This window comes from Gymnogyps californianus, chromosome 10 (assembly GCF_018139145.2).
Source record: "Gymnogyps californianus isolate 813 chromosome 10, ASM1813914v2, whole genome shotgun sequence".
Classification (NCBI taxonomy): Eukaryota; Metazoa; Chordata; class Aves; order Accipitriformes; family Cathartidae; genus Gymnogyps; species Gymnogyps californianus.
The window spans coordinates 1062526-1128476 of record NC_059480.1 but is presented as its reverse complement, the minus strand read 5'-3'; the positions used below and the strand labels follow the sequence as shown (position 1 = coordinate 1128476).

General features: G+C 52.1%; 2 protein-coding genes across 2 annotated transcripts; one reads left to right on the top strand and one right to left on the bottom strand.

Annotated features, from left to right (window-relative positions):
• The first annotated feature begins 1802 nt into the window (after positions 1–1802).
• Positions 1803–27147, top strand: IGF2BP2 (insulin like growth factor 2 mRNA binding protein 2). Its single transcript, XM_050902237.1, is given in 18 exon segments — positions 1803–1992; positions 2580–2640; positions 12589–12611; positions 12614–12636; positions 12996–13047; positions 13639–13702; positions 16245–16517; positions 20589–20723; positions 21170–21292; positions 21608–21743; positions 21939–22067; positions 22986–23009; positions 24485–24553; positions 24718–24834; positions 25132–25206; positions 25443–25574; positions 25835–25948; positions 26572–27147. Coding segments are annotated over 18 exon segments (1836 nt in total). The 3' UTR covers positions 26668–27147.
• A 4114-nt stretch (positions 27148–31261) lies between these two features.
• On the bottom strand, positions 31262–53108 carry SENP2 (SUMO specific peptidase 2). Its single transcript, XM_050902522.1, has 17 exons — positions 53008–53108; positions 49675–49730; positions 47938–48071; positions 47005–47080; positions 46389–46467; positions 44185–44329; positions 43159–43262; positions 41205–41302; positions 39940–39997; positions 38178–38241; positions 37312–37461; positions 35837–35968; positions 35219–35422; positions 35012–35091; positions 33398–33482; positions 32568–32663; positions 31262–31985 (listed from the first exon to the last, which is right to left on the bottom strand). Exons 1-17 carry the CDS (start codon positions 53106–53108, stop codon positions 31923–31925), a joined length of 1725 nt encoding a protein of 574 aa, XP_050758479.1. The 3' UTR covers positions 31262–31922.
• Between the last annotated feature and the right edge of the window lie 12843 nt (positions 53109–65951).

Below are 65951 nucleotides of genomic sequence, written 5' to 3'. Positions count from 1 at the left end.
GCAGTCGTAACTGGGTATTGCAACCTGTGGGCACTAATTACTCCAGAAACCTCAGGTTTCTCCTGCTGCTTCCCAGCGGCAATGACCTCACGCGACGAAACGGCAGCTCCCTGCCCCGTTTTACTGTCGCTAGCTCATCGCTGAGGATGAATTAATGACCTGAATGAGGGTAAGCTTTTTTTAAAGGGACGTTATCAAGACATTTCAGCCTAAAAGCACCCGGAAAAGGTGCTGGGGATGGAAGAGCCCCCAGCCCCGCTGCTAAACGGCAGCCCGGCAGGAGCTGCGCTGAAAGCAAAGACGAAGAAATCGGAGGAGAAAGGATTCTTCTCGCTTTGCATCATCGCAGTCCAACCACATCTATTTTTGCTATACGCATGGCATCAAGCACCCGTCACTGCTATTCCTACTCCCTCCAGCACCTCCGCATGACAGGGGAAGAGTGGCAGCAGGACGGGAGCGCGGCAGGAGGGAGCGTCGCTTTTAATTGTCCCGCCACGCAGCTTAAAATCTGGGGAGTTCGATTACCGCCCTTCATCCCCCCCCCCCCCGCCCCAGTGAAGGACGACTGGCCCTAGGGCACAACACTCTGCTCCAAGGACACTCGTCCCCCCGCCGTCATCCAATATTACTTCTGCACCTTATTTTAGTCTCCGGTCACGGCCCGGATGCAATTCCATAAAGATTTGGCTTTGTATTCTCAAGAAGAGAGAGGAAAAAGTCATTTATCCTGCAGCGTCCAGCGAGGCAGGTCGTGACACTAACTCTTGGTCACTTGGGGCACATCCTTCAGCAGAGCCCCCGCGAGCCATGTGCCCCAGAAGCTACAGCAGCCATCTACTGCCGAGCTGAGAACGCGCAAAACTCAGTGCTGGGGCGTCAGAGCACCGGCGTGCCATTTCTTGAAGCCTTTCGGGTGACGGGCTCGCACGCAGCGACGGCCGGTCGGAGCTCGGTTCGGGGCGGGTTTGCACACTCGCGCTTTCCCCCCCGAAAAAAGCGCATTTAATACGGGCTTTTATTTATTTACTGATTTTTTTACCTTGGTTCCTGAGCGAGACGGTTTCCCCTCTCTCCCCGAAGGAACTCCTCAAGCGGTTTCGAGCAAGGACAGAGCGCGATCCGCCGGCGGGACACCAGAGCCGGGCAAACTGGTCGGGAGATGGGGCGCGATGGGTTTAAGGGCAAGAGGCGTCGGGGTGCGCAGGCAGGGAGCGTGCTGCAGGCAGAGCAGCCGCGGGCAGGGCCCGGACCTCCTGACCCACCACGAATAAATGACCTGAAACGGTTGGGACGCCGCTGGAAGCCCGCTTCGTGCCTGGGTTAGGCAAACCAACCCCCCCCATGCCCCTCCATCCCCCGGGGAGGGGAGCTGGCTCTGGCCACCAGTTCCCCCCACCCCACCACCCCTTCCTCCGAGGCGAGGACATCCCGACCACGACCCCAGGGCCGGGGGTTTTGGGGCTCCACCTGCTTCCCGAGTCCCGCAACCCGACGGGGCGGCCCCGGGGCCGGACGCTCGGTGCCGGCGGCTGGGCGGGGGCGGCGGGTTGGGCTCGGCTCAGCTAGGCTCGGCTCCGCCCGCTGCCCGCCGCTCTTGTAGGCTCCTGCGGGGCTTGAGCTTGGGGCAGGGCGGGTGGCGCAGAGCCGTACCCTCCCGTCCCCGCGTCTCTACCGGCCGCCGAAGGCGGGGAGGAGCCGGGGGGGTGGGGGGGTGGGGGACGGGGGGGAACGGGGTGGGGGGGGTGGGGGAAACGAGGGGAAAAGGGGGTGGTGGTGGGGTGGGGGACACCGCGCTCCCCATGAAGCGCCGGAGGATGAACAAGCTGTACATCGGGAACCTCAGCCCCGCCGCCACCGCCGACGACCTCAAGCAGCTTTTCGGGGAGAGGAAGCTGCCCCTGGCCGGCCAGGTCCTGCTCAAGTCGGGCTACGCCTTCGTGGATTACCCGGACCAAAACTGGGCCATCCGGGCTATCGAGACCCTCTCGGGTAAGCCAAGCGCCGCAGCCCCCCCCCCCCCACCCCCCCCCTACCCCCGGCTCCCCGCCCGCCGCACCCCCGCGGCTCCCCCAGCTCCGCCGGGGCTCCCCATCCCGCTGACCCCCCCCTCTCCCCGGGCATCCCCGCCGGTTCCCCCTCCCTCCCCTCCCTCCCTCCCTCCTTCCCGCGGCCGCCCCGGCTCTTTCCAACCTCGGGTATTTTTCGCTGATTTTTTTCTTCGATTTTATTAAGAAGCGACCGGGCACGGAGCCCCCCGACCCGTCACCCCCCCGGCACCCGCTCCCCTCGGGCACCATTTTACGAGGTGCCCTGCCCCAACTCACCGGGGGCGCGGAGCAAAGGGCGGCCAAAGGGGCGGCTGGGGGCCGGCGGCGGCGGCGGCCGGGGAGGCGCAGGCAGAGCACCGGCAGGGCGGGTACAGGCAGGCGGGGGCAGGCCGGGGGGGGGGGGGGGGGGGGGGGGGGGCGGAGGGAGAGGGGTGAGGGGGGGGGGGGGGGGATGGCGGTGGGATGGGGTGGCGGGGGGGGGGGTGGGCTGGCCGCGGGGTGATGCTGAGCGCCCCGCTGTCTCCGCAGGGAAAGTGGAGCTGCACGGCAAAGTGATGGAGGTGGATTATTCCGTGCCCAAAAAGCTCAGGTAACCCCCCTCGCCATTACACAACCCCCCCCCCCCCCCCCCCCCATCCCACCGTGGCGGGGGGGGGGGGGGAAGAGAAGCGGGAGCCCCGCCGGCTTTTACTTTCGCTCCGGAAAGCGTAAGGCGGGGGAAGGGAGCTCCCGGCCCCACGGCTGCGCTCCCACGGGCCGGCAGCGACTCCCACGGGGGTCCCGGTAGTGGGGGCCCGGGGCTGGCAGCGGGGGTGTCCCCGTCGTGTGTGTATGTGTGTGCCCCCCCCCCCCCCCCCAGCTCCCGGCCCGGGCGGCGCTGGGCGGGCGGGCGCTCCCCGCCGGTACCAGTAAAAAAACAGCTACTCCCTTTTTGGGTTTTTTGGGTTTTTTTTTTTTTTGGGGGGGGGGGGGAGCCCCTTTTTTTTCCCCCCACTTTCTCCTGGGGGGGCCGGCGGGGTGGGCTGGGTTTTACAGCGAGGGAGGTCTCCCCCCAGCAGTGGGGCTGCCTGCACCGTCGGAGGAGATTGTTTTTTAATAAGCAATTCAGCAATTTGTTCTTCCCAACCGCTTCTTTTCCCCTTTATACTGCCAGGGGATCCGAAAAACTCAACGCCTTTCTATATTGCGTCGAAGCGCGCCCTCTTATTTTAATCAGGTGTAGGGGAGCGCCGAGGCCGGACGGATGGGGACACGCTCGTTTAATAGAGAAAATAAAAACCCGGGACCGCGTTGCGTAGCTGCCTCATCGCAAGATTTTTTTATCATTCCCCCCCCCCCCAACGTCTGTCGGGATAAAAGGTCCGTGCGTGCCGGCGAAAAAACCCCATCGGATGGTCCTGCCGGATAATTTGCTGCTGCTTGGCCTGGAAGTTTGGCCGGTGATTGATGTTGGAGTATTAATTTTGAAATTACGGGGTGGAGGGGGGGGGGGGAATGCTGTTGTGTAATTGAGGCTCGGTGGGGGAACGGCTCGTGCCCGGCATCACGTGTGCCGGAGCGGGATTTCTCCTTCGGCAGGGATCACACGCTCTCTTTTACCTTTAAAAAAAATCTTCAAAAACAAGCAAAAAAACCCCCAAAACGAACAAAAAACCCCCTCCCAAAAATCCCGGCTGTAATATTTCTAAGCTAAATCTCTGCAGCAGCCTTAGGCTGGTCTACCGATGACTTTTTAAGAGCGACGGAGCCAGAAATTGGGAGTTTGGGAAGATAGTATGGACCCGGGACTCGACCTTTACCATGTACGAAGGGGACGTAAACAAGGAATTCATCTTTACGTAAATTCTCCATCGGGCTGGGGTGCTGCTACTTTTCCTTCCGAGTTTTAAAAGAAAAAAGACATTTAAACAGCCCCGAAATAAATGCTGATTTATTTTGCATCGGTCTGTTTTCAGCTGGCTCCAAGTTTTCTATTCCAGCTCAGCTCCCAAGTTTCCTCAGATTATTGGGATCTAATTTAAGCTGATACCTTTTTTTCACAGCTAAAAAAATGTATTCGACTTTATATTAATATATCCAGTTAGGGGGCCCGCGCCTTTGCCTCAGTAGATTATAGATTTTATTTTTATAATGTGATTTTTGGCAGGGAACAGAGCCTCACGTGGTCATGTTTTAGTTCCCCCCCCCCCCTTTAAATTTGTAGAAAATCCAATTTTTGTAGTTGCAGTCGAGTCCCAGAGAGGCGCTGGGATTTCAGGGGGGTTCAAATGGTAAAATCCCCCAGTTTTTTAAATGAGTTTGTGCTTGAATTGGGTTTGGGGAACCCGAGCCCCTCTCGGCTCTCGTCCCCCGACGTTTCTGCGTCACGGGGATGGGAACCAGGAGGTGCCGATGCCCGCGCATCCCCTCCGCGCCCGCATTCACCTGGAGTGCTTTATTTTTATAACCAAATCAAATATAGATATATTTTACCGATGTATTTATATGCGTATAAATGTAGTTCGATAAGAAATGGGCTGGAAACCACCTCCGACGTCTGGCCGCTGTAGGTAGGGGAAGGGATTTCCTCGAGGTGCCGCCGGGAGTTGTTGGCAGGGGGTTGTTTCTTTTTCTCCGAAGGCACGAATTAAAACGTGACGGCGGTGGGAAGGAGCGTGGATCCTGCCCGCTCTGCCTCTCACGAGTTAAAAATCAGCCATTCTGCTGCCGTGCAAATGGTTTGGGCTCCTATAGGAAGGATCCAACAGTGTCTCGATTGTTTTTGGTTTGTTTTTTTTTTTCCCTCCTTGTATATGCTGTATTGTGCCTTGGAGAATTAAAGAGAAAAAATCACCCTCTTTTTTTTTTATCAACATTTTAAAATTTTAAATTAATTTTCAAATTGATTTTTAAATTCAGCAGGAGCAGAGAATACTCTTATTTGCTTCAAGCAGGGCGATGCAATCCCGCTTCAAGAGTATTTTGTATCCGGAGCGTGGCGGTGAGGGAAGCATCAGCATCTTTCCCCTTCAAGATAGGTTGTACATCTCTGAAATCTTTGAAAATCCTGTTAATGGGAAAGAAAGATGTTAAAAAAAAAAAAAATAAATCGGGATTGGTTGTGAAATATGGAAAGTAAAAGACAGCCACCCCAATGCTGACTTTTATACAAGGATTGGATAAAAGTGATGAGTTTAATAAGTAGCGGGGATGTAGCGAAGCCCCGTTTAATGTCTCCAAACCAGTGAAATTTTTGGATTCCCAGTTGCAAAGGTGCCTTTTAATTTCTGCTTCTGCCGTAATTTTCAGCTAGGAGAAGTAAAAGCACGAGGGACATCTGAACAGCGTGGAGGGGGAGGCTGTCGGAGAGAGCTTTGGCTGGAAATCTCTGTAATACTAAAAATAATAATAATAGTTTTTGCTTTTTTAGTAAATGGCAAAACTTGGGTGGTTTTGCCCCGGACAGCGGTCGCTGGAGGGGTAGCGATGAAAATGCCTGCCCGAGCAGCTTTGCTGGGGGTGATTTTATGGGATCTGCAGGATTTTCTCCTATTTCAAAAGGAATTATCCTTAAATAAGTTTCCTCTCTTGAGCATCAATTCAGTTCTCGTTTCTGCGTATTTTGGCTTGCTTTATTTATTTATTTATTTATGTATGTTCCCCCACCCCCTTGGTTTTAAACCCAAAATGCTGGTGACGTGAAGGCTCGGGATAAATGTACAAGCCCTTTTGTGCCCCCATGGGCAGCCCATCTTTTCTTTCTTTATTATTAATTGCTTATCGTCAATGAGACGCTTAATTAGGGGAGAGGAAATCCTCGTGCAAACCAGTTGCTTTGCCAGGAAAAGCCAGCAGCACCTATTTGCGCGCGCGCGTCTAGAAATGCACGCGAGGAGCTGAAAAAATACTCCCGTGGCTGTCCAGTTCTAAGATCTCCAATTTAAAAAAAAAAATCTCTTAATTTAAAAAGAAATTTAGAGAAACCTAAAGAGCAAGAAGAGATTTTTCTCCAGCTGCAGCGTGGGGAGGGTTTGCTTCGCTTCGCCGAGAGAATTAAACTTGCTGGAGATTATCTTGTGTATGGTATATGTTGGGTTACGCCGGATTGAAAAACTGAATTCAGAGCGCTAAAAGTGGGGCTGCTCTCAGTCCTAGTCCAGGTTTTAAGTGTATATATTTAATATCTTTTAGTGTCTTTTATATTTATAGAAATTAATAACGTGTCTTTTAGTATTTAAAGTATTTAGTATCTTTTATGTATATATAAATGATACTATCTATGATACTTTATCTACATACTTTTACTATATATATAAAAGATACTTTTTAATATGTATTTTTATATATTTATATATATTAAAAAAGATACTCTACATATATATACACACACACACATAAATATGACGTTGCCAGGGCAATGCTGGTCACATCAGGCACGTGGCAGGTTTCCCATAGGTCCTGGATGCTGTTCCCTATGGAGCTGGCCGGGAGAAATCCCATCGAGCTGATCCTTTCCTAGACGGACTCCGGCGCTTGTTATAGCTAGGTGCGATGCCGTCACTCGTTTTATTTGATCCGTTTTCAGGTGGGGGTAAACTGGGAGCACTGGAGTGGTTTTGTTTTAATTGAGCCGCCTTTTCCCTTGGTTCTTTGCCGCCCGCCGGGATGCGGGGATGGGAGCGGGGTGGCGTGGGGGATGCAGGGATGCTGAATGAGGATTCAGGGGGTGGCTTTTTTTTTTTTGCCCCTCTTTTTTGTGCCCCTCTTTCCCCCCCCCCCGCCCCTTAATCTTGAAAAGCTGTGACAGATGGGACGTTATTTCCCATTCATCCCTATTGTTAATACATCGCCAGCTCACGGGGATGTATCAATCACGTGCTGTCCTCGCTGTCGTCGTCCCCCCCCCCCGGCTCCATCCCTCGGCAGGTTGTTCGTCCTGCGGAAGAGGACAGGGCTTTAACGTGAACGGATTTTAATTCCTTAAGAGCGTCAAGGCAAAGCCCCCGGGCTGGGAGGGGAACTGGAGCAGATGCATCCACAATGCTCTTGGCAACTGGTTGAAACTGGGGCAATTCTTTAATGCTTATCCAGCCCGGCACTGACAGAGCCATTGCTTGTTGAGATCCGCTGCTGGATTGGGTTGGGCGAGAGCAAAACTTTTTGAGGATGACCCCGATAGACCGAAAAAAAAAAATTAAAATATAATAATCAAGAGACACAAACCCAACAGCCACTTTCTTCCCTGCCAGGTTAGGGGAGCGTGCCTGTCTCAGGCCCCGAGCCACTGGGTCTGAAAAATTCAGGTGGGACTGAGTTTGGTCCCTACCTGATGATGAGCATCATTTTTTGTAGATGTTTTCTTGCCTGGGACAAATATTTCATAAAGCAGGCAGGGCTGCCGGGGAGCCGGTTGGTTTCCAGCACGTTTCCCCTCTGTTTTTTTCCCCAGTTCTCTTGAAAACTGATTTTTATTGAAAGCGGGAGCTGCCAGACAGTGTTTTCTCTGCCCTCAGTACTGATCTGAGGTGGAAGGTGGCTTTATTGTAATATGATATAACAAAGCTTGACTAGAAAAAAAAAAATCTTCATTTTTTAGGGCAAAGAGTGGTGAAGCCATCCCTTACATACCATAGTAAGGCTTATATTTAAGCCAGCTCAGTGAAATTGAGTTTTTGGTTCCCAAATGCTTGCAGGAGGGGGAAGCCCCTCTGGAGCAGGAGGTCAGGGGCTGGTGGGGACGATGGGTGGTCCGTGGAGCTGCAGCCCGATGGGCAGGAGAAGGACGGGCAGACGCGGGGAGGGCTGGTGGAGGTTGGGCAGGGGGTCTGGCAGCTTGTTTTCATTTCACGGCTTCGTCTCATCTTTATTCTTCTTCCTCTGTGTCCCTGGATTTCAGGGGCGGTTGTTACCCGTTATTTCCCTGGGAGCTACGGGAGGGGTAGCCATGCAGCCATGCGAGTGCTGCTGCTTACCTGGGCTGCTGGAAAGGGGAGAGATGTGCCAAAAAACCCCCTCGATCCACTTGATTCTGGGGAATAAACAGCAAGTTTTAAGGCATCTTCTGTTTTAATGCTTGATTTCAGCAAGTACAGGTATCCGGCGCACAGCACGTGAAGCTCTCGTTCGTGGACATCGGCCGGTGACGCTGGCAGGGGTGCGGGTGGCCGTGGGTTTTCCGTCCCCTTTCCCTGCAGGGTTGCGACGTTGACCTCGCGATTTCGGTTTAACGGCTGCGTGAAATACAGCACAGCTCCGTCACGGGTTATTTCATGTACCCAGCTTACAGCCTCGCTTGCTTAGAGAGCCGGCTCCTTCGTCCTGCGTGTGATGCCGGCCGGCACGTGGTAGCCAAAACCCAGCTCTGGGATGCAGGAGATGTTTCCTCCTCGAGCCAGAGTAGCTGCCAGCGAGCAGGACCATTTTTGGTTGAATTTCGAAGGGCAAAAAAGCGGGTGAACCTATGTAAATCTGGTTTCTTTAGCATTTGAAGCTGATGCTCGGTTGCCACCGGGCATTTTGTCCTGGGCTGGGCACCGAGGTGGCTGGTGGGCGCGTGCAGGTAGGGAAGAGCAGGAGGGTGATACGGAAAGATACAGCTCTTGTGGTTATCTGGGGGCAGCTCGCTACGGCAGGGCTAGTTGCGCCACACAATTAAGTATTTTTCCACAAACTGCGTGCCTCTAGTTACTGGTTATTATGATTTCTTTATTTTTTTTTTATTTTATTTTTTAATATTTTAAATTGCTACCGGCCTGCTGCAAACCAAGTTGGGTGAAACGTGGCTGCTGCCTTCGTCACGAGGTCGTGCGCCGGGGGTTGTGTGCGTGTGCTGAAATCAATCCCCTGTCTGCCAGGTTTTGGGAGGAGCGAGGAAAATGAAAATAAAAGGGTTTTCTGTCCCAAAGTCCTCCCGGGAGTGGTGTTGGAGGAGGGTGGCCTCGAGCTCTGCTGCCCTGTCCCGCGGGGACCAAGCGTGGTCCATGCCCCAGCCCTGGGAATAACGCATCCATCCGTCATGGCCCCGGATATACATCCGTCACTCCATCAGTGGTGACCGTGCGTGGTCCAGCACCGCTTCAACCAGGTGGGGAATTACGAGAGCTATAAAAAATACACCTGGTAGGAATAATAACCTTATTTGAAATGCTGAGTGGTGATAATGAGCTGCTGGGAGACCTGCTAGGCGGTGGGGGTGAAGCCTTGAGCACCATTTGGGTATCTTTAGATGCTCTGCGTCAGCTCAGATGGACGTTGGAAGTGGAATATGCTGTTGTGTCCCGTTGAGAAGTGGAGTTACGTGGCACCTTGCTGTGGTCCTTCTCTTTGGGTGTTTCGGGAGGCGGATGAGTGGCACAGAGGGGTGAAGCAGCACCTCGGGGGACCGGGGCTGCCCTGGCATCTCCTTTGGCAGAGATGTGGGGAGACGATGGCCCCGGTGCAATTCAGTTCAAGGCAGAGGCTTTTCTAGAGTCGCTGCCGACACCGTGGCGAGGGGACCACGTCCGGCCAGTGTGCTGGTTTCGCTTGGATGAGCTGCTTCAAAATGTCCCGTGTCCCCCGGGGCTGCTGGACTTCAGTGACGGGGCAAGCCGAGCCAAGTGAACCCCAAAAGCAGAGTGGCTTCTTCATGGTCCAGCCCGTGGCATCCCGTGGGCGCAGATGGTTCTCGGGAAGGAGGATGGTTGTAGCGATGCTTTGGCTTGCAGCTGAGCGGTGACATCTTGGGATAAGGCAGGTGAAGGTGCCACCCGTTCTGTTTTGGGGCTGGAAGGTGGTAGAAGTAACTGGGCAGCATGTCTGGCTCTCTCTGCCAGCGGGTAGAGGCCAGTCCTGGGCTTCGGTTGGGCTTTCGGAGCTGAGAAGGGCTTTTCCCTGGAAAGCTTTCAGGTGCCGATGGTTTGAGACTCGCTGGCACTTGGGCTGGGATTTGCTCGGGCAAACCGGCCTCGCAGCGTGCCACCAGTCGCCTCGGGAGCAGGATGCATCTCTTGGAGCAGGCAGGAGCGGTCCCTCTGGGAGGTGAGCACCTCCCAGGATTGGACCTGGGTGTCTGAAAATACCCTCTCTGGGAAGTGTTGGTGGGTTTTAAAAATGAAACGTGTCCTGTTTTCTGGAGTGGGCCCTGCAGAACGTTTGTACTGGGAGCGGCGGTGCGGCGTCAGCCCCAGGCGGGTGACAAGGACAGGCAGGAGAAGGGTTTAGGCTGTTGGTGAGTAGAGCAGGATTGTCATGGCCGTGGTCCACCTTGGGCCAGGTCCTCCTTACTGCCTCCTTCCTGGCGTGGGGGGGGAATGGGATGGGGTGGCGTGGGGTTGGATGGGATGGGATGAATCTTGCTCCTTGCCTCGCAAGGATCTTACAGCTGACGTGCCCAGCTTTGAAATCCCTGGTGGCATCTGGGGACAGAAGGAGTCCCTGGCTGCTGGAGGACAGAGGTTTGCTAACGCTGCAGGAGAGCACCATTTTCTCCGGCTCTGGCTTCCCATTTTTTGCAGTGACCGATTTCTTTCGACGGGCAGAGCCATCCCTGCAGAGACACGCAGCACGGAGGGGCAGGTTGTGAACCGGGCAGGGTTCTTGGCCGTGGTGGGGAGGTGACGGTTCGGCAAGGACGGCCATACGCAGGATCCCCGGAGCAGGATCCGGCAGGGGCTGGCCTGGGGAAGCCGTCTGTCAAACCCACGCAGGGTTTTATTGAGCACACCTCCTCGGTTGGATGCGAGCGTGGGGTTTGTTGTCCATTGCTGATTGCACCGCTGACCGTACCTGTTTGAGCAGCCCCATGAGATACGAGGCTCCTTGGTGGTTTCAGCTGCTTTGCTTGACCATGGTCCTTCTCGTGGGACGAGCTGTGGATTTTGTCTTGCCCTTACAGCCCACATCTCAAGAAACATCCTTTCCCTGCCGTCCCTTTCTTGCTTGGAGCCTGCATTTTATCTGCTGCATGTGGGGCGGACGCCCCAGATTGCTGCACGTATTCGCCAGCCTCCTTACAGTCATGTTGCTCGTGCTGCGCCCCGAATTCATGAGGCAGATGGTTGTCTATCACAAGGTTCTGGTCATCCAGCGCTATGAAATCAAGAGCAATCAGAGCGTGCCACTGCTGTAGAGGCAGAAGGATCGTGTCTGGAGCATGCCAACCTCCAGCGCTGCGGTGCATGGCTCTCCCCAGCCCTGGCTGCTTTGGGTCCGCATGAAAGCCAGCCTTTCCTCCGGTTCTCGCTGCGCCCCGCGTTTCCTCCTCCGACCCCGGTGTCTGGCCCCAAACTACCTGAGAAATTCTTGGTCTGCCAAAATTGTTTGCAGGGGCTCGGGGTTGCGCCTGTGCGATGAGCAGCGAGTGCAGGGACCAGCCTTGCCGCTTGGGCCAAAGTTTGAAGGTCTCATTTTCCAGCTGTTGAAGACCGCTTGGTGGAATCAGGGTGTTGGGTGTTGATGGTTTGCAGGCGAGGATTTGGCCCAAAGCCCCTGGGTGTTGCTGGCTGTCAGCTGGGGCTGCTTGCATGTCCCCACGTAGCATTCAGGCTGGCGGTGCCAGTCCTTCCAAGCGTCCTCCTTGAGCTCATCCCAAGGAAGGGCAAAGCTTTGTAAAACTAGCTTCCAGCTGCCGATCGGCTCCCGAAACCAGGCTGTGTGCGTGGGGTGGCTCGGTGAGAAAACTCATCCCTGCTGTCGGGAGAGGTGGTCCGGCTCTGCTCTGATCAGAGCGTTAGAGCTGGACCAGGTGAGAACGCAGGGCACTGCTTTGGTTGAAGCTGATGGACGACAAGCAGGCTTATGAATGCTGATCTGGGTGGACAGTGGATGAGTTCATGGCTTGGCTGGATCCTCCACGGGCTTGGGTGTCTCAAAATTCCCCACTGCCCAAGCACGTCTTCTTGCAGCCAGGCTGGGGAGGCGTTTGGTGGCCATTACCTCTTGGGAAGTCTTTGCGATGCTTCCTGCGCATCCCTGCCCCGAGGTTGGGAGTGCAACCACAGCCGGGTTGGGAGTACAATCGTGTGAGATGGGGAGTGCAACCAGGCAAGGTTGGGTGTGTTGGCCGTCTCCAAGGGCAGGCCTCCGAGGATGTATATTTAGGTTTCCCCACGGAAAGCAGCCCCACGTTGCTGGGAGGTGGTGGACATCAGCAGGATGCACTTTTGGAGAGCCCCCCTGTCAAGGGATAGCAGGGCTGGCCATGGTGGGCCTTGGGGTCCTGTCCCCCTGTCCCCAGCCAGCCGGCCGGCCCGGGGCAGTGCGGTCAGGGGTGTGCATGCATCCCAGCCGTGCCTGTGCGGCCGTGACTCTGCAGAGGCTCATTTCAGGAGGTTTCCTTGGAAACTCGGCAGCCAGCACCAGGAGGGAGCGTTCCCCGAGACAGCTTCAGCCCCGGCGGGTGGTGACTGGGACAAGGCTGGGAGAAATGGCTTTCCCCAGGGATGAGCTGCTCCGGCTCGGTGTGGGGAAGCGGGATGCTTCGGCAAGCTTTCACCAGCTGCCGTCTGATTCCCGGAAAGCCTTTTCCCTCCTGCTGTGGTGTGCCTGCAGACCCTAACCCGGGGCTTTGTCTTTGCAGGAGCAGGAAGATCCAGATCCGAAACATCCCCCCCACCTGCAGTGGGAGGTAAGAAGCGGACGATCCTAAAAACATCCCGTTCATCTCCTCTTCCATCAGTCGTGCCGAGCAGCATGAGCTGTGCTGCTGGAGCCTGTGGTCTGCACATGGGCCACCCTTCCATACCGTCCCAGTAACCCCAGGAAGGAGGTGGAGCGTGAACTGGGCTCCATCTCCTGCCTGCTTGTGGGTCCCGGAGCTGTGGGGCAGCTTTGAGCAGTAGGGCAAAGACATATAAGCAGCTGAGTGATGCTGGCTCTTTGGAGGGTGTCTGTGGGTGAAGCAGGCTCTTCCCCTGCCTGCTGCCTGCCTGTCCGGCAGCCTCTCCTGCCTGCCTCAGCTGCCCTGTTTGCTGCTCTCTCCCCCAGGTGCTGGATGGCCTGTTAGCTCAGTATGGGACGGTGGAGAACGTAGAGCAAGGTAAGATGGTCCAGCGTGGTCCTCATCTGTGCAAAAGTCCCAGCCCTGCTCCCCAGCTCTGCCCACGCCGGAGAGAACCCAGTGAGGTGAAACCTAGTTTTCCCAGTCATTGGTACTGGGCTAAAATGGTTTTCCTGGGGGACGCAAGCCCTGCTGGCAGAGGTGGGGCCACCCGTCCGGTGGTAGGATGGCATGGGCCATCAGTCCTCCATCCCCAGGGCTTCTCCTGGTCGCTGGCAAATTAAAAAAATCAGTTGTCCCTGCAAGGAAAAAACGAGCCGAGTGTTTGTTTGGGGTCCACTGGTGGGTGGGTGATGTCCGGCCCTGCATCCTCCTTGGCGAGGGCGGCAGGATCCGGCCTTGGCACCTTCTGGTCCTTTGCCAGCCCAGCCCTTGCGCTGGGGGGAAATACGGCGGCGCAGAAGCGCACGGCCTGCGCGGGGGCCGGGGCCGTCCTGCCCGGGACAGGCATTACCCTCCCACCGTCCCCACCTGCATCCCCCCTCCAGGGCGTACCGGGGCGGGCCGGGAGCGGCAGCGACGTCTCTCTCCTTCCTTGCTCTAACGCTCCTTCTCTTGCTTTTCCCCCAGTCAACACAGACACAGAAACAGCCGTTGTCAACGTAACGTACGCAACTAAAGAAGAAGCAAAAGTGTAAGTGGGTTTTGTTTCGTTTTGTCCGCATTTTCACACCACCCGAACTTTTCCGAGGAATCCCAGGTATCTTCCAGGCTTCTTCTTGTCTTCTCTCTGAGCCTCCTTGGGTTGTTTCTAAGCTCTTACAGTGTAAGCTTCCCGTGCCTTAAGGGCTATCTGTGTACGTTCTCGAGATACAGCAGGCAGACGTTGGCTTTATCTTGAGCTGTGTCATCTCGCATGTCTTCTCCCAACGGTCTTCTCTTCGTCACACCGCTGGGCGGTCTCCTGCCTTCTCCCCTCGCATGGGAGATGGGGTTTCTCGTGGTGCCCCATCGTACGTGCGTGGGCACCGCTGGACCAGCTTGGGGCCATCAGCCCTGTGGTTGTCCCCTCTGTGCCTTCTCCCTTTGTCCCCAAGGGGCTCCCAGATGCGCCATCTTGCAATTCCCTTTGGACACTGTCCTTCCCACAAGGTCCTCTGCAGGGTCGCGGTGGCCTTGTCTTCAGGGAGCGAAGCGCTCTAGAAAGCTGAGGGTCAGGTCAGATAAGCAGTTCGTCAAGGAGTCATCTTCCCAGGTTGCAAGTCCAGACCTAAACTGGGAATGCACAGGATTAATCACCAGTCCGACCACCCAGCCCGAGCTGCTGAAGAGGTGGAATATAGTGAAAGGAGGTGGGAGAGATGGTGAAGAAACGCTGCCATGATGGGAGATGTACATACCCTCTGCCGTTTGGGGAGAATTCAAGTTGGAGACCAAAATATGCAGAGACTGTTGCCTGCTGCTTCCTGAAGTCAAGAGAAACTGGCTGGTCGACTTCTAAAAGGCTGTCGAAGTTCTTCTGCCATGGTCAAGAGAGGGCCTTTGGGTGGATGAATAACTGGTTAGAGGATGTGGGAGGGAGCCGAGGGCTCCATGGCTGGTTTCTGCAGGGCAGGGAGAGCAGCAGAGGGTAGATCACCTGCATGTAGTGCAGAGGAGTTGTAAAGAAATGCCACCCGTCAAGAAAAACTTTAAAAGGATGGAAGAACCCGACGAGGCTGTGCGTCAGTGCGGGAGGGCTGTGTGAAGACATGCGTAAAGATTTATCATAGCCAGCAGAGGGGAAAAAAAAAAAACAAAACAAATTAGGGGTTATTTCAGAAATGCAAGGACTATTTCCAGCAAAACGCTTTGTGACGGGCTTGTAGAGACTTGAGCCCTGTGCTAGAGACCAGCCCTAAGTTAGCTACGAGTAAGTAGCGAGCACATCTCATACTTAGTGGCCAGGGTATTTTTGATACGACCAAGAGCCACGCAGACCCCATGCAAGGAAGAGCCTTCGCCAGAGTCCATTTGCTGATGGACGTTCCAGCAGCTTCCCATCTGTGTTGACTTATCATGGGGTTGGACTTGGGAGGACAGAGACGGGGAGAATGATCTGCTGGTCCAGGAGGCCAGAGGAGAATTCTCCTTGTGCCTCTTGGGGTGGCCATGCTGGGCACGCTCCAGCCTCGGGCTGGCTGGAGGAAGGTGCCGTGGACCGCAGATAAAGGGGGCACGAGCTGCTGTGTCTTGGGATGCGTGGCAAGAAAGGAGGACGAAGAGTCTCACCGACGCGGCAGGGCTTGATGCTTTGGGGTAAAGAGGCTTCAGGGTTGGAGAAGACGCTGTGATCGGTCGCATCCAGCCGGACTGACGCCTGTCTGAGGTGGTGCTCGGCTCAGAAGCGAGTGATGGGAGGAAAGGCCAGGGTGGTTCGTGGGTGCGTGTGTTTGGTTTGGAGCACGCTGTGATAGGAAGAGGTGAAAGGAAGGCCTCGGCAGAGAAATCGGACTGCGGGGCGCTGCGCTGATTTGGGAAAGGGCCGGCGAAGCTGCAGAAGTCCTCACTGGATGTGAAGTTCAGGCCTGGCAAGGAGCTGCTTGCAGTGGTGCATTCGTACGCCTGCCTATAAATAGCCGAAGCGAGATGCGGTAGGAAGAGAAGAACGGCTGAAGCCATTGCCGCTTGCAGAAGTCATCGCAGACTCTGGCATGGCTGAGCATCGCACCGCCGAGGAGGGGCTTGGGGCGATGAAGAGTCCAGGTGCTGCACCCCCAGCCTCACCGAGCTGGAAAGGGAGTTGGGGTTCCTAATAGAGGGGCACCACGTGCCGCGTCCTTCTCCTTGGAGCAGCGGCTCTTGCTCGGAGCCCCTCGGTCACCTTTTCCATGTCCAAAAAGCCCACGAGACCGTTTCCATGCTGTGTGATAGCTTGTGGCCAGCATCCGGGCTATGCTTTCCCCAGGTGAAGTGGCAGATCCCCAGGCTGGCATCCCACCTCTGCTGGGGGGACAAGCCGTGTGCCAGCCCAGGCATCACCCACATGGGAGGCGACATCGTCCCACCACGCTATGGGGCTTGCTCCGCACGGGGAAAGTGGGGAGCTCTGGCCACCTTCTCCAGAGCGGGGAGGGAGGAAGATGCAGTGCTGGGGAGGGACCACGGTCTACAAGGGCACGTGCTGGGGATGCTGGAGGGGTACCCATCCCCGGAGAGCCCCTCACCGCCCTCCTCCGCATCTCCCTACTTTGCAGAGCAATTGAGAAGCTGAGCGACCACCAGTTTGAGAACTATTCCTTCAAGATTTCCTACATCCCAGATGAAGAGGTGAGCTCCCCTCCGCCCCCCCAGCGATCCCGCCGTGGGGGCCACTCTTCCAGGGAGCGGGGCTCCTCCCCGGGGGGCTCCTCGCAGCCCAAACAGCTCGATTTCCCACTGCGGATGCTGGTGCCCACGCAGTTTGTTGGTGCGATCATAGGAAAGGAGGGCTTGACCATAAAGAACCTTACTAAGCAAACCCAGTCCAAGTAAGTACCTCGAATGGTTTTGTTTCCTTCCGTAGGGTGCTGTAGGTCCCCGGCATGGGTCCTCCATGCACTCGGGGCTTTTGAGTGCCAGCCAGTGCTGTTTTCTTGGGGAGCAGCCTTCATGGGATGGTGGCAGAGCCCCTGTCCTAAACCGTTCCTGCTGGCCAGGGTGGTCTGGGTGCGGCAAGAGGGGGGGATGCACGTTCAAAAAGGCCAGGAATGGGTTTCTAAAGCCTAATCACGAGAACGGCTGGGGACGAGGCTTTAGGGAGAAATGGCAAGTTTGGGGATAAGACGCTGAAGGGGGATCCTAGGTACAGCGGTCGGTGCCCGCGTGGTCTTTGCCTTCGGGATTTTGCTCATCCCGCAGTGCCCCGTCTGGGCTAGAGCAGTTGTAGGGGGAAAGGGGGCACTGTGGGGGCACTGCCTTGAGAAGGATGGGCTTTTCGTAACTGTTTGAAGCCTTTTATTGCAGCCTAACATTTTTATTTTGGAAGGAAAAAAAAAAAAAAGAAAAAAAGGGGGACTGTTTTGCCAAAGTTTTCCATGTTTCTCTTGTCAATGTTCACATTGATTTCACCTCTGATTTTCTGCATGGTTTTCCTGCACGGTTTGTTCCTGCCCGGATTTGTGTTTAACCCAAAGCTGTCTTCTCCCATGCTCATCGTCCTGAACCCGGTGATCCCACAGGACATAGGACTCCCGTACCAGGACATCCTCCAGGGCCTCCTAGTTCTCAGAGAAGCTTTTAGAGGCAAATTATTTGGTAATAGCGCGTCCGCTTGAGCGGGAGGTAGGAAGACGCGCCGCTCTGCAGCCGAGCGAGCCGAACCCCAGCGTTGGGTTTGCAGGAAGAGGTTTGTACGGAAAGGGGGCAGATGCGTAGGGAGAGGAGCTCTTCGAGCCTGGCTAGCCCTAGAGCGTGGCCACCTAGTAGCCGTGAGCTGGTCCCGGTTGGCCGCAAGCCCTTCTTCTCCAGGTGAGTCCCCTGGTGTGAGGAGCAGTGAGTGTAGCTGTGTCCTTGCCACCCAAGACAGGAAGGTTGCCCTTTGAAAGCCCTGAGCCTGGCGAGGAAGGTGGGAGGCACCAGCTGCCGGTTTCTCCCGACCATGAGGCCAAACGCTGCCGCCAAGCTGTCCCTCCTTGTGGGTTGGCTCCCTGTGCCTGCCCCGAAGACCTGGTGCCGTGGAGGAAGGCCGTACTCCATGCTCTCACCTCTCCTGACCTGCCTGAGGAGGCCATGTGTCATGGTGGACCACCACCTCCGCTCCAGCCTTGGACAAGGGGGACCTCATGCACCCGGCCGGGGCAGTCGCAGAAGACCATTGCCTTCAGTTTGGGGTGTCAGCCCGCAGCTCTGTCCCTGCTCAGGCCACCCTCACCCACCGGTGTGATGATCCTGGGGACGAGGATGCTGGTGATGTCCTGTTGCCCGGCCCCTGCTCCTACCCAGAGCGATGTTGGGTCTTGGATTCCTCTGGTCACGTAGGACCACACACAGTGATGCGCAGAGATGCTCCAGGGGACAAAACTGTCCCCAAGTTGAGCCATCTTCTTCCTTGGCTGAGGAGGAGCCCAGACCGAGAGCCCACCCCACGAGATGACCTTCCACAGTGATTGCAGCCCTTGTAACTTGAGGAGAGGACCACTGCCACCAAGCAGCCATGGGGCCAGGATAACCCTACGTGCACACCGTACCATCCACCTTGAGAGGGCTGTCCCTCATGGCCACCGCTCTCTGAAGCGTTCCCAGCCCCCTCCGAAAGGTGGCTTGGAGGTTTTTCCTGCTGCACCGTGGGCAAACCTGCCCTGTCCCTGTCCCACCATCCCTGTTGTCAGCTGTCCCAGTGTCCCCTGCCTGCAGCACCCCGGGGTCCCAGGCAGCTACTGATGGGGTGAGGGGGTTGAGGGTCCCCTTCTCCATCCTCCCGTTGGAACGGAGCTGTGCAGCAGCAGCACTGGGACGTGCTGGGATGTCCAGAGCCCTCCTCCACCCTCCGGCTCTTCAGGGTGGGACATGCCTGAACGCAGCGGCCCTTTCCTGGCGCCCCATCTTCTCTCTGCAAATTGAGCTCGTGCCTGCACATCCAGGTTTGGGGTGGGTTGGAGGTCAGCCAGAAACCTGGCCCGTGTCCCTCTCCCGGGCTTGTCCAGGTTACTGGTCACTTTGGCGCGTCCATTCAGCCCATCCGTGGCTCTTGGCCCTTCTTCGGTACTAAGGCTCAGCTGCGTGCCTCATCTTCACCGGCCTCAACTGCTCCTGGGTTCAAGAAGCTGCGTGACTCCTGTCTGTGGGGTTCGTTGGAGCAGCCATGGATTCCTCATCGATTCCCTCTACTAGCTGGGAGCGTCCATCCCGGTGTGACGTTGCGGCACCGCTCTGGAGCGTGGGCCTGTCGTCGCCTCTTGCGGCACGTCGTGATGCTTTTGCCTTCTCCCCGGCGGAGCGGGTGGCAGTGGGTGTCCCCGTGCCTGCTGGGCGCTGCCTCTGAAGGAACAGATCCTCCAAGTCAACCTGATGGAGCTCCACAGCTGGGAGCGCCTTAGAGGGTGTCACACAGCACGCAACTGGGTCACCGTGTGCTGTAGGCATAACCAAAGGGCAGGGAGAGCTCGGCGGTGCCGGTGTCTCCAGCACCTCTTTGCACAGTCCAGGCAGGACCAGTCTCCTGCCTGAGCAGCTCTGGCTGAAGCCCTAGGAGATCTGGAGAGATGTAGCCTGCAAAGGGGATCAAACTCTGTCTTCGTTCCCTCTTCAGTGCTCAGATGAAACCACCTTGGGGTCCCTTTTGAAGCTGGTGGGGTAGGCTCTTCCCTTACCTCAGGGAAGGTTCACCCAGCTGCTCCCCCTCTACCTGTAGATGAAGCATCCTTGTTCCTATGTGCTGGTTCACGAGCTCCCGGAAGAGTTGACCTGTGCAAACCCACCGTGACCCTGCAGCATCCAAATGTGGCGCTGGTTAAGGGTGACTCTGCACCACAGCCCTTTGGCCTTGCATGCACAGCAGTACCCATGAATGATCCCGGTCAGGATGGGGACCTCTTATGAAACCAGAGACGTGGCTGGAGGGCACCGGCTTGGAGCTGAGCGCTGGTGGCATTCGCTGAGTGGCCACTACTGCACCTTCTCAGAAGATCTGGGCCAGCCCAGCCTTGGCTGCAGCAGTGACAGGGACGCCGAGGTGGTGGCCGATGGCAGGATGGCCACGCGGCATCATCCTCCGGTGCGAAGAGCGCGCGGACTTGTACGGAGAAGATGGAAAGGTTGCTTACCCCCGTTCTTCAAGACGCATGGTTGACGTGCGGGAGTCTCCTACCCTGCTTTCCTCTCTCCCTCTCTCTCAGGGCCTTTGCCAGGTACGGTTGAGCGGTGAGGAGCGAGCTGGAGGCACGTGCCTCCTCCCCGCCATGAGCTGAGGGGAGGACCAGAGGAGCTAGAGCACGGTCCCTGCCGGTGCGCAAGGGAGAGCTTTCTGGTCTCCCGTGGAAGGGCGTGAGTACAAAGCGCTGTTGTTGAACGTGTGCCTCCGTGTCGTGACAAACGCTGCCCTACGGGTAAGTTGTCTCTCTGTCCCGAACGACACGCAACAGTCGTGGCAGCCGCTGGTCGCTGGACAGCCTCGGGTGTTGCGCAGAGAGAGGTTGAGGTTGGAAGGGACCTCTGGAGACCTCTTGATCCGGTCTCCTGCTCCAAGCGGGACTGGCGCCAAAGGTGATTGATAGACCAGGTTGCTCAGGGCTTTGTCCAGTTGAGGATTTGTTCTGCCCCCTCTTGATGCATCGTTTGACGTTGATTGACATCCCTCAGCTCCCAGGCAGACCTCAGGTCATAAAGGCGAACGTAGCGCAAATCTGATCTAAACCAACCGAAGCGAAACGCTGCCTGGCCTTGCATGAGACCGGGTGACGGTAGCTGTACGTCAGCGAGAGCCAGGTTCACCCCAAAGCTTGAGCAGGTGTTGAAATGAGCTGTTCCGTGAATAGCAAGCTCAGCTCCTGAGCTCTCGAAAGCCTTGTGTGACACCAGACGCATCTCAGGGGGCTCCTCTCTGCTGGTTGTTTTCACCGTAGGGTTGACATCCATCGGAAGGAGAACGCCGGCGCCGCCGAAAAGCCCATCACCATCCATGCCACGCCAGAGGGGTGCTCCGAAGCGTGTCGCATGATCCTTGATATCATGCAGAAGGAGGCTGATGAAACGAAATCGTAAGTGCCCTGGCTCGGCAAAACGGGCAGGTTTGGTGGAAGGGAGGAAAACTCAGCCATCGGTGGAGGAGAAGCCGTCTTCTGTCACCCCCAGCCCCCTGAGGGAACTGCTGGCATTCTGAGTTTCAGGATAAGAGTCGTGGGTCAGTTAATAACTTGCAGCTTCGTAAGTTCTCCATGGTGTGGTTGACAGTGCTGTAGAGACCAGAAGCTCAGCTTGGGTCCAAAGAGCATATAGGCGAACTTGGAGAACAAAACCTCATGAAATACAGATGTGCCATTAGGCCTGGGAAGTCCCTGAGTTCCCGTTCCCCAGAAGCTGAAGAGACGCAGTGGTGGGAAACAGTGGTCGTTCTCCTCCTTCCACCACATCATTAGTGCCCGTTGCTGGAAATTGGTTTCCTGGCCAGATGGACCTTTAGATTTTATTTTTTAATCCATTTTAGAGCAGAAGAGATTCCCTTGAAAATCCTAGCACACAACAGTCTGGTGGGGAGGTTGATCGGCAAGGAGGGCCGCAACCTCAAGAAGATCGAGCAGGACACGGGCACGAAGATCACCATCTCCCCGTAAGTCCTGGTGAACACCAAGCCATCCCCCTCCATCCAACACGGTACGGGCAGCGCTGGAGCCAGAAAACAGAGCAGTTGTGTCCTCCCGTGCACGTACCCCGTCCCGGGGTGGGTGTTCCTCATCCCGGGTGGGTGTTCCTCATCCCAGGTGGATGGTGGCATTGGGCAGGGAGAGGGTGTGTGGTCCCACGCCGTCTCAGGGGGAACCCTCATCTTTGATTTGAGTTTTCCTTTTTTTTTTTTTTTTCTTTTTGACTTGAGGGGAAAAAAAAAAAAGAAGTAACCCCGTCTCTGGATTTATCTGTGGGGTAGTTTGCAGGATTTAACCATTTATAACCCTGAGCGGACCATCACGGTGAAGGGCAGCACGGAGGCGTGCTCCAATGCCGAAGTGGAGATCATGAAGAAGTTGCGAGAGGCCTATGAGAACGACGTGGTGGCCGTCAATGTAAGCTCCCAGCCCTCCCGCCTGGGATGCCCCTGCTTCAGAGCCACTGCTGAGATAACCAGAAGAAAATTGGGGGGGGAATCGATCTGTTACGGCAAGGGTTGGCCCTCACCCATCATGTCCACACTATGTGGTGAGAACCCCCAAAACCCCACTCCGCCTTTTACACGTTTCTCCATGTCTTTGCTTTCCCAGCAACAAGCCAACCTGATCCCAGGGCTGAACCTCAGTGCTTTGGGCATCTTCTCGACGGGGCTGTCCATGCTGCCATCCACCCCGGGGGCCCGAGGGGCTGCGGCGGCCGCCCCATACCACCCGTTTGCAGTAAGTGCAAGAGGTTTTGGGGTGCGGGGGATGCGTTCTTGGGGGCAGAGTGGTCTCTAGACTCTCCTGCTGTAGCTCTTGGGTTTGAGTGGACACCGTAGCTATAGGAGCCATCTCGTGGGGAGCCTTGAACAAGAGCTCTGACTCTTGGCCATTTGGGGAAGACGCTCGTCACAGCAGCGAAGTGGAGAAGACAGTGAATGAACGTGGCTTGTCCCTCCTTGGATTTAGCTCCCTGGGAAGATCAGCTGCATCCCCATGTTGTGCTGAGCTCGGTTTCACCTGTGTTTAAGGACTGGCCGTGTCCCAAGGGTGCTGCTCTCTGAAGGTGGCTGAGGGCAATCTGTGGGTAGACCACGTAGGTGGTCTTCAGTCCTGACCCCAAACCCACCACTGGGTTGTACTGGTGTGGACTTGGTTGTGGTCTGGTCTCGGCGGCCACCTGAACCCGCCGGCATCGCCACAGGGCGTGCGGAGCGTGGCGTGAGAGGGGACGAGCAGCACGCCCTGTGCAACCACCGCCATCAGCTTCGATCCCCGCCCTAGCACCCAAAGGGTTGCGCTTGCTGGGAGCCGAGCTTCACCTGACTTCACGGGCAAGGGTTTTCCTCTTTCTTGGGGTGCTGTGGCTGCCGAGACCTGGGGCAAAGCAAGCCTGGGAAGCAGTTTCAAAACCACTGAGGTGATTGCACGCAGGCAGGGACGGTCCAGCGTCAGGAAAACACGCCGGCCAAAGTGCTGACGGAGAAGGTCCATCCCCAAGCTGCTTGCACCCGCAGAGCACCCTTAGGATGACCAGGCTCTGTGGTCTGTCTCTGTTAAGTCTCTCTCAATACTTCTGCTGAGATGCTTTGGCTGCACGGCGACCGGCGCGCGGGTTAATTTACTTGTGCTGTTTTCTTTTCCTGGCGACGCCAGCAGCAGAGCGGTCGGAGGAGAACGGTGAGTGCCAGGCTGGCGGTGCGGAGGGGTGGATGAGTGTGATGTGTGTGATGACCCCGGAGGGCACCGAGAGGGTCGGTCAGTCGGTCGGTCTGTCCGTCTGTGCACTGCCAGCCCGCGGAGGGGAGGATGCTCTGCCTGTGTCGGCCGCCTGAGCAAGCGCAGCCTTCGGGAAATGTCTGCTTGAGCGTTTGTTGGTGTGGTGGAGAGGAGCTGGGCAGCGTTCGGTGTGGGCTCCTTCACCCCAAAGCTTTGCGTGGCCTTTTTCAAGCCACCCTGGCGAGGCCAAGAGGAGCAATTGCCTCTGCCATCGTTTTTGCTGGTAAAACAAGAAGCTGGCAAAAAAAACCTAATAGGAAACCAGCTCGGCTCTGTGGCAGCTCCTTCCCCCCAAGTACTTTGTGTTTCACACCTCAGCGTGGTCATTTCTGACCGTGTCCTCAGCAGGACCTGGGGCTGGTGACTGTAGCTTCAACTCTGGAGCTCTAGAGACCTGGCAAGGATGGAGGATGAGGAAGGAACCTCACGGTGAACCGAGAGGTGCGGTGCCCACTCCGGCCGTGACGACCGGCTGGGTAGGAGAGGACACGTTGGTGTAGGAGACACGGAGCAGCCCGTGGCCAGAAGCAGAGGGTGGACACAGGGAGCATGAGCTTGGTGTGAGGAGGAGCAGAGAAGCTCAGCGCAGCGGGTTTCAGTAGAGGGCTGGGAGCGAGAGCGGCGTCTGCTGTGGGCAGGGGAGCTGGGTCTCCTCTGCCCGAGTAACCGTGGTTTGCAGGTGGCATCTGGTTGCACTTGCCCAAATCCAGAGCGGGAAAGAGTTGTGTCTGCTGCTAGGAGAAATGTCTGATGTATTTGAGACACCGAAGAGTTGAAGAGGAGTTGGGTTGGGTTGGGGTGCTGGCACGCACCCCTTGCTTTTGGCCGTGGAGACACCCACTGCTTTCTTCCCTGTCCCCAGCCCAGGTCTTGGGAGAACACCTTCTTCAGCCTTTGCATTTTCTTCTCTTGGAACTGGAGAAGGGAAATGGTGATGGAAATCGGAGCCAAACCAGATGGTTTGCTCAGTTCTCACCAAACCCGCACCTTCTCTGCAGGGTTACAGCATGGTTTCGGCTTTCTAGGGTTGCAGCTGCTCCGAAAGGCCGTAGGGGCCGGTTTTCCGCTAAAAACACTAGCAGGACACAGCCGAAAAAACAGCAGCGGGGAAGGACTGGGGGTAGCTGAGAGCTCCCGTCCACCTCCCAGCCCCGTTGCGCTGTGCTGCAGGCGCAGGATCCGGGCTGCAGCTCACCCCGATGCACCCTTGGGTGCACCCGCGCTCTCTGGGAGGGGTTTCAGGGGCTGAAGGATTGTCCCCGTGTCCCTGCCGGGCTCACGGTGATGGCACACTGCTCTGCGTCGGGCTGGGGGCGGCCAGGAAGGGGCTGGCACATTGGGGACGTCACTGACCTTCACTTTCTCTCTCGCCGTAGAGTTCCTCGGCATACCTCTCGGGTCTGTACGGAGCCCCCCCAGCCGGCGCCTTCCCCCATCAGCACCCCGTAAGTGCCCCGGCACCTTTCTCCACGAGATCTTCGCTCCGGCACCTTGGGAGCCATGGCCGGAGCGGACAGCCGCTGCCCTGGGATGCTGGGGGGGGGGGACAGCCACCCCCCGATCCGGCTGGTCTCCCCCTGACCGTCTCGCTCTTCCGTGTCCTCGCCAGCTGCCGGAGCAGGAGGTTGTGAACTTGTTCATCCCGACGCAGGCGGTGGGGGCCATCATCGGGAAGAAGGGGCAGCACATCAAACAGTTGGCACGGTTTGCCGGTGCCTCCATCAAGGTGAGCAGGGCGCTGCGGGGCTGGTCGCAGGCTTCGTGCCTCAGTTTCCCCTTCCTGCTGCTGAGGGCAGCGAACGGGAGCCCTTGGGGAGCAGTTTTGCTCCCTAAATGAGTAGAAACCCAGTCCTGCAACCTGCTGGTTATCACTCCTGCTTGGGTGGGAGGGGATGCTCCTGCATGGGGGGGGGGGATTCCCCTACACAGGGGGATGCCCCTGCATGGGGGGATGTCCCACACAGGGGAGGTCTTGCCAAAGCGGGGCCACGCTCATGCTCCTTCTCCCCCAATCCCTCCACAGATTGCCCCGGCAGAAGGTCCCGACGCCAGCGAGCGGATGGTCATCATCACGGGGCCGCCTGAGGCTCAGTTCAAGGTGGGGGCTGTGGTTGGGGGGATGCTGAGGGGCAACTTGAGAGCATCCCTTTGGTCGCCGCTGTGCTGCCAGCCTGGCTTTGCCTCCCTGAGTGCCAGGGGGGAGCTCTTTGCTCGGTACTGTGGTTTTGATGCTGCTGGACATCGGCACGTCATCGCCCTCGGGGATGGAGGGCACGGCAGGCACGGCCAGGACCGCTGCCCACTGGTTTTACTTCCCTTACATCTCCTCTCCAGGCCCAGGGGCGAATATTTGGGAAGCTGAAAGAGGAAAACTTCTTTAACCCGAAAGAAGAAGTGAAGCTTGAAGCCCACATCAAGGTGCCTTCCTTCGCCGCCGGCCGCGTGATAGGCAAAGGTGGCAAGACGGTAGGTGGGGGGTGCAGGGCTGCTCCCCTCTGCCCCGGGGCTGCAGAGCTGGGCATCACCTGTCACCCCTGCCCGCCCCGGGGAGGGGGCCAAAGCCCGGGTGCTCAGTGATCGCAGCAACGTCTTGACCCCAGCCCCGTGTCCTGGTGGTGGGTCTCGTCGGGTGGTGACCCACGGAGCCGGGGGGGGTGACGCCGGCAGCGGGGGATTTTGGCTCTTCCACAACAAAACCCACCCCGGGGCTCTGTCGTTTGCTCCAGGTGAACGAACTGCAAAATTTAACTAGTGCAGAAGTCATTGTGCCGCGAGACCAAACCCCAGACGAGAACGAGGAGGTCATCGTTAAAATCATTGGGCATTTCTTTGCCAGTCAGGTAAGGTTTGGCTGTGGCTTTTCCAATAGTCCCAGCCAGTTTTATTCACCAAGGAAAGCCGCCGAGCACAGCGCTGCCTGAGCATCCTGCCGCTCTGTTTTGGATGGTTCCTGTGCACCCAGGACACGCTAAAGGTGTTCTGGCAGCTCTCCCCAGCTGTGCTAGCGTTAAAATTAAAGATTGGCTTAATTTAGCTAAAATACGTGTCTTGGACGCCATGCATAGTGGCACCCAGGGTGTGAATCGGCTCCTCCCTGGCATCAGTGCCGGCAGGGAGCTCCCGCAGGCGCCCGCATCCCGCCTGGGTGCACGTACCACAACCTTGTCCCCTGACCGCTCGAGCGGGACGGCGGCACCCCAAAACTCTCGCTCTCGAGGAGCGCTAGAAGCAGCACAAGTTACAACCCCGCGGTGCGGCTCCTCCTTTAGCACATCCTTAATGACCGCGTGCTTGTCCCGTAATTAAAAGCTCGGAGGGCGATGAGCGGCGAGATGCTCTTGCGGCTGGGGAGGCGGGGGGGGGAGGAAACAACTGCTCGGGCTGCTCGCGGTGCCCACCCTGAGCCCCGGTTCTTGCTTCTCCCCCCACCCCGTTTTCCCCCCCTCTCCCCGTCCCCCGCAAGACTGCACAGCGCAAGATCAGGGAAATCGTACAGCAGGTGAAGCAGCAGGAGCAGAAACACGCTCAGGGAGCCCCGGCCTCGCAGCACAGCAAGTGAGGCTCCCGTCGTGCCGGCCAGCACCGCCCGATGAATGTAACCCCACCGCCGCCGCCGCCGCCGGACCCCCCCCCCAGCAGGTCAGGGGAGCAAACCAAAGACACCCCTACCCCAACCCCGCGGCCAGGGCGCTGGGAGGATGCGCAGCAGAGGGGTCCGGGGAGGGCTCTCTCCATCCCACAGCCTCCCCTTTACTCCGTCGCCTCCTGACGCTATCCCTTTAGTTGGACTAACATAGGCAGAGAGAGAGAGAGAGAGAGAGAGAGAGAAGAGTTGTTGTATTTTTAATTTCCTAAAAGCCACCCGTTTCATCCAGGCACGGCCGGAGGAGCTCGCCCGGCGTGGGGGGCTGCGGCGCACAGCGCGGCATTCATGCATTTTAGAATTAATATATCGATAACGAAACTAACGCCGATTTTTAAGTTTTGTAAGAATTTTTTTTGTTGTTTTTTTTCTTTCCTTAATTCTTTTTTAATTTCAAAGGGGTCGGGGGGGGAAGGGGGATGTTTGTTTTTAGCAAAAGCAGGCTTTTCTAGAGTTTTTAAGGAAAGGAGCTAGTCCATTGGTTCTCTAATGCACAGTAGAGCAGAGATGTAGGATTGCCAGCAGAGGGGAAAAAGAAAAAAAATACTTAAATGAGTGTTAAAAAGCGCTTTCTTAAGGGCTTTGAGAAGAGCAGTGCCTGTATGAGCCAACAGAAGGGATACCGTCTCCTAAAAGAGGAATCTGTCTTTCACACGCCCTTTCCTCTTTGCTTCACAGAGTCCAAACTGGGGTTTGCATCCGTTCTGTCCCCCCTTTCCAGCTGTCTGTCTGTCCCCTCTCTCCATCACTGCCCGACACAGCCGTGCTCGGCGCTACCGTCCCCGGAAAATGAGGGGCAACGCCAGCCCTGCCCGCTTTGGGCAGGGAATCTTGCCCTGTTGCAGGGAGAAGAGGGGAAAATGGGGGGGGGGGGGGGATAAACCCCAGATTTACAAGAGGTTGTCAGCCCAGGGCTGGAAAAAAAACAACTAGCAAAAGTTTTTTAAAATTAAAAAAAACAAAACAAAACACAACACAAAAACCCAACCCCACACAACACATGCATATACACACACACACACACACACACACAAAAACTACCTCAGGTTTTCGTACCTCAGCACCTTGCGCTTGTGTTTCCCTTTTAGAGATTTTGTATGCCTTGTAAAACTGATAGTTGGAGCATTTTTTTATTTTTTTAATAAAAAACGAGTTGGAAAACGATCTCGACCAAGTCAGCTGCGAGGCGGGAGAAGGAAACCATCCCACGTGTCCCAGAGCTCTTCCGTAGTCTCCTTCTGCTAGCTGAGAGCCAGTGGCCATTCCTTCGGAGAAAGCTTGAGAAATGTTTAAAAAGAAAAAGAAAAAAAAAAAAAAAAAGGAAAAAAAAAACCCCAACCATCAAAAAAAAAAAAAAAAAAGGGTAGAAAGAAAAAACAAACAAACCCCAACGAACGAAAGCGGTGAAACCCGACGGGTAAGAGGAGGGACGGGAGCAGCGTGCCGCCGGCTGAGCGTGCCGGGGTGAGGTGCCGGTGCCAGCGCCGGACCCATGGGCTGCGACGCCGCGTTTTTTCCCCTCTACTGCGAAGTGTTCTGTGAAAAAACCAACCCGACAACGACGACGACAAAAACAAACAAACAAAAAAAAGAGAAATATATCCAGCTAACAAGAGCCTGAGCTTGCTATCCGTTGCTTTCTTTCAAGTGCCTTGCGTTGGTCACGGCCAAGCTGAGTTTTGGGGGGGAGGTGGGTTCCCCCATGGCCACCCCATTTCCCTGCCTCCGGCACTGGAGCTGCGCTGCCGGGGGGGAGAAGGGGTGGATGGCGGCGGCTGGGGGGGTGTATTTTTTGGGGAGGGGGGGATATTTGCAGGCATTGCTAGGCCTAGCTTTTACCCAGTCACTTGAGGAGGTGTTGCCATCACAAAGCCGCCTCTCTCCCCGCACGAAACCAGGGGAGTTACTGCCGAAACGATGCCGTGGCGCTGCTGCGGTTATTAACGGCACGCTAATTATGCTCGTGTAGCTGGAAAGCTCAGGTGCCCCTACCCGCTCCCCGCCTCGGCTGCTTCTCCAGCTAGCCAAAAGCTCGGTCTCGCCAGCGGCAGGGAGGAGGCCGCCTCTGGGGTGGGTGGAAGGGCAGCACCCAACGGGGAAAGGACCAAAACGGGGCTTGGTTGTCCCTCGCATGAAACGGTGGCAGGGGTAGGTCTGCGCCTGGGCAGCGTGTGGGGTGCCGATGGATGCCACGATGAGAGAACCTCCCCACGGCCCCCAGGGCTGTGCTCCTTCCTTCCGTCCCACACATCAGGTGCTGGGGACGTGGTGCCACCGGAGAGGTGGCCCCTGGGGAGGGCAGGCTCTGGTGCCACACCTCAAAGCATCAAAACCACATCACTTGTCATACCCACGTGTTTCGAAAGGTACAGGGAGCAAAAAAAAGGCCCTTCCCCACCTACAGCACAAGCGACTGCAAGAAGAGCATCAGTTTTCATGTTTGCTGTCCCCCCACCATCCCCAGCCCCAGGCGACGAGGAATGACTCCGCTCCCGGCAGGACCGACGTGGCCCTGGGGTAGACCCATGCTCACCAGCACCGTAAGGCTCCGTCTGAGCCAGACTTGCTGTCTGTATCCCCCCCCACATCCTTCCTGTGAGTAAGGACCACATCACGGAGCAGACAGCATCAGAAGCGCGCAAAGCCGGATGACAAGCATCCCCCCTGCCCAGGGGACGCAGCATTACTCACGTTGTACCCATGTTCTCCCGTCAGCACGGGAAAGCGCAAGCTCATCACCTCCAAAAGGCCATTTACTAATGAGAAGCAAGGCCCAGATCCTGCCCACAACCCCTTCATCCAAAGCACAGGAGTTCACAGGCTGTTTCTCCTCCTGGGGTGTTCCGAGAGCACCTTGTCGGGCCCGAGCCCACGAGATGACCTTGCTATCGACTGGTACGTGTACAATTTCCCCACCGTCTCACACAAGGAAGCTTTCAGCAGCCACAAACACGCAGGCACTTCAAAGTGACAGGCAGCAACCAGTGCAGGTATCATCCCCGGACGGGGTTTACACCACAGAAGTGCTTTTCGGTTTGTGTAGAGGAGAGGGAAGGCACAGGCTGGCTGCGCGTCTAGGTAAGCCGTTCACGGCAGCGTCACCCTGCTCCTTCCATCTAACAGCCGAGCCCTCGCTGCTTAAGGGGCATGCACAAGGAAGACCTGGAAAGCATCCTCACCCCACCAGCCCCTCCGCAGGGCTTGTTTTTTTGTTGGGTTCCCCCCCGCCCCCCAAAAGAAAAATTCTGCTTTCATAATCAGCAGACTGCGGGGTCAGCCTCAAAACTGCATCTCCCAAACGGCGAGGACTGAAGCTAAAGGGAAAGGACACTTAAAGCATTCAGCTACTGGGTCCCAGTGTTAATAAACGGCTGAAATCTTCCGAGCCCTCAGGGATCCAGGGAAGATTAAGTATCTCATGTAAGCACAAAACACAACAGATTGCCTTTCTAATAGTTCTCTCTTTGGAGAATCTCCTCTGATTTTGTGACGGATTAAGCTAACCAATTTGAAAGCAAAGACTGATGCAGCTGCTGACCCGCAACGCAGATAAACCACCTTATCAGCTCTCCCAGGAGAGCAGATCTTCAGGCAAGGAGCAGCACCGTTAAAGGCTGACCGTACCCCCAACGACAGAGGGGATGTCCCCAAAATCACCATCTTTTCCCCCAGAGCTGAGGAGAGGAGATACCTCGTCACCAGTCAGGAATCACCGTACATTATGGTAACTATGCCACTACAGAAAGAATCTGACGTGGTTATTTATACAAGCATTCGAACACGTGGCTTCCAAACCAGCTACGGGGGGCTATCTCTCCTCTGCGATGGTAAATCAAAGACCTGAAATCCTACTCCAGTTCTGGAGTATAACCTAAAGGAAAAAAAAAAAAAACAAAAGAAAGGGGAAACACCGTGTTTCAACTCATCTAGCTCGGTCTGACAGTAACAGAGTGAGAATTCACACAAGCTCTTCACTTGGCAGACGCGTGGAGGCAGCACCTGCGGCCAAGGAGCAATAAGGCAGTAACATGTTTCAGCAACACCACTGAACCCGGCAGGACACGTGTCCGTAGCCCGGCGCATCGGTGCTAGCACATCTTATTCCACTTCCACAGCAGTACACTGCAATACTGCGTGGAGACACCCGTATTAGCCTTAAACAGATTCCGGTACTGGACAGCCCGTGTTCACCAAGCTGCGCACGCAGGCTTTGGTTGTTTTACCGAGAAATCTAGCGAGTTCCCCCAAAGAGAAATCCCCTACTTCGGTATTACCGGGATTGCGCTTGCTCATCTCGCTGCCGAACGACATCCTGATTGCCCCTTCGGGATTTTGTGACAATCGCTTCGAGGCTTTTGTGCTCTGCTACTCACCCCGGCTAGAGTCTTCTTCCTCATAGACTGTAAGTGAGCTAAAAACCACATTGATACATCAAACTTTTTTTCAATTTAAAAAAAAAAAAAAAAATCATTCTATTTCATTACCAGGTAGAGTTTCATTCCAGTAAGGCTCTTTGTATAAGTTACATATTTATTTTAATAAAAAGAAATAAATACTTCTCTTTTCACATTAGATAACTCCCTGGAGACAGAAAAAAACCAAACCCAAAACAACAAAACAACAAAACAACCCCAACTACAGGGGCTTCACTATGGATTTGTTACAAATCAAAAGATGGTAAATGCTTTCTTTCTATGGTCATCACAAATCCAGTTTTAGGAATCAAGTAGATCGTAGATATTCCAGAAACAGAAGAAAACTCTCCTTGAGGAAACAGTAGCTAAGCACGTTGTCCTTGGGAAGATAAGTTCAGCTAACGCAACTGTCACCGCCACCACAGACGAGAGTCCCATTTGTCCGTAACGTGGCCACGTGTGCTGCGAGGTACGAGCATCCATCTCAGTGACAGAGGTTCACAGCATTTGTTCTTAACCGTTCCCTTGGCCGAGGTCACAGCAATCTTTCTGGCTTGCACTTAAGGTGCATTAGCTAACTTCAAAGAGAGTTACTGTCTCCAAAATCAGGGGGGGGGAACCTTAACCGCTACTTCATAGCCTAAAGAGGAAAATTTGTGTGCCTGCTGCCTTTCCAAATAAGATATTAGAAAAAGTAACTAAAATAAGAGTTAGTCACCCCAAGGTGATCACAGTGTTGCTCTAATAGTGCATGTCTCACAGCAGCTGCTGATGGATTATTTCCCACACCATCTTCTTGCGGAAGTAAGGCATGTGATTCTGAAGAGAAAAGAAAAATCCATTAAATACGAAGCCATGGCAGAGAGAAGCAGAACATATGCATAAACACCCAGTTAATTCTTTAATATGAAGTTCCTTTTAAGAACCGTCAACACTTGCCATTTGGGTACAAGACGGGTTTCACCCACCAGCTCCTAAGAGGGTGACATGACAACCCAACAAAACCAGATTTACTTCACTACACAACAGCTTACAAGCACTTGAATAAAAGACCACTGCACTGGAAAATAACCAGTGTCTTAACTGGTCAAAGGGTGAAACCCATTTCTCCAAAAGATACAAAGGCCAGATATCACAAACCCACTGGCTGCAGCATCTTGCCCAAGAGGAATCTCACCGATTCAGCTAGGAAGCAGATACCAGACGTAAGGATGGAGAATATAGCTCTGCCCTGCTGAGGCCACTTTGAAGTTCCGACCCCAGCAACCACGCACCAAAACCGGAGCGGGGTACAAAACCTCAGCCCCTGCCTCAGACACAATTAACAGTTGCTGCGTAACTTCCCCTGGCTCTTGTTATCTCTGCGAAAAAAATCTGGAGCCGTTTATAGCCTTCACTCACCTGTGTAAAGGTTATCGGTTTGTCTCTGGAGATATAGTCTGCGTATTTGCACGTAAAAACCCCGCAGTCGCTTCCATTCAGTTGCTGAGGGATTTCCTAATGAACGCAAAGAAGACGGAGAATTTTTCCTCTATCTTAATAGAAAAGCAATTTGGAAGTAGCACACATTACCCACACCAACAATACACTAACCAGACACTCGTGAACCTACTTGCATAATCCATTTACCACTCGTGCACACGAGGAATACACGCAATTAACCGCACATCATCCCTCCCCTCCGCTTCCTTTACTCGGATGTTACAATCCGACTTCTCGGCAGGCTGATAAGGGATAGCAACCTTCCTCCCTGCAAGGTGTCTTGAGGTTTGCACAGTGTCGTGTTTCTTAAATCGAGTCTTTAGATAGTGCTTTTTACTATTAACTTGTTGAGAAATGTCAGCTCAACCCTTTGCTTTGTCACGTGCCAGGACTTGTGCTCCAAACAAGAATAATTATCCCCAATCCAAAACTGATTTTCGAAGCCTACGTTCTCTGACAACAGCTAAACGGATTCTTAAATTTGCTTGCGAAATGGGGGCAAAGCCAGATTCACCTTAATGTGGCAGACTAATTAAAAAAAGAGAAAGTATTCAGCCAGCAAGGAGAGGCACTGCTTAAAGATTTCATCCCAGCATGGTTTCCTGGTCCGCCTGCAGCCTGAGCTGGTACCGTACGAACACGAGATGCTTATGGCTGTTCTCTAAAGGCTTGGACTTATTAGAACGCGTTAAGACCTTCGTGACAAGGAGTTACAGTTCACATCTCAGATCCAAGTAGTGCTCACATACATGTGACTCCATGCTGTGAAGAGTCCACTCTGAAAAAGTCAGCTCCAGATTTCTTTTTTCCCGGCTTTCTTCTTGCAGGTATTGGCTGTTTAAAACAAAACAAAAATCACTCTTCATCTCTGTAATTTAGGCCAACAAAAAAAAAAAAAAAAAAAAAAGAGCTGCTGAAGGATCACAGGAAGATGAATGGCAGGACAGTAAAGTGTCAGAGGATCCTCACAGCAGCTGATTTAAGGCATTTGGAGGAAAAAGCCAAATCTTAAATTTACACACACAGTGAGAGGCTGCGAGCTAATGGTCAGGAACGAGACCAACTGGTCAAGAACGAGCCCAACAATTCCAACAGAGACTTCCACAAAAGCGTAAGCTCATTGCTTAGTACAGGTCAAAAAAAACCCCAAATCACATGTTATCAGAGGAGGAACAGAAAAACCAAGCAAGGAACCATAATGCCATAATTCCACCATGTGCCTTAATCCCACATACCGGGTGCACCTCCGGAAGAAGAAATACAAAAGCTTTTGGGCTAATACCTCTGGCTGAGGAAGTTCCCAGGCCACCAGTTGCTGGAATAATACTCTTGAGGAAAAAAATTACTTGATGCAGACCTGTTCTTATACCCTTTCCCAGGCATCTGCTGTTAACTGTTCAGGAGAGCACTGGACTAAAACAACACTTGGTTTGTCTCTGTGGGGCTGCTCTCCTGCTCTTGGTCTACAAAGCTGTTGGATTAAGGGTTTTTACTACTTCTGCATCAGTGGCAAAGACACGTAAGGATGGTGGCTTGCACACCGTGAAAAACTGTCCCCATTACATTTGAGATGTATGCCATGCCAGCTGATACACCTGGAAAAGCTTGCTACAAGACATCTGTCTTGAATGAGAATGTCAGAAATATAAATAACACGCAGTAAGGCCATGCGGGTAGCCTGCTGGGGTAAGCTGGAGGGAACTACGGTGGCTTTGTTTAAAACACTGAACAGAATAGAAGAGGTATAGACAAACCGAGAAGGAGCATGTTACATAGTTCACTACAGTAGGAAGGATGAACATTACAAGGTGTGTGGGGGGGGAAGGTCTCAATACAAGAAAAGGATAAAAGAGCTAAGCAATAAAGAGTAAGAGTACGTGTAGCTGACCACAAATAGGAGTGTATATACCCCAGGACACTAACATTACTGAGCTGCAATCTCAAAGTTCTTAAAGAAGGGGGAGTTAAAAAGCTCTTGGAAGACTGTAATCCTTTTACAGTCAGGTTGGTATTTTGAAACTCTTCCCCAAAATTCTTCCCTCTCGTCAATAGCCCCGTTCTACTGATTACTAACAAAGTCAGTACATGTGTGCCACGGGGCCACCACGTATTTGACAGTGACGCTTTGTCTGTGCATATATAGCGGGAAGGTGGCAGAATCCAGGCATCCAAGACCCTGGGTGGAGGGGACGATGTGAGACCAGATAAGTAGTCAATGTCACACAACTCGCAGCAAGCGAATCAAAGATTTCTGTTTTGTTATCTACAAGAAACGCGAAAACTTGCAGTCGTGTTACAGGGACAAAATTCAAAAAGCTTCTCATAATTCACAACATAAAAGCACTGACTGAGCAGTTACTTACAACAGAGTTTCACAAATCTTGTCCCCTTTTTGTCCCATTGAGTCAAAGTATTTGATGGTCTTCTTTCTGACATCTATGACCTGTTAATAAAAGGTGATTGTTAGACAAAGCACAACCTTGCGCTGCACATACAACAAAACCTAAATGACTTTTCTAGCTAGTTTTTTCTCCCCATCCAATTCTAAATAAAAAGCCAGTTTGACTTACCACCAGTGCCCAGTGCACTCTCAAGTGAATGGGCACTAAGATGAGGTCCTGCTTGAAGAGATCCACACCTTTGGTCCATCTTCTTACTGCTATGTAGCCCCCAGAAATTAGTTTGGGATAAAAGAAAGTACTAAAAGCATGGACTGCTGGATACCCTTCCTTCTTATTTCTTTCCATCAGAAGACTCATGTAGAAATTAATGACCTGTACCGTAAAGAGTAAACTTGAGATGTAAAATAAGACACTAGCTTACCAAAAGAAAAATACAGCAACATGTCTTTGCTGGCCACCCTGAAGTACGCAGCCAAGAGAACTCCAGTCTCAGCTGTCAGCTTTGGTTCTGAGAATTTTGCACTTGGTTACTTCTGCAGTTTGATAAAAACACCTGCCACCCACTCCAATAACCTAGACTAACTCCTGGAGGCTGCATAATACAAGTACTAAAGGAACTTCCAGAAACACTAGACCCTTAAGTACCTAAAATAAGAACTGTACAGATATTTCTAGGCTCTGCAGTGGGGGTCATCAAATAACTTTGAAAAGACTTCTGTACACAGTGAAGGGGTATTTTTAAATCCATGCTGAATTAGAATATCACTGTGCTGCAGCTAGTTTTACCTCATCATTTAGCCAGCGAAGGTTCCTTAGCGTGTGGATGTCCCCACGAGTGACCTTTAGTTTGAAGGCACTGCTCATGACCTCATCTGGCTCACCGTTGCCAAGTGCGGCAATGACTTCTCTCTCCATGGCCTGAAACGAACAATGAAATAGGGGAGGACTTGTGAAACAGAGTATTGAGCACGCTAACCTGCGGGCAGCTTTCAACTGAAACAAGGCCTGTAAATTAAGCTCAGGTGACAGAGCAACTGGCTTTGCCAGTTTGTTGGTTTTTTTTTTTTTGCTAATAGCACTTTTTTCTTGGTTGGTTTGTTTCAGCATCCTAACTTTGAACTTTAGAGCCAAGGTTGGCTTCAATTTGTTTTCACAGAGGAAGCTGATATAAACTACATGGACTAGCAAACACACTAAAGCAGCTGAAAAATGAACCGAAGTACAGCAAACACCTTCCCCACGTGATGCTGCAGCCCTCGCAATACCGAGGTTTAAGGCAACCACAGTAGGCATTCTCCATACCAAGGCAGCTAAGTCAGGAGCCTGAAAGAATTTGAAGGCGGAGGACTTCAAAAGGAACTGAAATAACAGCAAAGGGGGAAACTGAGGCAGCTACACTGGAGTCAGGCAATCAGGAGTCCAGGTTGTGCGTGCAATTAGGTGTAATATGGATGTTTCCATCTAAGCCTGCTTAAGGAATGCAAATAAACCACTAGGTCTCTGAACTGCAATAGCATCTCCTTCTTGGTCGAATCTGGGCTAACAAAATAAGAAAACCACCTGGTTTTCCTTGTACTGAGCATCACTCTGCAGACTTTGTAAGCTCTGGATTTGCCCGCCCTTTCCAAGTCAATCGTCAATGGGCAAAAAAGGAGGTGCTCAATTACATCAGCACGACTGCAACTCCGAAGAACAAAAGCAGGCAAAATTCATACAAGTAGGGGAACGTGAACCCCCGCTCCCTGTTGAACAGCGTAACTAAGTTAACTCCTGTGACTGCTGTTACATGCAGTGCAACCATGCCCAGTGCGCATACACGACCTGCGAGATCCTGAGGACGTACACAAGATGCTCAGGTCCCCCCCCAAGCAATGTAACACCGTGGATCAGCAAAAGCTTATTTTTCAGGTTCTGTCACCACGGCAGGACAGGTTAAGAGGCAGAGCCAATACAACTGTATGAATCAGGTTAGCACTGTTCTGGGAGACTGTTGTTAAACCTGGACTAATTTTTGTCCTGGTCGCAGAAGCCCCACAAACCCTTAGGTTAGCACAACTGAAGGAGAGTGTGTAGCACAATAAATCCTTAAAACCAGCTTTATTGCTGACCCTTGCACTGTGAAGTCACAGCCGCAGACACTCGGTAGCACGTTAAATGCAAGTTCTTAAGATTTCAAAAAGCCTTAAGAACCACCTATAACAAATTCCTTGCAGCTGTTTCACAGCCTTCTGTTTTGTCGAGCAGACTGTCAGCTATGGTACCTCTGTGAGTGGAGAAAAGTGTTCTACTGTTTTTTCCGAGCTTGGGAATTTCTTTTCTTCCACAACAAGGGCAGATGATTTTCTGGACAGAACAGGTGCCAGATGTAATTGGAAAAACATATCTTCCGAGATTTCAGCTTCATAGTCTCTCTGTTAGACAAAAGGACATTAAGCTAGCAAGCAAGCACAGATTTGTTTGCTAGGCGATAGTGCAGAAAATCTTGCTCATGTATAACACTGGAAGGGTTTTTGTACACACATCCAACCAGTAAACTCCAAAGTTACTTTTTATTGATGACTGCATTCCAACTGTGCACCCATGTACTGCTGCACTCAAAACTAAACGGAGGCAAGAGAGGCAGAAAGTTAGTTTGGCTTGGACGAGCATTAAGAACCCCAGCAAAGCCTCCACGTGTAGGTATCAAGTTGAGATTGAGATTAATATTTCTGATTTCCATGATTAACATTTTATTTTTGATCTCAATCCTGACCAGAGATGAAAGTCAAAGAGATGTACTTCCCATCTCACAAAAAGACAAGACTAAAAGATACCGCAGTCCAGCTTTGCAGGTCAACTAAGTCTGCGCACTACAGATTTTGAAGCTATACCCAACACGTTAAAGGGGAAGAATAAAAATAGTATAGTGTAGTGTGCTCATAATAGTCCAGAAACAAAATTAATGGCAGCAGGAAACCCTTCGTGATAGCGCTACTCATCAAATAATGCTCCCGCTTTCCCTGGGAAAAACAACCGGGACAAATACACTACTTACTCACCAATATATGTAAGTGAAGAGTGAAAAAATTTCTGATCACAAATAGCTATATTTCCCTAAAAAGTGAAATAATGAGTAACACAAGCTTACCCCTGCAATGGCTTGTTTCACTGGTCTTCCCTGTTCATGAGAGTTTTCTGCTGGTGTGTAGTACCTGTGAGGAGAGGGAGAGAGAAAGAGAGAGAGAAGTGAGCTGTATATCCGTACTGTCCCATGTAATTCTCAAGAATTCACCTTCTGGATAAGAAATGCTTTTTCAAGGCTGATTCTGACTAGAGCCTCAGTTGCACACATCAACATGCGACAACGTTGTCTCAGCTTCCAGCACTGCTCTTTTGTAGCAGCAAGACCGGGACAGAATGAAGAGCTGGGAGCGTTGCAAACTTTCTTCCATCTACATGTGCAAGACTCCTTTTGCTTCTCTTTATCAGTTTCATTATTTGGAAAATAGGGAAGCAACCAGCACTTCCTCTATCAAGTGCTTTGTTCTGGTGATAAATACTGCATGCTAGGTGTTATACTGCAAGGTGTAACATGAACATCTGCAACTATACTTGCATCCAAATATAGTTAGCTTATGGAAACTAAGACCAGCACATTGAATTAAAAATGGGACAGCTACAGGATGTTTACTTGCCTTCTATAGGCTAGTCAAGAGAGTGACTATCCCCATTTGGAGAGGATTATCATTAAAACCACGCAGACTCTGAAGAGCAAACAAATACACAGACATTAAAGTTGTCCATATATATGTCCCTTCTTCAAAAACAAGAATTTGAATTGTCACCAAAGATCCCCTTTTTCAGGAGGGAGACCTACAACAGACTCTCATGGTATCCTACGCTCATTGTGCTTTAAAGGCTTTCAGTCCAGCATGGTAAGAGTAGATATCACAAACCTTGTCAAATGACTTCAGTTAGTAGCTAAATCTACAAAAAAGAGGCAAGAAAATGTTCCTTTTACTTGAACCCACCATACTCTATCAGTTATTTTATATCCTTCTCTCCCCTCGAGCTTAGGGGAACCAGTGACAATTTAAGCACAGGAACAGCGCTGCACAGCTAAATATAGCGCTAGTGTTTAAAGCGGGGAGAAGAATAGGGACAGAATTAGCTAAAAAAAGAGGACTGCCACAACTGAATCTCTCTCGGCTCCCACCTACGCTTTCTCCTCTCATTTAAGGGCAGGTCACTGCAGAAAGATGCATGCATCAGACTGCCATACAAAATCTCTCCCTGTAGCTGCACTTACTGCAACCAAAAACCTGTTTCCCTCAACAACACAAAACCATCTGAACTCATAGTGCTGCCACCTCAGACAGCCAATACAGATGAGCCCACTGGCCTCTCAAACAGGCAGACAACCCGACTGCATGCTTCCTTTTTGGTCTCGTATTCAAACCCAAGGCATCCTGTAAGTCACAAAAACTGCCTTAGTCCCACAAGCTCTCTAAACCTTATGCTTAGGATCCTAGTTTCAAAGTGAAAGAAATGTCAGCTCACTAACGGTTTGGCAGAAAGACACTCACAAGCAAAAATGGATTCTGCAAATCCAAGGACAATTTGGTACGGCCACCACTCTCACCCTCACTGGCCTTCTTCCCACAGCAAAGGGCCCAGAAAACACCACACCAGCACAACCCTGCTTGTCACACAGCACGGCTCTAGCATGGGAGCTGTATTTGAGATGCAACTGGCTTGCGAGCAATTCCAGAGCCACAAGCTAGCTACTCCTCTTCCACAGCACTGAGACGATAAATATGATCTGTCTTCTTCTGGACACTACTGGAGGCTGGAAGAGACATGCACACAGAGCCAAAAGAAGCAAGAACCGTGATTAAAAGAGACTCTACCTGATCATATCACTTCTCTGAGACCACTGTGGGCTGCAAACATCTGCACATTTGATACCTGCACAGAAAAGCAGAAAACAAGAAGTCAGCTTTCAATTACCATCAGATGTATGTAGCGCTCGCTTTCTGGGTGATAAATACAAAAAAAACTTTTAATGACGACTGTATGGTTAGGAAGTTTGAACTCTGGCAAACAGTCTGAACTTTGAATATCATGTGCGAGTGTATAAGAGCTGAAGCAGGGCATTTATTAAGTTTTAAATCCTAGATTGCACACTTGACTAAACAAGTGATTTTTACAAAACCAGATGCTCCTCCAGGCTCAGAAGAATAGCTTGTCATTTTCCACAACAAAACAAGCTTTCCCCAAATTCTAGCACCTGCTCAGAAATAATTTCAAAACACATGTGATGGCATAATAAAGTCACAGGTATGTAAAAAGAAGTATTGATGAAAAATCATTTAAGTAATGAACAGGGAAAAAAAAAAGCCTGGGACAATATTAAATGTATATCCATGAACATATGGTATTGTAACACACTGCTGGTACAAAAGAAAATAGCTTGTCAGCAAACCAGTTTAACTAGCCCACTCTGCAGAAGACAACTAAGGTCACCTTCAGTAGTTATGTATCTTCAACTTGCTAAAGATGATCTACAAAAGAAGCTGACTCGGTATCAACAGTGGTACTGTGCAGCTAGCTTACTTGGTTTCGGAGCTCTGCTATCAATAGTCATGTATAGCATTAAAAAGGGATGAGAGAGTAACACATAACCGCAACTCTGAGTTAAGTAACGGGCGTGTAAGGGTGCGCAGTAAGGTATCACCCTCCCTAGTACAAACAGCCGGATACGGCGACGTTCTCCTGTATAGTGCTGAGTTACGTCTGCAGCTACGAACATCACTGGTACAGTAATGTCTCTCAAGTACAATTTTAAACAAAGTTTTTCATTTCAACAAAAAGCTTACAAAGCCATTTTAGCCAATAACTAGCTATGGTTTGGGGGAGGTGTTCCCCCCCTTTCCCCCCCCCCCTTTCTTTCCAGAGACAGCTCATTGCATTCTAAGAGCTGACATAAGAGCTATACTAGCATAAACATGCTGGCTGATTTAGATTTCCTTATAAATAGACACAGATTAGTGATACACTAGCACTGACAAATCTTTTTAGCATAATCTATACCTTCGAGACTTAAGGAAATACCCTACTTTGATTTGAAGTCTACCTACAAAGTGGAACATATATGAATCATGGGGATACTCACTGGTCCTTAGTGTCATATACGGATAGACATCTCCTCCATATTTTTGTTCTTCCAGGTGACTCACAGTCATCACTGGTTCCTTGGAGTAGGCTTGAACACTTTGGTGCAGCAAAAAACATCAGAGAAGAATCACAATTGTTATAGGTCTGGTATTTGTTAACAGTACATACCAATTCACTAGAAAGGATACAGTTTATTCGTACACAACTGTCTACATCCGAGTTGGAAGCCATAGTTAAAGCAATAGAAATAGATAAAGTAAAATTAGGCTGTTTAATCCCTTAATAGAAACATTCTGTCTCCTGCACTGGTTTCGTGACAAAATGCAAAGGGCATTTCCATGAGGACACCGTTTACATTCAGAAGCTTGGCTACTTTCAACTCGGGCATACTGAAGATATAGGAGTCAAATTTTCTGTCTCTTCAGAATTTCAAAAGAGACTAATCAATCATGAAATTTGATTCCTTTACCTTTTCGCCAGCAAATCAGTGGCTTTTTTGGTTTTTCCTTAAAAAGAAAGAAATATTCTTTGCACATCCTACAAATATCTGGATTAACCCAAGGAGGCCGCTTTATTTTATGGGACAAGACAGCATTCATTACAACCATCCTTGCCCAATTCTTTTCAATCTATTTATTAAAGATTATGCTGACACTGAGAATGCAATGTCCACAAATCCTGGGACATTTTACTTCAGCCCTGCTCTACTCTGACCTCAGGGACTACATGCTCATAAGCAGTTGGAGCACATTAGACACATTTCACAGGAACACTCTCCAGTTTAGCTTCATCTGAAAGGAATCTGTTTCACATGCTCCAGGTTTGCTCTGAGATACGAGCCAAACCACAGTAATCAATGACTGGGAGATTAGATGCCGAAAGCAGACCCACCCTAAAATGCTATTGCCAGTGCACCTAAAATTACATGACATACTGTTTTCCGTATCATTTTCATGCACCAGAATGTTTAAACATGATATGCTGAAGTCGTGTGTTCACACGTTTTCTAGCTGTGAACCACCGAGCGGAGATTGGGATTTTTCTAAGCCTTGGTAACAACCCATGTTTCACAGCATTTAAGGGAAACTGCAAGAAAGCATGGCATTTTCTACTGTCTTTACTGTGTAGAAAGGCATGCTGGACCTTCAGCACCATCTCAGCATCAGTATTTTACAAGAATCAGGCCCCTTTTCCACAGCTTTGAAGTGTAATTATTCCACTAAGATAATGGCTTCTATTGTTTTTGTGTTTTTTACTTGTGTCGTTGACTTTGTGCAATCTCTTGACACAGTTATAAGATATCAAATATACTCATCACTGCTAATATACGAATCAGAATTACACACAAGTTCCCCTTTGCAGGTTGCTTTAGGAACTGGAATTCTACACACGAGTGGGATTTTGTCAACTTAGTGTACTGCAAAGAGAAAACTTCCTATAATTAGTGCGAGAAGGACTGGGGGAGGTGGAAAGGACAGAGAAAATTCTGGCATCCCTTGTGTTTACCTTAAGTTTCACATTCTCAGATAAAACAGGATTCCTGACCAAGGAAAAACTCATCATTTGCAAACAAGAGGAAGATAAATTCTTTTTAACGGTGCTACAGAATAACCAGTGCTGTGGATTTTTATACTAGAAGTTACACTGCCAGCACTAGAACTAGATACTACCTTTCTTAACACAGAGACAAGAAAGGAGTATCAGAAAGAGAAACACATCCGTATCAACAAAGGAATCTTCACTTTTAGAATATACATTCAGAGAATATTCATGCTTCATTGCAGGGAGCTGAAGGGGCGCGTCGGTCTTCTAAAAATTAGTTTGCCCCAACACCTGCCCTGGAACACTGTCCAGAACCCCGACAGTAGGAAAGATTAATTCCCCTCCACTTCCATGCACAACAGCTACAAAGTTACCACCAAAAAGTTAATGGTTATTTTTCCTATAATTACTTGCGGAAGCTTGTCGGTTGTGGATTAGGGCAGCTTCTAGGATATTTTCCCTTTACCAGTTGCAAGAGCTGTTTGTATTTCTCCTTTTCTCCTCGCTGAACATCCTAGCAGAATGGAGGGAAAAACCCAAACAGATTAGAAGCACTGCATATGAAGCGAATGTTTGTAATCTGGATATAGTGCAGACTGCACAGGCTGTTCTCAAAATACTGGCACGCTATTCAAGTTTACTGTAGCAGGAATTCCCACACCTTCATTTTGTGTTAGCCCTGCTCTAGGAACTTGTGTCCCACTATAAGCCTCAAAATTCCTTCTACAACCGTTTCCTCAAATGGGGGCCTCTTCTCTTCAGCTATGGCCTGCACCTCTTGCATAATGATTCAGGCTAATATGCATTCCTGTCAATATACATAATGATTGGGTGCTATGAGTCCCCAGGGTATCTTAATCATGCTCCACAGCATGCCATGGCCTGCTTCTCCAGTACTTCGGTGTAAGTCTTCTCCCACGTAAGCTAGGTTTATCAGGAATTTTCCAATAGTTGCTTCAGATATTGGAAGGAAAGGACAGGGAAAGACCTGTCAGATAGTCCTGTGAGGAAGGATTATCAGCAACTGAGTGGTTTTTTTGCCTACGTTATCCTTTTGAAGTTGCTATGTAAAGATCACAGTTGAGCTAGGTTAAGGACAAAATAGTGAAACAACTCTGCAACAAATATACATTTAGTGACAAGGCAGTACAGCTCCACTTACAAGTGAAACTGGCGAGAGGGTCCTCCCCCAGTACACCATTTCCATGAAAATGGTTCAAAATTCAGTCTTTTGGCAACAAAGTACTGCTCTGTTCCAAGACTTGATGCATGTAAAGGCAAATAAAACGGTACATGCTGATTTTCCAGAAGCATTCCTTGAACTTCGTTAACTACACCCACTGTGCTGTTACAAACTGCCACTTCAGCATTTACATAGTTTTGTTATAACTGCTAAGTTGTTTCATTTCAAACGACACCTTTCTCACCCAGCGTACCTCTTCAGCAGTACAGAAAAGCCTCCCCATTTTGCTGACTTCTGAAGTCGTGGATTCTGGCAGAGTGCGCTCCTTAATGGGCGGCCTCAGCATTAAGATGCCGTCTGGAGCAGGTTTGATGTGGTGTTTGCCATTCCTGCTTGTGCTAAAAACATCAACGGCAAAAGAAATAATATCAAGATAACATTCAAATATGCACCTCCTGATTCAAGCTCCACCACCAACTATTTTGTAAAGCACGTACGCTGACGATAATGGAGACAGACATGAGACGCTTACGACTTTCAGATGAAGACCTGCTGTCTTCAACTGGCTAATGGGAAAGTAGAGAGAAATAAAAGTGAAAAATCAGAACAACTGCCTTCAACATACACTGACTGTTGTTTGATCTGCACGTCACAACTGCACTCAGAGGCACATGTTATGTCCATGGCAGTCCGAGCCCTGAGTCAATACAGAAGACTAAAGAACCACGCAGGTGTGTTATTCATACCATCCAACCCTCAGCTCTTCTAAAAGCTAGCGCACTGGCACCAAAGCGTAGCTGCTGCTTTCCTCACGGAATCATTCTGCCAGAGGCCTCTGGAGATCATCTGGTCCAAACCCCTGCTCAAGCAGGGGCAACACAGCAGGTTGCCTAGGACCATGTCCGGTTGGGTTTTCAAACATCTCCACGGACAGAGACTCCACCACCTCTCTAGGCAACCTGTGCCAGTATCTGACCACCCTCAGAGTAAAAAAAGTGTTTCCTGATGTTCAGATGGAATTTTCTGGTTTTCAATTTGCGCCCGTTGCCTCTTGTCCGGTCAGTGGGCACCACTGAGAAGAGGCTGGCTCTCTCCTCTTCATTCCCTCCCTTCAGATGTTTATACACATTGATGAGATCCCCCTGAGCCTTCTCCCCTCCAGCCTGAACAGTCCCAGCTCTCTCAGCCTCTCCTCGTATGAAAGATGCTTCACTCCCTTAATCATCTTCGTGGCTCTTCGCTGGACTCGCTCCACTAAGTCCACATCTTCCTTGTGCAGGGGAGCCCAGCACTGGACGCAGCACTCCAAAGGTGGCCTGACTAGAAAGGAAGGATGATCTCCCTCAACCAGCTGGCAATACCGTTCCTAACGCAGCCCAGGATGCTGTCGGCCTTTGCCACGAGGATGTATCACTGGTTCGTGGTCAGCTTGTTGTCCATCAGGACCTCCTCCTCTGCAGAGCTGCTTTCCACTTGGTCAGCCCCCAGCACGTACTGCTGCACGGAGTTGTTCCTCCCCAGATGCAGGGCTTTGTGTTTCTGCTTGTTGAACTTCATGAACTCTCTGCCCAGTTCTTCAGCCTGTCCAGGTCCCTCTGGATGGCAGCACACCCATCGGGTGCATCAGCCGCTCCTCTCAGTTTTGTATCACCTGTCAACTTGCCGAGGGTGCACTCTGTCCCATCGTCCGGGTCATTAATGAAGACGTTAAACAGCGTTGGCCCCGGTACTGATCCCTGGGGTACGCCACTAGCGACTGGCCTCCAACTGGCCTTTGTAACTTTGTCACCACGGTACGTCCACGCTGTGGTACGCACACGACTACCAATCCAATTTTGGGACTGGAAGGCAAACAGTAGCATCAAATCACGTCATGACCCATTCCCCCCTCCTTCCAGCTATTTCTGACTCTGAGGTAAGTGTACAAACAGTGCCTCAGCATCCCCTAAACAATAATTCAGAACAAATGCAACATAAAGGCTAGTTCTTTTATCAAATCAGGAACTATTTTGTGCCAAACATCATGGAGGTTTTTTTGAGAGCAGGTTGTTGGGGTTTTTTTGGTTTGTTTTTTTAAAATAACAACTTATTTTTTCCTGTCTAATTAACTATTTAGGACCTTTTCACAAGCATTCCTGGTCTCAGCCTCTTCTCAAGTTCAACACTTCCTCCTGCCTCAGACCTTTAATCTTTATCTGATCTCCTGTGTCTATGAAGTTATCTGGATTTAAAGAAAAAGTTTAACGTTGGTTGGAGGGGGAAATAAAAAACCCAAACCCAAACAGCTGGAGACCTGCCTTAGTATAGCAGCCTGGAGGAGTTCCAGAATACCTTGGAAAAATATTGCTATGTGGACACAAATACAAATGTTAGGCAACACAGAGGAAGTTCAAGCATGAAAGTGACAGACAGCAAACTGTTCAGAGAAGAAGTCAAAGAAAACAGAAGGATTTTTACCTCAGACATGGAATTGTCTTATGAGAAACGGATAGTGTTTCCTTATTCAAGCAAGTATTGGTTCCACAAGGCATTTGACCTACGAGAGAAGAGCATAAGCCATCAGTAACTATAAAAGGATACTGTAAACTCATAAAACTCTTCAGTTAAGAGCTTCATCAAAGATAAATTATTTTCATTTTCTCTCTTACATCATAATATTATTTGTATTATGTTACTTTAGGATATTTTCAGATTTTCATATTGGCAACTACAGAAAGTTGTGCACACAAGGTATTGCCAGCCTAAACCTGAAGTAAAAAAGGGTTAACAGGATCTAATACCTAAAATTAGTGTTTAAAACAATTTACTTCTGGCAAGCTAACAGTGGACATATCAGCACTGATGGACTGCATCCAAGGCAGCTCTTGTACTGAGATGACAAGATAAACGCCTGGCCCCAATCCAGAAGCAATACCAGGATGCAGGGAAGAAACAGAGTTCACACTCAAGTATTCCTAGATGCTACCTAGATATTGTGCCTGCAATAATCCGTACATAAGCCTAGGGGCAGAGTCGCACAGCACACAAGGTAGGGCGAAAAAGAAACGAGTTAATAACTTGATGTCAGCCTTACCAATTTGTAGCATCTCTATTCCTAGCGCAGGACTTGTTGGTCTTTTAGATGAAGGGTCAGAAGAAGTGGACTGAGTCTTAAAAACAAAAAAAGTACCAAAGTGAGTATAACCTGAATGTGAATCCAAGCAAACAAACTTCCTGAAATTTAATCAGCTCTGTTATGACTTGGGGACCATGATTTGCTCGTTCAGATTGCAGCAGAATGCAAGTCTTTGCAGGATCTCTCATAAGTACACTTTATTTTTTTAATACAGGCTCTCATACGTGCAGCGATTAAAACAATAAAAGCTTATCACTGAGTTCTCCTCAGTCAGCTCCTAAACATTCCAAAGTGTGACAGTTTAGTCCTTGAAAAACATATTTCGTACAAATAAGAGTTAATGACTCTCTCAGGAATGAATAATAGAGCATCACAGTTTCTTATTCCTCTTATCCTGTGGGGCAGTAAGAAAAATAACACTACACCTTTGAACCAACCTAGGGAGTCAAGCAGTTCATGACTCTTTTTTACAGAGCCAAAGTCCTACAGGAATCCTCTCCTGGACTGGTGGATAATGAACCTAGCAGAAAGAGGTTTATCCAGAGGAAGTACGCAGTTTTTCCTGTACTGTAATGTATTTTGACTACTTAACACCAAGCTTGAGAAAGAGAGTAACAGTTTACAAACACACTAAAACTATAAACTTGAACAATTGTGAAGTATCTGGAAAACAACAAACATTTAGCTCCTTCCTCAGCTGCAAGTGCTAGAGCAGAGTACGCAAACTTGAGTGAGGCAAACGCAGCACACAAGAGCTGCCTGCTATAAATGGAAAAGAACCACCTACTGCTGTACAGGCTCAGAGCAGGCCCAACTTCAAGATGCATTAGGGAGAGCCGCTTCCTCTTTCATCTTGCACAAGTTCTACCTACTTTCAAAATCCTTGCTAACCTCTTCTGCAGACTCTGTGATTGGAGCGGCATGGCTGACCGAAGCCTTCCGGCATTCACGTGGTGCCTTGGCCGGCAACTTCACCACAGCAGAAACTTCTTCAACTTTCTCTTTACGCTCAGAGATGGCGTAATCTAAAAAACAAAGACAGGCCATATAAGAACATGATTTCAAAGGGGATTAGGATTTCTATTTGCATTAAAGCCTATCTCCTTAATCCCACCTAAAGCAGTGTAACTCATTTCAAGTTACACATCCTTCTGCCAACAGCAGTTGGTGGCGATTTTTGTATTAGTTGGCTCACCGAGCAGTCCTTCAGAGCCGGAGCTCAAAGACTAACCCGTGAGTCTGCCAGCCAGATCTGCAAAAACACCCTGCTTTTGGGAACATTCCCTGTTTCTGGAGCAGCAGCACAGGGTGCAATTTATCCTCCTCAGGCCCTCCACGTGTGCACGTACTCTTGCAGTTTGTTATGTGTCACTCTTGTCTAGTTGAGAGAAGCTGTTTGCTGAGGTCTAGAAACCAAAGCTACCCAAGCCTGTTCTTTTCAGTATTAAAGAAGCAGAGACATGCAACCCCTCAGACAGTATTTCCAAACATCAACAAGCCAGGGCTGTCTAATAAGGGGCTGTGTTAGAGATTAAATCATATTAGACAACAGCGTTTGTTTGAAGATAACAGAATGACATTTTAGCAGACGAGGGCATAGATGGTACCACGTTCTTAGAAGCAGATTGGCCTACTTACTAAGACATGGGAATTGTTCCTACCAAGAGTTGGTCATGTTGCTAAAAGGAGGAGGGATAGGGGAGCAAGACATCAATTTGACGTATTTTTCAATCGGTTTATGCTCTTAAGCCTGAAAAGCACACTAACAGTTCAGCAGCCCCTACCATTAAATAAGGGGCAGCATCGTTTGCCAAGCAGTAACTAGGAAGCTCTACATCTCCCCATAGAACTTGTGCTAGGAAATGTTGTACAGCCTAAAGAGCAGCATTTCTCCCTCTTTATCGGTAAAGATGGAAAAGGGGAAATGTCTGTCTCAAATCACGACCAATGCAGCTGGCATCCAGAGGCACCAATACGGCTGCAGGCAGCTGCATCATTTTACCCTTGAACACTTTGCGGAGGGAGTATCAGAGAAAGCCTCAGGGAAGAGAGCACTTCTCTGCCCCGCTGTTCTCTGCTGCATCTCCCTCCTTCTTTACTCATCCTTCCTCTATCTTTTCAAAATGCACATTCCAAAATTTTCAAATTCAGACTAAACTGACTCTTCTGTTTTCAATTCAGCTTTCCCCCCCCACCCCAAACCCACTAGCTCACACAATTTTTCTCTGCCTGCCATCAGTTTAAAGTTACTTCTTCACATCCCAGACTCTAAGTGATTTCTCCTAAGACGTACACGTATTTTGAACTGACAGAGGTACATTGCGAATACAGATAGGAGGGAGCACACAGCTTTGATTTAAAATACTCTCTCTGCTGACATGCATGGGTTCACCGCCAGAGAGACCTGGGATATCTCCTGCTGGCAGTAAAAGTATCGTGCCCTGCCACAGTCAACACAGGCCCTATGATACACCCTCAAGCCACTGGCTACACGGATGGCCACAAAGAAAGAATGGCTTGAAAAGCCAGTTTCAGTAACAACGCTGAAGTACAACAGCCAGAGTTTTCTAAGGTACATGAAACCTAAGAAAAATCAGGCATATTAAATACTTCTGTAACATGCAATACCTGATTTTTGCTTTTTTGGTTGAGCCTGGTCAGGATCTTCCACAGGTGGCCGAACGCTGAGGAAAGAACATACAGAACAGTGTTTTGCAAGCACAGGTAAGCTTCTAACAGGCTGTCTTCCCTTCACAGGGCCCAAACTTCCAAAGTTAGTTTTCCTATCCCGAAGGTCTCCCCCTCCAAGTGCCCCTAGGATCATCTCAGACACACCCCCCCCAACTGCCACTGCTGAGCGTCTCTCATCAACACCCCCCACCTCTCCCAGTCAAATTAGCTCACAGAGAGCTAATTATCCCACTAAAGCATATTAGGCCTCTTTTTCTCGTTCTGTTAACGCTTCCTGATGTTTTACGTTTGTTCCTATCACCAAAAAATTGCTTAAGTTAATATGTAAAGTCTTCCTCTTTCCTCAAGGAAAGAAGTATACCAGAGATTACTACGCTATCTAAGTTCGTAAGTCACTACACCCGAGTTGCAAAGAAAAGCCTAAGTAGGACAGGAAATAAAAGGTGAGAAAGCAACTCGTGCATACACCCACTTAAATAACTTACTGCTAAATCAGTGCTCGTGAACTAGTTTTTGAAATAATTCTTAGCTGCACCCTTTCTTACGAAGTGTTAAGTCCAAGTATTATATCAGTTGATAAAATGATAAAGCCTAGTAAAAATTTTTACTTTGGGAACAGAGCACAAAGGTTGGTTGTTTGTTGGTTTTTTTTTTTTTTCCCCTATTTGCCTCCAAAAATGCCATGACAGACGGCAAGGATTCTTTGAAGAATTCTTTGGTCTTTCTTACACAAAATAGTTTCTTTTAAACTGTTATGCCCCCAAGCCCTGCTGGTATCATCACTTCTGGACTATCTTCCGTCTGTATTAGGAGCACAAAAAGCAGCTGATATCCTTAAGCGCACCTTTCATACAATATAAAGAATATTTGCTATTACTATGCTATTAAAGTCAGGCAGGAAATATTGCGGGGTAGCTGTTAAATGCAAATCTCTTCCTATAAAACCACATTCTTACTCAGCATATTTGATATTTCAGAAGGTAAAACCGAAGAAGGTGAAAATATTTGTATCCTCCTGCTCAATTTTTAGCAAGAGCTAACTCATTCTGAGCTGCTCTTCAGTGAAAACTTTCCAGCATCAGTCTTCTGCAGGGATAAAGCACAATTCAACCTCCTCCAGGCTACGTTCTGAGATAAGCACAGTTTAAATACCTGACTGCGGTTACAATAACTGTTTTGGAACAGAAGTGCCTCTTTCTCCAGCTTTAGCAGAGCACCCAACACCTGTGAGAGTGTTGTTTTGTCCTTTTTTACTTTACCAACCCCTTGGAGGTTTAGAATTAGCTTGATCGCAAGAAAAGATGAATTCTCTCTCGGTAATTCAGAAATAAACTGGGAAATCTTTGATGTTCTGAAGTAGGCACGGCCAGGGAACACGGATGGGCAAAAGGCAAAGAAAAAACAAATCTATGCTCAGCTACCTCTGTCTCCAACGGGAATACACAACCCCGTGAGAAGATTAAACTGTGTCATTGCAACTGGGGTTTTGCCAAGGGCCTGGGAGAAACAGGTAGAGTGCACAGGGTGTTGAATAATATTTGAAACACGCTGAAAAAATGGGCCAGAAAATAAAAGCAATTGGAGACGGCTCTCCACGTAAAGATGAGTTCATGTCCTTCTCTACGCTCTAGAGGAGACAGCACCTATTTATGCCCAGCATTTTACTTGCCTCCTTAGCAACTACAGGAAAAAAATAAGGTATTAGAAAAACTCTATAACTCCACATACACCCGTATAAACTCAGGCCCTCTTCTTTTCAAAAACTCCTCCCCCACCACTGTTGAGGACAGTTCATTACGATTTATAATTTAAATTTGTAAAAAATTCAAGTTTTCATAGGTTAACACCCCCCCCCCCCAAAATCGCACACTGCGCTTCAGTGGTGCGGTACAAGAGCAGCTAATGCTTATCTACTTTCCCCACCAGTTTCACCACCCATGCCCCAAATTTTTCATCTTTCTACCACGGGAAAACCCCAAGTGGCAGAAATAACAGCCACCCTGTGGTTCAGATTTCCTTGAAGAGACTCACACAAGGGGAGCTGGGAACATCTTTGCCATTTTACAGCACATCTCAGCTAGCCCTGTTTGAAAACTTATTTTCAGCAGGACAGCTTCTAACGCAGTTGCGCTTGTATTTCATCCTAATTGCTTCGCCTGTCACTCCCAGTGATCTCTTCACAAAACTGGGTCTCCTGGTCAGACCACGACACGACAGCCTGTAGCGTCTACAAAGGCACGTTCTTCAGCTCGGGATTGTGCTCTGCACAGCAGCTGTGACCAACTACTTGTGCAGCAACTGGCTCTTTCCAGAAGACGTTCACTTTTCCCATTCACTCTGGAACGTGAGACGCTAAGCAGAGCCTCCCGGAGCAACAGTTTCTCCCAGAGGGAGCAACCATACTCCTCAAAACATGGCATGTAATCCATACGTTCCCTCTCTTCAGAGGCACAGAAGCGACAGGCACGTAGATGGCTTAGCCATCCGTCACTGGGAGCTCCGGGGCACCAGCAATGGTTAATGCCTGGGAAGGCATCCCCCCGTCTTCCACTCCACATACATACCACATCCCCACGCCATGACTTTCCTCCATCCAATATACCCCTATATGTATATATACTGTTCTCTGCTCCGTCAACACATGTGCTCCAAGTCTCCACCCCTCTTCTTCTTTTCAAGCCCCCCGCTGTGCAGAGGGAAAGCCAACGAGGGGGTGGGTTTGCCAACGGGCTTATCGGGAACATCTGGGACCCGCCATCATCTCAGCATCACACGTGAACAACCGTGACCGTGGGCACAGGGGGACCCGACAGCAGCGTGAGCCACGGCCAGCCACACGGGCCGACAGCCGGGCCAGAAGGAGGGGCGCAGGCTGCTCTGCTTCACCCGCTCCCGTGCCAGGGTGGGAAAGGGCGGTGGATGGCCCGGATCCCATGGGAGCCCATCACGAGCCCTACCGCCCTGGAAGGCGGGGGGTTCTGGGCGGGCAGAGGGGCCGAGCCCAGCCCAGGGGCGGGCAGCCGCAGCGAGGGGAACCCCAGAGCAAGACACCGCACCGCACCCGAGCTCACGATGCAACAGAGCGACTAACGCCGCTCCCGCCCTCGGCTCAAACCCCTCAGGGCCGAGGAGAGCCGGCCGAAGCGCCGGGCTCCCGCTCCCGGCGAGCGGGCCCTGAGGGTCCCGCAGGCCCCACCCCGGGATGCCGCGGGGGCCGGTGATGGGGCGAGGCCCTCGGGCGGCCGTGAGGCGGCGGGGCGGCTCGCTGACCTGGGGGGCGGCCTCTTGCGCGGCGGCGGGGCCGGGGGCGGCGCGGGGCGGCGGGCAGCGGTGAGGAGGGCGCCGAGGGCCCCCAGCAGCCATTGGTACATAGGCCCCGGCCGCCCGGGGCGGAAGTGCGCCCATCCCGCGCGACGCCCGCCCCGCCGCGCGCGCGCGCAGGGCCTCCTTCCCATTGGCTGCCGTCGCTGTCAGCCTGGGCACCGCCAACCGCCCCTAACGGGGGGAGGGGAATGCGCATGCGCGTTGCCACCCTTCCGTTGCCTGAGGGTGGCGTTAACGGGCCCGCCCTGCCCGCGTCTTCCCCGCCGGGCCTGCCCTGCCCCGTCCCGTCCCGCCCAGCCCTCGGTGCCCTCCCGTATCTGAGCCAGGGGCCTTCCCACTCAGAAAGCCCCCGAAGCCGGGCCCTGGCGGGGAGCTTGTCGCCAGGGCGGGCCCTTGCCTGGGCGCGGGGAGGTGCCCGGCGCTGCTGACGGGGAGAGGCCGGTCTCCCCCCTCAGGGAGAAGCCCCTCTCGGCCCACACAGGCCGGAGGAAGCCTTTCCGCGTCCCGGGGGACAAAGGCAGGCGCGACCGACCGGCGGCGCGGGCCCCTGCGCGCCCCCTCCTGCTTCCTCTCCCCGCTGGTGTTGAGGAAATGCAAATCCCGGGCTTACCAAGCCCTGCCCCGCTTAACCGACCGACGCTTTGCGCCCCTCCTCTTGGCAGCTCCCGCCGCAGCGGCCGGCGGGGCCATAGCTGAAGCCGGGACTGAAGGGGAGGCGGTTGGGTCCGGCGTTCCACCATTGTGACTCAAGCCGTGATGCAGGAGCCCCCAACGGCCCGCCTCAGGAAGCCCACCCGATGGCCCCGCTTAGCCGTCTGCTCCGGAGCTGGCGAGCAAGCTTCCCTGTTGGGCTGTCTCCTGGTGGGTTTGGCTGGCTGTTAGGGCAATCCCTCGCCCTGCCCTGCTGCTAAGAGGGCTTTTTAATACCGTCCTTCCCGATCCTTTGTCAGCTGTTACCTCTGGGGTGGAAATCAGCAGGGGAAGCTGCAGGTGTTTGCTGCAGCCACGTCCCGGAGAGACTTTAACACATGAGGAGGGAAAATGATTTTTTTTTGAAGTCTAAGGGAGGCGAAGAAGGAAGCTGCGGAGCCAGCTGGGGAGATGGAAGTGCTCGGGGCAGGAATGGGACTGCGGGGCAGCCCTTGTCACAGGAGGTCCCGCTGGCTTTTCACGCCCCGCGGGGAGTCTCAGCGATGGTGGTGTCTGGTTTAATTAAAACGACTTTCCTTGTTACTTTAGGAACTTAAATTACCACTCCACTTTGACTTCAGGGCTTTGGCCGAGGAAGATGCCTGAGCCCTAGGTGCAGAAGTGCGATGTGGCAGCGGGGTGCGGGCAGGGTGCGGGCAGGGTGGAAGCAGCCCGGCAGAGGGCACGGCAGCCCCGCGCAGGGCCTGCCCTGGGCCTGCGGCTTGGAGATGCTTCTTCAATCGGCTTTTCTATTTGTTTCTTCTCCCCGCTCCGTGGGTTTCTGCTGAATCCTGCAGCCGGGAGCTGGAGGGGGCGCAGGGTGTTTGTCTGAATTCCTGCGTAAGGAAAAGGTGTGAGGTTTTTCTCGGTTTAGCTCTGCGAAGCCAAGACTCGTCCGCAACACTCCTGCTGTTTCTATCCATGGCTAAATCTGCGGAGAGAAAGCCAGAGCGCTGAACGCACCAGACAATATCCTACAAACTAGGAAAGGAGGAAGGATGGTCTTTCGGGAAAGGGGTTTTCCCTGCCCGCAAGGCAGATGTGGCACACGTGAGGCTCGTACAGCTGCCCGGCACCCCTCGCTCCCCTGTCAGCAGGCGCTGTGCCGGGAGCAGGGAGGGTGCTGAGGCTTCTCTCCTGCCCCGGGACCCCCACCCCGAACGCAGGTGTGGACCCAGCCCTGGGGCTGCAGGATTCCTCCGACAGCACGTCCCCCCGGCCGCGGTTTCCTCCACCGTGCGGTATAACCCACCGCAGGAGAAGCCTTAGGGTTCAGAAAAAATAGGAGAAATCTTCTCGGGGAATTGTGTTTGCTATTTTAAACGAGCTCCTCTGTGCCTGCCTGATAACACCGCTTCCTTATCCTCACCAGGACAGTGTAAGGACAGTGATTTTAATGCTGTTAAATGATTTTAAAATGTCTGTATGAATGGCTTTGCGTGTGCTGGAAGAGTACCTGAGTGTAACTGCAGGGTCAGTGCGACTGCAGTGCTCATCCGATGTCCTGTGCTGCCTGAAGGGTTTGTCCCAGACATAGGAGAACAGGTAACGTGGAGTTACAAGACCTGATTCTTTTTTACATGGTGTGAAGGCTATTGCGATCTCCAAAACATCGATAACCAAATACGTAAAGAAGTTAGAATTTCATTAAATTAATGCCACCAGACTGAGCAATCTTGCTTCTTGTAGCTTTTTTTTTCCTCCCTCTCTCACGTACATGGCAAAAATGTCCTTTTCTTTCTAAAGGCAAATATAACAACAGCTAGATGTGCGAGAGGCTTGTGTGTCGTAACTCCTGGCGTGTCTTCGCAGTGCAGTTTTACATTGGTTACATTTCTCAATCCCTGCAATTTATCCAGCTGATGGTTAACTTCATGACTTAATTCTTTACTATGCCTTTGAGCTTCTTGCTCAGTACATTGATGTGTGATGACTCAAAATTCTGACATTTGGTGCGTGTTAATCCAGAATCCTGTTACTGGCCATTTAAATACACATGGATTATTTGTGTCCCATCTCCGATCCGATAGTGAATGCAGATCATTTCAGAATCTGGGCTGATTAGTTGTGCGTTACCCAAAGCCTCTACCTGTTAGGGCAGCTTCAGTGTGAAAGCAATGTTGTTCATGTACCCGGATGCTAAAGCTGCGTGTTTCAAATTAGTGGGATAACAAAGTAATTCCACTGAATAATTAATTTTGGGGCTAGGGGAATGATTGGTAATTGTAGCTATACACCTAATTTTAGGTCTATAAAGCATAATATACTTAATCTGTCATTTAAAGCTCTTTATTTTACATGCGTTCAGGATGATGTCCAGGTGGCACAGCGCTATACCGAAGAGGTGTTTGCCAAAAAGAGGTTTCCCCGTTCCCCCCACCGCACCCCCGGTCTAACACCAAGAGGGGCCAGGTTAGCTCAGCGGCGGCGATCCCCGTCGTCGCACGGCTCTGGGCACGGCGCCCTGCAAAAGCCGTCGCTGCCGCCCGTGCTTTCACTTACTGCCTACAAACAGGGGCTCGGCGCGTGGGTTTGGGTCGGCTCCAGCGCTGCAGTCTCAGCAGCGCGCGTTTGCTGATGCTTTCACATCACTCGCTCGCTAATCTTTGCGATTCTTTGCCTTGGGTATCATCCCACTAAATATGATTCAATTTGTCAACATAGCTGCCTTATGACTCGTGTGTGTTTAGCCGGTCAGCCCATTTTGTACAGTCACTCGCTATCAAGTGGGATCGCATGCGACAGCAGGAGCAGCTGGAAAAAAAGAGCTTCTATTTCACCCTGGATAGCTCTGAGGCTGTAACTTGCTCGCTCTTTTCCACTGCCCCAGTTCAGCAAGGTTACGCGTTACAATGCAGTGCCTGTCGTTAAGGTGCATTTATAATACTGGTTCACATCGGTTGCATTTTTCGTTCCCTGTAATTTACATAGCTGAAGGTTAAGTTCACGGCTTCGCTGTGTATTATCCCTTTCAGTTTCCTGCTCGGGACGGGAATAGCTCTAAGCACATCTCTGTCCAGCAGCCCGTTTAAGCCTGTGTTTACGGTTGCATCGTAGCCGGTGGGGCGTATTTCATCTAAGCCCCCACGTCTCCAGCATGCCTGCCTGGGTAACCTCGTGCACATGCGAACGTGGCGCCTAGCAGCACATCGTGGGAGCAGAGGTGATTTTCCTTTGAGGACCTCGCAGCTTGTCCCTGCTTCCCACCCTGAAACGGCCACTCCAGGAGGCAGACTCCGTCTCGTGCCCGAGCGTCGGTCTGGGCAGTCTTACTCAGGGTGTAAAATTGCAGAGCGTGCACTCAGCTCCTGGCTGAGCTGAGAAGGGCAGAGCTGAATTCATGCCTGTCTTCTCCCCTGCCCACTGACGCCTCCCAGACATTCCTCTTTCCCCATGGGCTGTCGTGGTGTCACTTGTCACTCGGCTCGGAAGGGACACCGCCACCGCTTTGTGGACCGAGGAGGACTCTGAGCACAGGGCAGGGGGTCCCTCAGCTTCTCATCGCCGTTGCCACTGCAGGGGCTTGCGCGGAGGTGGCGTGTCGTCTCACCGAACCCCGGCCGCGTAACGGTGCGGCGTCTGGTCCACATCTGATCTCTGCTCTCCACCATCCTCCTCCTGGGGTGACGTTGCTCGTGGCAGGGTGGGATTCACGATTCAAGCCCAGAGAGCCGGACCCCTGCCCACAGCCCCTGGGCCCACGCATCAAAAGAAGAGATCGGTGTGCCATCCCCAGCGCCCGCTCTGACCGCAGCCGGTGGTGTGGTGGCCGTAGGACCTTCTCAACCTCATCCCGCCGTGCCTTCAGGGCAGGTGGTTAACGTCGCCTAAGGGAAGCAGCAGGGGAAGGCAAGGGGTGGGAAAGCAAGGCGAGGGATGGGAAGGCAAAGTAAAGGAAGGCAAGGCAGGGCAGAGGGCACCTGGAGCACCCTGGCCAGGTCTCCCAACCCCATTTTGGGAAGAGCCCAGAGGCATCGCCGCTCTGAACTGTGTTTGGAAAAGGGCTGCAAACCGAGACCTTGGAAAGTCTTGGTGTGAAGACAGAGCGCTCAGCCGAGGCCTCCAGCCTGCCCAGCGTCTGTCGTGGGTGACAGCAGCGATCCTCCTCGCATCAGGTCTCCTGACTGCGGCGCTCCCGGGGCTTTATCCCTGACCCTCTCTAGTGCAAGCGAGCGATTATACTTGAGCACTTGCTTCGCGGATCCACCACTCTTTACCAGGTTTCATCAGCGGCTGCTGGATTCACGGACCCTCTGTTCCCTGCACAGCGCTGGCCTGAGTGGTGTGTGTGGTGGCCATCTCCCTCGGGATGGCTCCTCGGCTGCACGGTGTGACTTTATTTACCTTTTCCTAATAAGATGGGGCTGCGACTAGTGGGCCAGGTGCCGCTGTCATGCGGCAAGCTGAGCTGTGTCATTCTTCTGTGGTCGAGGGCAAACAAAAACATCGTGGCGCAGAAAACGATGCTGGTGATGATGACTCAAGTCCCTGCCTAAACGTTAAAATTCCTAAACACAGCCAGCTTTTTTTTTTTTTAAGCAGATGCTGAACTTTGCAGATGCAAATTGCCAAGCTAGAAGCCTCGGAGGACATGCAAAAAGCCCTGGAAAGGGAAGATGCTGGCAGGCTCCCGGGAAGGGGCTGCACGCTCAACACAGCCGTGGCTGCGTTAGGAGGATGCTGTTGGGAAAGCTGACTTGGGAGCAGGGTTAAACTCGGCTGCTGGATGGAAGGGCACAGGCGCTGACACATACGATCGCAGAAGAAATGCAGAGCCACGCATTAAAGCCAATCCTATTTACTGGGACAAAACCAGTTTCGGAAGGATGCATTCATGTCCCAACCGTGAGGTAGCCGTCGAAAGGTCTCCTGGACTTCTGCTGCATTGGCTGGTGATGAACAGAGGCAGGAAAGAGAGGAGGAGCACAAGGAAACTGCTTGCAGTAATGATATGATGTACTGAGGTGCACACTCTCAATAATTCGAGTCATGCTCCCACATCTGGATCCCATGGAGCGTCCTCACAGCCACGGGGAGCTCTGTGAAAGCTTGGGCTGCAGGAGGGGAGCTGGGGCGAGCTTTTGGGGCAGGCAGCCCCACTCATGCCTGAGCAACGGGCTGCAATTTGGGATGAACGCTCAGGGCAATCTGCATCTTCTTAGTGCACGGCAGGTGACTTGTTGAGCGTGTAAATGAGGATTTTATCCTAGGATAAAAACTGCATTCAGCTCTGGGGCCCCCAGCACAAGAAAGACGTGGACCTGTTAGAGCGGGTCTAGAGGAGGCCACGAAAATGATCCAAGGGCTGGAACACCTCTCCGGTGAAGACAGGCTGAGAGAGAGTTGGGGTGGTTCAGCCTGGAGAAGAAAAGGCTCTGGGGAGACCTTATTGCGGCCTTTCAATATGTAAAAGTTGCGGCTTATAAAAAGATGGAGAGAGACTTTTTACCAGGGTCTGTAGTGACGGGACAAGGGGCAACGGTTTTAAACTGAAAGAGGGTAGATTTAGATTAGATAGAAGGAAGAAATTCTTCGCAATGAGGGTGGTGAGGCACTGGAACAGGTTGCCCAGAGAAGCTGTGGATGCCCCATCCCTGGAAGTGTCCAAGGTCAGGCTGGATGGGGCTTTGAGCAACCTGACCTACTGAAAGATGTCCCTGCCCATGGCAGGGGGGGTGGACTAGATGATGTTTAAAGGTCCTTTCCGACCCAAACCATCCTGTGATTCAATGATCTCAAGCACATGCTTCCCTTTAACTCTCGCTTTCAGCAGATGACTTATTTCCTTATCAGTCCCCTCCGCCGCTCTTCCAGAAACCGTCCGTCTGTGAGCTCTGGCAGGAGCCGGAGCTTCCTGCCAGGACAAGCCACTGGCAGCTGGATTCGGAGCAGAAGTGGACAAGCCATACGTAACTAAGCGAGGTCGAATTCCACTTTCTGTGGGGTGGTTTGCAGAAAGATGAAAAAGGAGCCTTTATGTGGCCACTGATCCTTTCAGAGGGGAGAATATTTCCAGCTTACGAAAATTTCTGAGCCTTCTCGCTTTCTTGTCCTGCAGGGCTTCTTCCTTTTCTTCACCTAAAGATTCAGAGCCTGATATAGAGTCCAGATTATCCCACAACACGTAGTCAGGACTAACCGCACGAGTGTGAATTCGTTGCGCAGATAACTTGACAAACAGGAGCAAGTTCTGGGAAATACAGCCCGAGAGTGAACTCCCTTGAAAAATTGTTTCAAATTGAAAAAAGGAAGTTCAAAAGAGCATCAGAGAAAGGGGAAGCGCATCATTTGGACTGATTTTTTTTTAAACCAAAGTGCTGTTTCCCTTCTGCCTTTCTCGTGGTCCCTTGAAAACCCATAAATGAAAAATATTGCTGCTGTTTGTCAAACGGCGACAACTGGGGACCAGCCAGGGAGTGAGCTGGTCAAGCAGCTCAGGAGACAGGTTATTCTGTAGAAGCAGCTGAACCCACCGGTGGGACCGGACCTGCTCTAGCCTGCCCGTTTCTCTTCTCATTCAACCCTGGTGATGCTCAAGGATTATTTCAGTGGAGGCAAGGAGTGGAGGCGGGGGCATTGCTGCATCTCCTCTGTTGGCATTTGGGACCGGAGAGGATGGCAGTGTTTCCATCGGCTTCGGAAGCCTTTAGGGTAGGACGGGAGGTAACGGGTATCGACCCAGCACGACGAGCGCTGCTCTCAGGCTGGGGGTCTCGGCGGTCGGAGCCAGAACAGCGGTTCTCTCTTGCTCCGATGGGCTCGGATTTGGCCTTGCATTGATTCAGAGTGACCCCTGCACGACTTGCTAAGGAGCAGGGCTGAGCGTTTCCAAAGGAAAACTCACATTAAACTCTGCCAGAAGGCTCTGGTGACCATATGGAACTGGGAGAGGGGTGGGGGCCAGCCCTGACCTGTATTGTACGGAGGGCACCGCCGCTGACCCTCTCCCTGCCCCCCCGGGGTGGCTATTCCCATGCAGCTCAGGTTGTTCCACGCAAGCGCTCAGGGCTCACTGCTAAATAAGACAATTAAATCCTTGAGTCCAGGTTTTAGTGTTTCCATGTGCCGCCAAGTATCTTAATCTGGGCTGTTTGGGGAATTTTTATCCCGTGGATCCCTTGGTATGCCTGGAATGTTTGCTTTTCCTACTGTGTGCGTGTGTTTGAGGCACTCCTGTAAAAACAAGAGCTTCCTGCCTGCCTTGTAAATCTTTTCTTGATTGGCAGAGTCGCCTCTGGTGATTAATCAAGGGGCGAGCTGAAGCTGACACCCTCGGGGAGCTCGCTCCTTGCAAATACCCGGCACATCGGTGAGAGACCTGAGAGGGGGGGGACCAAGAGAGCTGGCCGGTCTCCAGAGCCTGCCGAGGAGACCTATGTGGTGACACTGGTTTTCGGTAAGAGCCTGGGAGAGGAAGAAATAAACGGAAATTCCAGCGAGCTAAGGAAATGCTCCAGAGGGCCGGGACTTCAGAGGCAGTTTCTATTGTATCATCGAGCGCGCAGCTAAAACATGAGGCTCCGCTTGAAGGTCTTTGCTCAGTGGCCAACCTAACCTTCCCACCTTGGCTGGGCTGGGGAAGGGTGAGCACACAACCCCATGCACGGATGAAGGTTTCTCCAGGAGATGGGCCCAGGATATCATAAAAGGGGAGACTGCTGAGAAGACCAGGACCACCTTGTTGGTGCACTTGGGCTTCATCTCCACGTTCCCCTTGGAGGCTTCCAGGTGTCACAGGCTCTGCCTGTATGTGATACAGGGGTGCCAAGGTAGCTCTGAAGAACAGGTCACCTCCAGAACAACAAAAATAGCTCCAAAGGGGCTCTAATTTGCCCCAGCTAATGCAGCTATTGCTCTTCCCACACCTGAACTTGCGTGCCGGCACTGTCCTTGCCCAGAGCTGGCTGTGGGATCCCTGAACTGACGCTGTGTTGTGCAGGGCAGGCATGTGGACCTCTCCCCATGTCCCCATGTTCCCAGAGGAAGCTCACCTTGGCAAAAAAGCTGGCTCATAGAGCAGAGCTGCAGGCTGCCAGCCACAGGGCCAGCCACAAACTCGTTGCCGTAAGCAAGAAGACCTTCAGCATGGTGGAAACTTGCCACCAGAGAGTTCAGTACCCATCATTTTCAAGTCCTGGGCTTCCCACTTTTTTCTTTGCTTTTTCTCCATTGCTAGAGGCAGCATCCGTGCTGTGTCCCAGGGGAGGGACGCTGCCGGGACGAGAAGGCCCAGGAACAGAGCGCTTAAGTGTAGTGTCACAGCTGAGCAGGCAGCCGAGGAGGGTCTGTACGTCCACCCCAGCTGAGCCGCGGGCGGAGGGACAGGTCCGCGGGAGCGCTGGGGACACACATCCCTGCACGGAGCAGCCGGTGTGGCTGCTGGCTGCTCCCTGGAGCTGAATTCTAGAAAGAAAGAGCATTTCTGCCACGCACAGCTGTGACAGTCTGGGCAGGTCCTCCAGCATCTCCCTGCTCTTGGACAAAGTGCTCCCAAGGCTCTGTCTCTGTTTATCCTACCGGATAATAAAAAGGTGCTAGTTATGGGTCCTCCTGGAGCCCATCTCTCCGCACCCGTCTGTGTCCCCCCAACAGACGAGACCAGAGGCAATACAGCCTGTGGGTTTACTCCTGTTGCATCTTTCTCAGGCAGCGTTGGGTTTGAAGCTGCTGCTGCTCCACCCTCCACCTTTACACCCTGCTTTGCCTCGGCTGTGTTTCCTCCGTACGCTTGCTGGGCTGGAGGGAGCTATGGAGATGCTCTTTGCCGTCCCCTCTCCACATCTGTCCCGATGCCACCCCAGCCGCTCTCACCACCATCACCACGTGCAACAGGAGAAGCTCAGACACTCATGACGAGGGGATCAAGGGATGTTTCACAGCCACTTGGTGTCCACGCAGGGTTTGCCTGGAGCCGCACCTGAGTAATGAGCCCTTCGGTAATCCAGCCGTGTATTAGCAGTGACCAACCTGGTGACACCCTCGCTGTCACCATGCCAGGGGATGTTCAGTGCCGTTAAGGTGTTACCTTCACGTCTGGCACACTGTTCACTTGTGTTTTCACCACAACACAGCTCTCAGGCATGGCTCGGGTGTTCGGATGCGGCTGGCACCGATCCCAGCGGTGACACAGAGCTAGTCTGTCCCGTGCTGCGTGGCCTCCCGGCCACGTCTAATTTATTACCATGGAGTAGCTGGGAAGTCCTCTGCACTGGTACGAGACCAAGTGAGCAGGAGCAAGCGTGGTGGCAGAGTCTTCAGCCAGGGAAGTGCTGGAGGCCGGTCTCCTGCAGACCTCTGCCTCCTCCTCAGAATCTCAGAGAGGTGCCATTTCTTACCGAGGTTTTTCCTGCCATCCTCCTGAAATCCTGCTGGATTTCAGCACCCATGGCCTTCTCTGGACAAACTAGCAAACACAGACTGGATGGGTGGTCGCGAGATGGGTAGGAAACTGGTTCACAGGCAGAGGGTGGTGATCAATGGTTTTGACTCCGGCTGGCAGCCTGTCACAAGCGAGGTCCCCCAGGGATCGGTACTGGACCTCACGCTGTTCAACATCTTCATAAATGGTCTGGACGATGGGATTGAAGGCACCCTCACCAAGTCTGCTGATGACACCAAACTGGGCGGTGAGGTGGACATGTCAGGAAGGAGAGCCGTCTTACAGAGAGACCTGGCCAGGCTGGAAGAGTGGGCTAGCAAGAACTGAAGGAAGTTTAATGAAGACAAGTGCAAAGTCCTGCACTTGGGACGACATCACCCAAGAGCCCAGTACAGGCTGGGGAGCAGCCTTGCTGGAAGGGACCTGGGGGTGCTGGTGGACAAGAGGCTGAACAGGAGTCAGCTGGGAGCCGCTGCAGCAAGGAAGGCGAGTCAGATCCCGGGCTGCGTCTGCAAGGGGCATTCCTAGCAGAGACAGAGAAGTGATCGCCCTATGCTACTCAGCGCTTGTCAGGCCACCCCTGGGTGCTGTGTCCAGTGCTGGTCCCCCATATTTCAAAAAAGACATGGACAGGCTGGAGAGGGTCCAAAGGAGGGCCACAGAGATGGTCGAAGGGCTGGAGAACCTGCCCTAAGAGGAAAGCTTGAAGGAGTTGAGTCTTTAGTCCCTGGAGAAGAGAAGGCTCAAGGGGGACCTCATCACAGTATTCCAGTGCTTCAAGGGTGGCTACAAAGAGGATGGAGGCTCTCTCTTCACGAGGAGCCACATGGAGAAGACAAGGGGCAACGGGTACAAGTCACACCAGGAGAGGTTTCATCTCAACATAAGAAAGAATTTTTTTATAGTGAGAACAATCATTCACTGGAAGAACCTCCCCAGGGACGTGGTGGAGTCCCCATTGCTGGAGGTTTTCAAGATGAGACTGGACAGGGTGCTAGATAATCTCAGCTAGGCTCCCTTTCCCACGGGAGGTTGGACCAGATGATCTTTCAAGGTCCCCTCCAACCTGGGCTGTTCTGTGATCCTGTGATCCTGTGATCCTGACCTGCTCCACTCCCTTCCCTCCCTCCTTTACCCTCTGTGCGCAGTTTCTGCTGTCCCTGCAGGGCACGGCCGATGCCCCAAGGACATTCATCGCATTTTTCTCCCCTACCCAGCACCCCTTTTCCCAAGGTTTGTAGGAAATGTGTATTTTTGAGAGCTCCACTCTCTACGGGTGCAATGGGGCAACGATTTCTAACTTCACCGGAGGGGACGGGCTGACCACTGCACCGACACCCTCCCACCCCAGCCACATTACCTGCATCTCCCAAGTAAGCCACAAACAGCTCCAAGAGTTTCAGGGGCAGATCCAGTGACTCTCCCAAGCCTTTGTGGCTCCAAAACTCCGAGATGCTGAAAACACCATGACAATTGTCAGCTTTGGGCTTCAAAGGGAGGCAGCAGGGAAGCTGGGAAGCCCATTGCCGTCTGGTGGAGGGACGCCCACCCCTCTGTTTGGGGGGGGATGCTCTGTCACGGAGTTGGGTGATTCATCTCCACACTGTGACGAGCTGCCTGTGCCGGTGCCGGTTCTCATTGCGCAACAAAACCTCGTTAGACGCAGCGCAAGCCAGCCAGCTCCTGCAAGCGTTCCACAAAGAGCAATAACATTTTAATCTGACCTGTGAAGAGAGCCAGCAATGACGCCACCGAACCCGGTCTCCAGGGTTTCTCTTTCCCACCAGGGATGCCTGGGGACAGGCTGCCTCTCCCCAAGGGACGGCCACCAGCCTGGAGGACCTCGAGGTGACAGAAATGCTGCTGACCTCCCTCTTCCCTCTTCGGCGGGCATGGCGTGATGCATGCCAAGAACTGACCTCTGGGGCATCCCTCACCCTCTCTGCCTGCTCTGCACCTCGTCGCAGTGCCTCTCCTTTGACACTTCTTTCTGTTGGGAAGCGCTCATACCCATCTCCTCCTTTCATGGTAGCCGAGCAGCCCCTGAAGAAGTGGAGGCATCACTGGAGCTTCGAAGAGTTTGGCCATTTAATTGGTGTACTGATAAGACATCATGGTCTCTACAGCATTTAAATGGAGGAAAAAGGAAGATACTTCCTTCCTTGCTTCTTTCTTTCCACTCATCCATCCATCCATCCATCCATCCATCCATCCATCCATCCATCCATCTTTCCTACTGTATAGTCCATATTCTGCAACACAAAGTTTGTCTTTACGACTTCTCAGGTAGTTAAAAACCCGTTGCTAGCTAAAAAGACCAGCCTAGCTGCCCTGAGAAGGTCTGTTGGAGGAGGAGCGTGGTGAAGGCGTTGGGAGAACACCTGGTCTTTCTCCTCTCTGCTTTTGTTATTCAGTATTTGCATGAAAATTTAAAAGCAGGTTGCTTGATGGCTGCTGTCTCCCTTATTCCTGGTGCCAGGCGGCTGTAGGAAAATGCTTCTCACTTCTGCAGAGGAGCTGAGGAAACAGCAAACAGGGCTGTGGATTCAGCTCCAAGATCCCACGCAGCTGTCCCCTCCCCGGACGCAGGAGATGGTCACGGATGTGGGTGCACCAGGACGTGCTCCTTGCACCAGGCGCCGATTCGCCTGGAGGGGAGGTCCGAAGAGTGGCTGGTGCTTCTGCTCTCATCAGAGAAAGGGGAAAGCAAAGTCCTCCCTCCAAATCCCTATCTCCTGCGGCTTCTGAGCAAAGGGCAGATGACGGCAGGGACCCAGTGGGAGCTGCTCCAGGAGGCTGCGGTGCTCGGGTTCGGCCACAC

Excerpts from the sequence above, each read along its gene's own strand:
- SENP2 (XM_050902522.1), bottom strand. The coding sequence starts at position 53,108 with ATGTACCAATGGCTGCTGGGGGCCCTCGGCGCCCTCCTCACCGCTGCC. Across the intron at positions 38,242-39,939 it reads CAGAGAAGTGATATGATCAG|GTACTACACACCAGCAGAAA; the intron begins GTAGAGTCTCTT and ends CTCTCCTCACAG. Across the intron at positions 35,092-35,218 it reads GAGTGCACTGGGCACTGGTG|GTCATAGATGTCAGAAAGAA; the intron begins GTAAGTCAAACT and ends TTTTATTAACAG.